General features: G+C 46.5%; 3 protein-coding genes and 1 non-coding gene across 6 annotated transcripts; 2 read left to right on the top strand and 2 right to left on the bottom strand.

Moving 5' to 3' along the window:
• Positions 1 to 34,292: 34,292 nt before the first annotated feature.
• LOC144710761 (small nucleolar RNA R71) lies at positions 34,293 to 34,399 on the top strand. The gene has a single exon (XR_013583405.1). It is a non-coding gene; the product is annotated as a small nucleolar RNA R71 (small nucleolar RNA).
• Positions 34,400 to 37,441: 3,042 nt separating this feature from the next.
• On the bottom strand, positions 37,442 to 38,659 carry LOC144710073 (uncharacterized). The gene is made up of 5 exons (XM_078583736.1): positions 38,315 to 38,659; positions 37,979 to 38,161; positions 37,810 to 37,895; positions 37,654 to 37,738; positions 37,442 to 37,549 (listed from the first exon to the last, which is right to left on the bottom strand). The coding sequence occupies exons 1-5, from the start codon at positions 38,657 to 38,659 to the stop codon at positions 37,442 to 37,444; spliced, it is 807 nt and encodes a 268-aa protein (XP_078439862.1).
• A 17,821-nt stretch (positions 38,660 to 56,480) lies between these two features.
• Positions 56,481 to 58,415, top strand: LOC144710072 (uncharacterized). The gene is made up of 3 exons (XM_078583735.1): positions 56,481 to 56,540; positions 57,966 to 58,100; positions 58,233 to 58,415. The coding sequence occupies exons 1-3, from the start codon at positions 56,481 to 56,483 to the stop codon at positions 58,413 to 58,415; spliced, it is 378 nt and encodes a 125-aa protein (XP_078439861.1).
• A 5,591-nt stretch (positions 58,416 to 64,006) lies between these two features.
• LOC144710386 (uncharacterized) lies at positions 64,007 to 65,358 on the bottom strand. Of its 3 annotated transcripts, none has more exons than XM_078584131.1 (5): positions 65,086 to 65,358; positions 64,921 to 65,009; positions 64,493 to 64,578; positions 64,337 to 64,421; positions 64,007 to 64,264 (listed from the first exon to the last, which is right to left on the bottom strand). In XM_078584131.1, the coding sequence occupies exons 1-5, from the start codon at positions 65,093 to 65,095 to the stop codon at positions 64,244 to 64,246; spliced, it is 291 nt and encodes a 96-aa protein (XP_078440257.1). In that variant the 5' UTR covers positions 65,096 to 65,358; the 3' UTR covers positions 64,007 to 64,243. The 3 variants fall into 3 exon arrangements, with proteins under 3 accessions (XP_078440257.1, XP_078440258.1, XP_078440256.1); XM_078584132.1 differs by having other exon boundaries at positions 64,497 to 64,578; XM_078584130.1 differs by having other exon boundaries at positions 64,337 to 64,578.
• Between the last annotated feature and the right edge of the window lie 5,533 nt (positions 65,359 to 70,891).

The following is a 70,891-nucleotide window of genomic DNA, read 5'->3' as shown; positions in this document are numbered from 1 at the left end:
AATACCATTCAGGGATTCGTACTGATCAATTCAATGAACTCTTTCCACTAAAGTGCACCCACTATCTATCCTGTGTCTCCAGACTAATGGCTATGGGATCGGCCATACTTATCATACGAGTGAGGATAGACAGTACAATTCTATCCGGATACTTTGACATCCTTCTCGTGTATCATTTGAATAGGAATGTTTAGACCACATGCTTAAAGACTAGCGATCTACGTATTGCAATCACATCATAATTCACTAACTAAAATAATGTATTCATGGACTTCATTATAAGCATCACGCGTGCACTACAATAAATCTGTTTTATTAATGAACATGGAACGAGATGTGGAATGTGTGATTGGCTTTTCGGCCACTTATATTTCGATCGGCGGGGACATCATCTGTCACTCAGGTTATTCATACTACGTTGGTTTTTAGATGATTTTAGTAAGCATTCCTGGCTTTTTCCCTTTAAAAAAAAGTGATTTGTTCAATACGTTTATACAATTTCAAAGTCAAGTTGAAAAGCAGTTTTCAACTAAAATTAAAAACTTATAGTCTGATTGGGGTGGAAAATATCAACATATTCACCAATATTTAAAAACACCTGGCATTGTTCATAGGGTATCGTGTCCTCATACCCCTGAAGAAAATGGCGCATCTGAAAAAAGCATAAGCATATAGTTGAAATTGCACTTAGTCTGCTTACTCATGCAAAAATACCAAAAAGATTTTGGGACGAAGCAGTACTGACTGTAGTATTTCTTATTAATCGTTTAGTTACGTTAGTGCTAAACTATAAATCTCCATATGAAATTTTTTTTTTAAATAAACCTGATTACTCTGTACTGAAAACTTTTGGACGACTTTGTTATCCTTTTCTTAAGCCATATGCGCGACTAAATTAGATTCCAAGTCAGAACGATGTGTTTTCTTGGGCTATATCTCTCTTCATCTAAGATACAAATGCTTGTCACTCCACACAGGTACATTTTTTATCTCTAGGCATGTTATCTTCTTTGAAGAAATATTTCCTTTTGATACGTATCATGATATACCTGACAATAAAGGGGTACTTGTATCGTTTCATGAACCAAATCCAAATGATAAATTTAACACGAATCATGATGCAAATACTCGTTTACATGTTAATCCAGATTCGATCAACTGTTCTGTAAATGATAATAATCAAAATTCTTCTTGTTTACATGATCAGTCGAATAAATTATTAAAACAAACTGAGAACAATGGTAATGATTGTGTTAATGATTCTATTAAGATATTAATGATTCTATTAATCAATCTCCTTGTTCTAAACGAAGAACATATGTTAATGATTCTATTAAGATATTGACTTGTGATCCAAATCTTCCTTCAGATTTGGAAAAATCTATATCAAGTACATTAGATTATACTCCTGAACAAGGAGATACCTTAAAGACTAAAATGCTTTTAGATATTTATAAACAGGAGAATAATCAAAATAATTTTGATTCACATGAAACTCAAACCAAGAAACGATTAGTATTTTCCTCAATTAAGCATCAACCTCCAGAGTGTTTATCTGTCTCTATTGAAAACAATGAACCAGCCAATTTTAACACAGTTTCTAAAAATAGTAAATGGATGGATGCTATGACTAATGAAATACATGCGTTAATGAAAAATAATACTTGGGATCTTGTTCCTAGATATTCAACTTTCCAAATTATAGGCTATAAGTGGGTTTACAGAATTAAATATAATTCAAATGGAGATATAGAAAAATACAAAGCCAGATTAGTAGCTAAGGCGTTTAACCAGCAAGAAGGTTTCAATTACAATGAAACCCTCAGTTTTATGGTTAAACACACAACTATTAGTTTATTACTATCAATTGCTGTAAGTCATGGTTGGGAAATTCATCAATTAGATTTTTCTAATGCATTTTTACACGGTGATTTGAAAGAAACAATATATATGGAACAACCTCAATGTTTTAAAAATCCTGATTTCCCTAATCATGTATGCAAACTTAATAAATCTATCTATGTCCTTAAAAATCACCTAGTGCGTGGTTTACTAAATTACTTATATTTCATAATAATAATGGTTTCGTTGACATAAAACTGATACATATCTTTTCTTCAAAAGTTTTACAAGTCATACTAGTTTTTTTCTTATTTATGTTGATAATGTTCTTGTAATTTCACCTCACTCATCAGATATTGTGCATTTAATATCGCAATAACAATTAGTCTTTGAAATTAAAGATCTTGGACCTGCTCATTATTTTCATGGAATATAATTCATTAAACTTGAAAATGGATATTTGCTTTCTCAATCAAAGTACATTTTACATATTTTTACAACAATGTATTATGGAACATTGTAAAGAGACTAAAACGCGTTATAGCCTATCAAAACTCAACTCAACTAAAGAAAGTACTACTAATCAAAAGTTATATAGAAACTTTGTAGGATCCTTACAATATCTAACTCTTACTAGGCCCCATATTTCTTTCGCTATAAGTAAGGCCAACCAGAAAATGCATCAATCAACAAATGAGGACTGGAAATTTTTAAAACATTTCGTAGGATATCTGGAAGGAACAATTTTTCATGGTTTACTATTTCACAAGAATTTGGATTTAAATGTTAATGTTTTCAATGACGCAGATTGGGGTGGAGATCAATGACATAGATGTTTAACTGGTGCATTCCAAGTCTATTTAGGATAAAATCTGATTTCATGGAGCTCTAAAAAGCAGCCAATCGTAGAGAGATCAAGCACAGAAGCTGAGTATAAAGCATTGGCAAATGCAGCAGCAGAAGAGTTGTGCATTCAACCACTCTTAAATGAGATTCACATCAATACAACAACAGCCCCTATACTCTGGTATGACAACATAGGAGCTACTTATCTGGCTGCCAATCCTGTTTTTCATGCCAGGACAAAGCATGTGGAAATTGATTTCCACTTAGTTCTTGAACAAGTTGCTGAGAAGTCTCTACAAATCAGATTCATCCCAAGCAATGGACAAGTAGCTGATGCCCTTACAAAAGCTCTCCCTCATGCACGTTTTTCATTACTTAGAGACAAGCTCAACGTCGCTCGTCTGTCGTTTCATTTGAGGGGGAGTGTTAAGGATAAAGAAGAGGAAGACGAAGACAGGAGTGACAACTCGGCAAGCCATATCAGCAAAGGGCTCCGTGTCAAGGGCAGATCCTCCAATAAGACTTTTAATAAGATTAGACTAGTAAAATTCAAACACGTACCCTATACTCGTTAAGAGAAATAGATGGATAAGATTAAATGTAAGTTCAAATATAGACGTGTAGGATTCATTCTAGAATAGGATTACATGTAGATTGCTAGGATTTCATCTCGATAGGAGAACTAACTGACGGTTAAGGTTTAAATTATTATAGCCATTATAACAATTATAATGGCCATGATTTAAACGTTTGTAACAAACAAATACTTATAACTACTATATGGTAATATAAATAACAACCAATGTTATCTAAATACTTTGTGGGTTTTCAATGACCTATCACAATTTCATCTCTCTCTCTCTTTCTTGTTTCTCTCTCTTCTCTCTCTTCTATCTCTGTTCTTGTTCTTGTTCTTGTTATTGTTCTTGTTCTTGAGATGCCTCCTGAGAATTCAAGGAAGTTTTACAAGAACGGGGGAGGAAGGTATATAGAGAACAAAGGAGAGAGGAAGATAAAGAATGGGGAGGGAGGAAGAGAGAGAATGAGGAAGGGAGAGAGAGGGAGCGGGAGAGAGAGAAGGAGAGGGAGTGATGCACGACAACTAGGGGAAAGACGACTGTGGGGATAGGTTGGATATCGACGGGGGAGGATGCAGGACAGGTTTGTATGGATTGGATAAAACAGACCACAGAATCCACACGATCGAATTCGAAACTTAAAACCGATGAAATACTGGTGGTGGAGCCCCGTTCCTCGTCGAGGGCAGGAGTACTGTCTTCAACCACCGTGACGATGCCGAAGCACCAAATCTAATACTCGAATTCACGTCTGCAAGAAATCTCACGAAAGGGGGAATTTTGAGGAAAGAAAGAGATATTCAAAATCAAATCTGATGGCAATAGACGAATTCTAGAGGAATATTGGACGGAGAACACTTGACACCAAAGAGCTCAAGCGTACCTTGGCATCGAGGTGCGTGATGAGGCTGCGAGAAATTCGGGTCGTGACATGACTGGGTGATCCGGGCATTGTAAAGCCCACTGGATGAAATATCTAGACGTTCCGGGTGTTGAGCGGCCCTGGCTATGAGACGGTCGGATTAAGCCTGGTTGCTGAGTGGCCCGAGTGCTTGGGCATGCGGTGTCGTTGGCGGGATGATTGATGTGCGCTTCGACAGAGTGTCATGGATCCAGCTGTATGCAGCGCGGTAAGAAGCTTCGAGGGAGTCCGGAATTGCGGCAAGTTGCTTCGAGCGCGTCCGGAGGCGCGGGCAGCCGGGCGAGCTGCATGCGCAGGTGGCCAGGTGTGCGGCGTGCGCGGGCGCTTGCGTGTGCGGGCGCTAGCAGGCCCTAGCGTGCGCTGGCACCAGTGAGCGTTGCCCTACGGTGGCGCTGGCGCTGGCGATTGCGGGTGGTCGGCGCTAGGGCACGGGCGTGGGCGGCACAGAGTAGGCGGCCTGCGCGAGCGCAGGCGCTGGTGACCCTGTGCGGGTGGCCGGTACTAGGGCGTGGGCGCGGGCGGCCGTGGGCGGGCGCCCTGCACTGGCGCTAGTGCTGGCGACTCTATCGGGGCAGCCGGCAGCAGGGCTCGAGCGCGGGCTGCCTTGAGAGGACCGCCTACGATGGCGCTGGCGGTTGTGGGTGGACGGCGGCTACTAGATGCCCTTGGGCGGACGGCTGGAGCAACATGGCCGAATCCTAGGGTAGAAGGACCAAGAAGAAGAGGGGGGATGGGGAGAGAGAGAGAGAGAGAGAGAGAGAGAGAGAGAGAGAGAGAGAGAGGGGGGGAGAGCGAGAGAGAGGGGGAGAGAGGGGTGACGAAGGAAGAAAAGAGGGAAGAGCAGGAGGGAGGCCAGCGAAAACAACGATGGCAGCGGCAGCGGCGGTTGGGAGGAGACGGGATAGGGGAGGCTAGGCATTCCTCCAAGAAGAGTTAAAACAAACTCAATTCTTGAATAATGACTGCCTAACTGTTTATTGAAACAATGGCCTATACATATAGGCCTTGGAAGAAAGAGAAAATATAGTTAAAAGAAATAAAAATAAAGACGAGCAACGTGACGAGCGGCGTGGTTTCGTGTCACCTCAAGGGGCAGTTCTGGATCTGCCTTTGGCGACCTATCAGGATGCACGAAGGGGTGCGTGTGGGTGGAGACGTGCCTGACGCTGGCTCGTTGACTTGATCCGGTGACGATGGCGACATGTCTTTAGCGGTCATGATGACTTCAGATGACGGTGGTGACGCGTGCGGTGTCGCTGCGTTGACGTCGTCGCCACCAGGGAGAGAGAAAGAGAGGAAGAGAAAGGAGAGGGAGAGAGAAGGAGAGAGGGGTGAGAAGAGAGAGAGGAGAGAGAGGGAGGGAGGTAGATAGAGAACGGGGGAGGGAGGGAAAGAGAGAGATTGAGAGAGAGAGGCAGAGAAAGAGAGAGAGGAACGGAGGGAGGGAGAGAGAAAGGAATGGAGGGAGGGAACGATAGAACGGGGGAGAGAGGGAGAGAGAAAACGAGGGAGGGAGGGAAGGAGAGAGAGAGGAGATGGGGAGAGAGAGACACAGAGAGAGGGAGAGAGAGGGAGAGAGGGGAGAGAAGAGAGAGGGGAAAGAGAGGGGGGGAGGGAGGGAGGGAGGGGGGGGGGAAGGAGAAGGAGAACGGGGGAGGGAGGGAGAGAGAGAACGAGGGAGGGAAGGAGAGAGGGGGGGAGAGAGCGAGAGTGTCGGAGGGAGAGAGGGGGAGAGGGAGAGAGAGAGGGAGAGAGAGAGAGAGGGAGAGAGCGAAGGAGAGAGTGAGAGAGGAGAGAGAGGGAGGGAGGGAGAGAGAGAACGGGGGAGGGAAGGAGAGGGAAGGAGAGAGAAAGTGGGGGAGAAAGAGAGAAAGAGAGAGAGAGAGAGAGAGAAGAGAGAGGGAGGGAGAGAGAGAGAGAGAGAGAGAGAGAGCAAGTGAAAAACGCAAAGGGATGGAAAGATGGATAGAGAGAGAGAGAGATACTTTTAGGCCCCACTTCGCTCACGATTCTTCATTTTTGCACTGATCATGACTTCATGAGCACTTGCACAGTTGCACCTCAGTTGCGCCTCCGTTGCACAGTCGCACTGATCATAAGAAAGAGAACTAGTATATTTTACATTTTAAAAACTTGACTTTTTCCAAGAGGAAACAAGGAGGTGACGAATCTATAATCAAGAGCGACGCGGAAGTGCGGACGCCATGGAGGGAATTTCAAAATGGCCCGGAAAAGACGATGAATCGACGATAATGTAGGAACATAATATTCGTTTAGTTTTATTTCATATATTATTCTTCCAGTCCCGCCTTCACTCCATGATTCTATCGTGGTTTTCTCTCTATGCAAAATCCCGTGTTTCACGAGAGATAGAGAGAGAGACAGTGACGGAGGAAAAGAGAGAGAAAGACATAGAGGTAGAGAGTGAAAGAGAACCAGAGTGGGCGGGAAAGAGAGAGAAAGACGTAGAGAGATACAGGGGAAGAGAGAGAAAGACCAAGAGGTAAAGAGAGAGAAAGAGAACCCGAGTTCGAAGGAAAGAGCGAGAAAGACTCAAAGATGTAGGGGAAGAGAGAGAAAGACATAGAGGGAGAGAGAGAAAGAGAACCCGAGTTCAACGGAAAGAAAGAGAAAGACATAAAGAGATGTAGGGGAAGAGAGAGAAAGACAGAGAGGTAGAAAGAGAAAGAGAAAGAGAAGTCGAGTTGGAGGGAAAGAGAGAGAAACCCAAAGAGGCATAGAGAGAAAGAGAACACGAGTTGGAGGGAGAGAGAGAGAAAGAAAGATGTGGAGAGAAAAAGAGAACGCGAGATGGAGGGAAAGACCGAGAAAGACATAGAGAGATGTAGGGGAAGAGAGAGAGAAACATAGAGGTGGAGAGAGAAACAGAACGCGAGATGGAGGGAAAGAGAGAGAAAGACATAGAGAGATGTAGGGGAAGAGAGAGAGAAACCTAGAGGTGGATAGAGAAACAGAACGCGAGATGGAGGGAAGAGAGAGAAAGACATAGAGAGATGTAGGGGAAGAGAGAGAAAAAAATAGATGTGGAAAGAGAAAAAGAACGTGAGATGGACGTGTTGGGGTGTGTCAGCCCCCCCATTACGGGAATATGAAGGGGGAGGGCTTGACTAGTCAAACCCCAATAAAGGAAGGGGGAGTTGAAAAGTTTTAACCCCCCTCCTCTTGTCTCTTTGTGGGAATATGAAGAGGCTTCTTTGGAGAATATGAAAAGGCCCTTGGCTTTTCATATTCCAGACCTTTCAAATTCCCTCAAACTGTAATTGGCCCTCTATATATAGAGGGCAAATCTATTCTGAAATGCAAGGCATATGAGTTTTCTGTTCATTCTTCTTGTCTCTTCCTCTCTTCTCTCTCTCTCTCCTTTGGTTTGTCTTCATCACTCCTTGGTGGCCGCTCCCTTGTCTTGGGAGTTTGAGGAGTTGCTCCGCAGCACCATACGAGAAGTCGTTGCCCTGCACCAAGAGCCTTGCACGGTGACGTAAAGAGGTTCTTGTTTCCTGTCTCTATACGTCGACACAGTTATCACATCCGAGTTGATTCCGCATTTCACCGTAGCGTCTTGGGTCGTTGTTTCTCTTCAACGAGTTACAACAAGTAGTATCAGAGCTATTGGTTGTTTTACTCGGATTTGATATGACGTCGTCTTCATCTCATTTTGATGTTGAGAAGCTAGACAGCTCGTCGAACTTTAACCTGTGGCAGCAGCTGGTGTACGATCTGTTGATCCAGCAGGATTTGACGTTGACCTTGGACGGGCCGAAGCCTGATAATGTTACGGCAGCGGATTGGCACAAGTATCAGCAGATGGCGGCGAGCACGATTCGATCATGCTTGTCTGATAGTGCTCTTTATCATGTTCTCGACGACAAGGATCCCGCGGCGATTTGGGATAAGTTGGCGAAGCGCTTTGCATCAAAGTCGATGATGAGCAAGTTGGCGTTGAAGAGAAGATTGTTCGGGCTACGAATGGCTGAAGGTGCTGATTTATCTGTTCACATTGATTGTTTTAATCAGCTGATTACAGATCTGATGAAGATTGAGGAGGTGTTCTCTGACGAGAACAAAGTGATATTTCTGCTGGTTTCTCTTCCCGAGTTGTACGATCACCTCGTGACGACCTTGTTGCATGGAAGCAAAGCGCCAGGTCTTGAGGAGGTTATTACAACCTTGATGGAGTATTATCTGCGGAAGAAAGGAGTTGAAGATACCCATGGCGAGGCACTCTACGTGAAGAACGGGAAGGAACGTGGACGGCAGAAGGAGAAGGGGAAGTCGGGAGAGAAGAACCATCGATCCAAGTCTCGGACCAATTGGTTGAAGAGCGTGACATGCCACAAGTGTCACGAGAAAGGACATCTTCGGAGAGATTGTCCAAAGTTGAAGAATGGGAAGACGGATGCTGTAGAGACGAGCACTGCTAATGTCGCGAGGGTTGAGGAGGGTAGCGACGGAGACGTCTACTATGCCTTGGTCACCGCTGATGAATTAGTAGACTCGTGGATTTTGGATTATGGCTGCTCCTACCATTTATGCCCTCACGCTGACTGGTTTCACTCTTATGCAAGTGCTTCAGGAGTCGTTTCTATAGGGAACGATGCTCCTTGCAAGATTGTTGGCGTTGGAACGGTGAAGATCCGGATGTTCGATGGAGCAATCAGAATGCTGGGTAATGTGCGGCATGTGCCGGATCTACGGCAAAGTTTGATTTTGCTCGGGTACTTGGAGGCGAATGGCTGCACATTCAAGGCCGCGGACGGAGTATTGAAAGTTTGTAAAGGAGGGCTCGTTGTGATGAAGGGGGCACGTCTACGAGCCAACATTTACAAGCTGGAAGGGAGCACTGTGATCGGTGGAGCTGCAGTTGCTACACCACGGGAGCCAAGGACGGACTACACACTCTTGTGGCACTTGCGCTTGGACCACATGAGTGAAGCCGGCATGCAGAAGCTACATGCACGAGGTCTGCTACCCGGCGTGAGGTCTTGAAAATTGGACTTTTGCAAGTACTGTGTCATGGGCAAACAGTGCCGGGTGACGTTCAAGGCGGCAAAACATGATACTGGCGGTGTCATGGATTACATCCATGCTGATGTTTGGGGGCCCGTTGACGTGATGAGCCGTGGAGTTTTTATCCGATGTGAGCAATAAAACGAGTATCCGCCTGGCCGGAATAAGAGAATTCTGTTGATAGAAGGGAAAACATAGGCAAAGCAGTCGAGTTGATGGATCTCTTGATGCTCCTTGCAGTGCAGGAATCATTACGGTGGAGTAAATTTGTTGTTTTTTTCTCTATCTAATTCGTACTACCTATTGTTCTCTGCTGTTTTTTTTCTTAAATAGATTGCATACTGCATTCTTGCCCCTCGGATCTTCCAGATAATCCAAGATATGTCTCGAGAGGATGAACGATCGAAGACGGGAGTGTTGGAAAGTTAATCTTGACTTAGTTGATTTAGGAGTGGGTGTTTTTGAATAAGTCCACAAAGGACAAGTCAGCATGGTATAGGGTGATGTGGAGGCAGGAGCTGATTCAAGGAGAGCAGAAGACTGGGTTTCTTGGAAGACCAAAGTACATGGACAGGTGTGTGGCCATGGTGAGTTTAAATCCATAAATATGTAGGTATTTTCATTGTTTTAGTACGCTGAGTGGATGGTTCCTTTCTGATGCCAGACATCGTCTCAACAGCGTCCGACCGTCACCGAGGGTAGGAACGCGGTGTCGTATCACTAACTAATCGGTTTACGTCCACGACGTCAACCGATGGATATGCGGAGAAGAGAAATGCATGTATGACGATAACGAGGATGATGGTTCTACTATGGTACGTGCAATGCGCCGACAAGCTATGAGAGCCAATCCGGAGCGGGGACGGGGTCGCCTAGCTAGGTTGAACCAGCCCTCCAAGTGGTCCGAGGCGGGTCGAGGGCGCGCACGCCGTCGAATGGGGGTAACTCCCACTGGAATGCTCACGCGCGTCGGGGCGTCCCGACTCGTACCGGACAGGTAAGACGCTCGTCTTTGTTTCGTCGTTTTCTCAATCTGTCTCACTCACCTATCTAACCCGAGCGAAGTGGAGGCAATACGAAAGAATACTGAAGGAAATAAATGACGTAAAGAGGCGAGGGAAGCAGAGTACCTTCGTCGCGCTGGCGACGGGATCTTCGTACCAACTGGTTCCGGAGGAGGGAGTTGTCGGGGGCGCCAGAGGTTGACTGGTGCGGAGGGGCGGCGGCGTCGGTGTGAGCGGAACGGGAACCCCAGCGTCGCGCGGATCACAGACGGCGGGCACGTCGCAAGGACGGTGGCACACGGCCAGGCGCATAAGGCACCGGTGAGCACGGCCAGCGTGCGCTGCAGATGGCGCACGATGCACCGGCGCGCGCGCTGTTGCCACGCGCTGCGTGTGTCGCACAGCACACCAGCGGGCGCAGCTGGCGAGCGCTGCTAGGACCGTGCAGCGCCGGCGGGCCCAACGCGCAGGCGGCACACGCGCAGCGGACGCGGGTGTAACGTAGCAGCCACGACGAGGCGTGGTCCCGATCCCGTGCAAGGCGTGGCGGGCACCACTTGTAGGGCTCTCGGGGAGCGGCCCTGTGGCCAAGTAGCAGGCGGCCACGGAGGGTGGCGATCGGGGAAACGACGCGGCGGCTCTGGGCTGGGAAGCAGCGAAGCGATGGTCCAGGTGCAGGAGGACGGTAGTGCGGCGGCCTCGGCGTTCAGAGCGGCAGGCAACGATCCGGGCGAGGGAGGGCGGCTGCACGACGGCCTGGGCGCAGGGTGTCTGCGGCGCGGGCGGACTCCGGCGGCCCTTCCCCCGCTACACGACAATACGAATAAAGGGAAAACTATAAGATAAAGTAACTGACTGTAACGGTGTGCTCCGGTTGTCAGCGTCCGCGTCATGCCGAGTAACGGAATGCGGGATCCCGTGTTGCTGCGATGGCTCGTCGTGGTGGCTGGACTCCTCTCGGTGGCGAGCTGGGTAGTGCCGGCTCCTCGGGTGCTGAGTCGGGGAAGTCCTGCTGCTCCTCTGCTGCTGGCTCGATGACGTCCGGTGGTGACGCGCCATCAACCCTCCCGGGGTGGGAAGGACTCGACTCCGGCGAGGCAGGGTGGAGGATCGGCGACGGTGGAAGGAGGTCGGGACGGAAGCGTCGGAGCTCCTGTTCTGCAATCCACGTGTCGTCCGCGCAGGTGTGGCCCACCCAATGTACTAGGAATCTCCTCGATGCTTCCCCACCTGCATGGTCAATTACCTCCTGCAGTACACAATCGATTGCCTCGTGCCTATCGGGTGAAACAATCGGGGGAGTGGTGTCGGCAAACTCACTCACGCTGAAGGGGTCTAGAGAGGCTGGGGGTGGGGAGGAAGAAGGGGCCCGGTACTGAGCTAGGTCCGCCACATTGAATGTAGAGCCTATTCCCCACGTAGGAGGAATTTCGACGACATACGCGTTGTCGCCCACTCTACGGAGGATCCGGAATGGGCCGACGCTACGAGCATGCAGCTTTGTTGCCGTCCCAGGAGAGTATCTCTCCGGCCTGAGTCTGACCATCACTAGGTCTCCCACGTCAAATGCTCTGGGTCGGCGATGCAAGTCGACGGCTTGCTTGTACAATGCATTTTGCTGCGTGATCCTATCATGAATGCGATGATGTAATGCAGAGACATGCTGGGCAAATGCAAGTGCGTCCTCGGAAACCCTAACATGAGGATCTATGGGAGCTAGGTCTAGGGGTCGACGGGGTGCCTGGCCGTAGGCGATCTCAAAGGGGCTCAACCCGGTGGTTCTGTTCACCGAGGAGTTGTATGCGAACTCAGCGCGTGGTATGACAAGATCCCAAGACGCGAGGTGTTCGCCTACGAGGGAACGTAGTAGGTTGCCCAAGCTACGATTGACCACCTCCGTCTAACCGTCGGTCTGCGGATGGTAGGCAGTCGAGAACTTGAGCTTCGTGCCCAAGAGGCTCCACAGGGTCCTCCAGAAGTAACTCGTGAAGCGCACGTCACGATCGGACACGATCGAGGATGGCAGGCCATGGAGGCGCACGATCTCTCGGAAGAAGATCTGGGCGACCTTCACGGCGTCAGACGTCTTCGCGCAGGGCACGAAGTGGGCCATCTTCGAAAACCTATCCATGACTACCATGATGGAGTCGTGGTGCCTCGCTGTCCGGGGCAGTCCCAAGACGAAGTCCATGCTCACGTCGTCCTAGGGACGCCTCGATGTCGGCAATGGGGTATAAAGTCCGGCGCTCTTCTTGACCTGCTTGGCCAAGGCACATACACGGCACTGGGCAACTATGTTGCCAACATCGCGCTTTAGGGAAGGCCAGTAGAATTGGCCTTCCATGGCGGCGATCGTCTTGTCGCGGCCAAAATGACCGCTAAGGCCTCCGGCGTGACATTCCCAAGTGAGGAAGTCACGTAGTGATGTGCGGGGTACGCACAATCTGTTCCTAAATAACAGGTATCCGTCAGTAAGGACATAGTCCTTGTAATCCTGGGATGGTCCTCGTCAGACTTCCGCGATGATGGGGCCGAAATCAGGGCAGTTATCGTACCCATCTCGGATGGTCTCGAACCCCAAGACTGTCACCTTCATGACGTTGAGCACGTGAATTCTCCGGCTGAGGGCGTCGGCTACAACGTTGTCCTTGCCCTTCTTGTGCTTGATGACGAAGGTGTAGTCCTGTAGGTACTCGACCCACCTGGCGTGCCGATCGCTCAGTTTCTGCTGCGAGTGCAGGTACTTGAGCGCCTCGTGATCCGAGAAGAGCACGAACTCCGATGATAGGAGGTAGTGTCTCCAATGCCGTAAGGCTTGGATGACCGCGTAGAACTCCTTGTCGTACGTGGAGTATCGAAGCTTTGCATCATTCAGCTTCTCGCTGAAGAACTCAACGGGGTGGCCCTCCTGGCTGAGGACGCCTCCGATGCCGATACCTGATGCATCGCATGTAACCTCGAACACTTTCCCGAAGTAGGGAAGCCGTAGTACCGGCGCCTGTGTCATCATGAGCTTTATCTGCTGGAAAGCTCTCTCTGCTGCCGGTGTCAGCGTAACGACTCCTCCTTGAGGCAGTCGGTGATGAAGCCGTAACGGAACTGAAATTCCGTATGAATCGTCTATAGAAAGTCGCTAGTCCTATGAAACTCCTAACGTCGTGCATGCTTGCCGGGGTCGGCCACGACGTGATGGCCCGGACCTTCTCCGGGTCGGCGGCAACGCCCTGGGCGGACACGATGAACCCTAAGAAGGCAACCTCGGACGCAAGGAAGCTACACTTCTTGGGGTGGGCGTAGAGCTGCTCCTGCCGTAGGATGGTGCAGACCTGCCGAAGGTGGTCTGCATGCTCGTCTCTGGATCTGCTGTAGACGAGGATGTCGTCGAAGTAGACGACCACGAACTTCCCTATGAAGGCGCGCAGTACCTCGTTCATGAGACGTTGGAAGGTACTAGGCGCGTTGGAGAGGCCGAAAGGCATAACCCTCAACTCATATAAACCGTCCTTTATCTTAAAGGCGGTCTTCCATTCGTCGCCAGGACGGATCCGTACTTGATGGTATCCACTCCTCAAGTCTATCTTGGAGAAGATAGTGGATCCTGCCATCATGTCGAATAGATCCTGCACACGCGGAATGGGAAAACGGTACTTGACCGTTATCTTGTTGATGGCACGGCTATCGCAACACATGCGCCACGTGCCATCCTTCTTCGGCGCTAGGAGAGCGGGTACTGCGCAGAGGCTCATGCTCTCCTGAATGAGGCCCTTCCCCAAAAGCTCCCTCACTTGCCGTAGCAACTCCTCGTACTTCGGCGGCTCCATGCGGTAATGCGGTAATGCGGTAGGTTCGAAAGCGACGCGCCGGGCACCAAGTCGATGGCATGCTGTATGTTCCTCATCGGGGGTAATCCGCTTGGTAGCTCTTCCGGGAAGACATCTCCGAACTCCGATAGGAGAGCCTCAACCTCTGGGGTGCGAGGGGTCACTGCACTGTCAGCAGGGACGTCAAGGGTGACGGCCAGACACATAGGTGTATCGTCACCCTCGCGGCCAAGGTCGCGAGTGAATAAGGGTCCTCGGACTATCACTAACCCTACTGGTCGGGTCGCGCCGGCTTGCTGGCCGCGGCCAGGTGTACGGGTGCCACGTAACTCGTCGCCCCTGGTGCATAAAGGAGCAGGTGTTCACGCGCCCTGCCAAGGTGACGTCGTGATCATATAACCATGGCCGACCGTGGATGATGCTACCCACCTTCATGGGTAGTACATCACAGAGTACGTCCTCGGCGTATGTGTTCACCTTCAGGGGGACGCGGCACTGACGCTTCACAGATAGTGATGAAGCGTCGATCCACGAAACGTCGTACGGCGTGGGGTGCTCTATCAAAGTCAACCCTAAGCCGCTGACCATAGTATCTGAGATCGCGTTGTACAACTACCGCTATCCACGATCACCTTGCACGCCTTGCCGTTGATCTTGATGTACGTGTAGAAGATCGATGTACGGGTGGCCGCATCAACGAACGGTGTCGGCTGTTGACCAGCCCGTGGAAGTCTAGCGGAGTTGTCAACCCGCGGTGATATCCTATCTCTACTGCTGCCGGGTGTGTCGACAGCGATGTTGGCTAACGGCCGGACGGACGCGCGGCCTGTCACGGGTGGGGCTCCTCGCGCCTCGATGATCTGGATGAATCCTATCTGTCCATCGGGCTCCTCGTACTCAAGGGCGCATTCCTCGTTCCCGTGATAGTGGTCCTCCTGGGGTACGTCGGCTCCATCGCAATAATCCTGTTCGGTTTCCCCGACATCAATCAAAAGTGTAGATGGGCATTGGTGTGCCCGGTGCCCTCGTCCTTGGCATTTGTAGCACGTGATGTGTGCTTGATTTGGTGCAGCGCTACGGGCCGGGGCATCGCCGGTCGCGGCCCGAGCTTGCGGGGTAGACCCCACTGAGGTGGTTGGGGTCGTTCCTTGGCTCCCGGTGACCGGTGCGACCCGAGTGGTCGCGGGTAGGGTGGAACGAGCGGGTGCAAGCCGAACCGTAGGAACTCGCGGCGTGGTGTGCGCGTTGGGCGCCGGGGCGTCTTCGACAGGCGGATCCATGTGTTCCACTCGGTGGTATGCCTCGTCGACCTCTACCGGTTGGCAGTCGAGGACCTTGCTGCGCAAGGCGGGCCGAAGGCCGTGGGCGAAGAGGCCGATGATGACGCGGGGATCCTCCACGAAACGGCAACGCATCCGGCATTCCTCGAAAGCCTCGATGTACTCCGACACCGGGAGTCGACCTTGCTTAAGGTCGAGCCACGAGAGGAAGAGTTTCATCTGGTACTGACGAGGAACGTACTTGTGCCTTAGCTTCCGCGCCATTTCTGCCCACGACATGATGGGCTGTCCTCGTTGTTCGGCCGAGAATTGCTCATTCTCCCAGAAGATCTTGGCTTGTCCGTCAAGCCGTGTGTCCGCGTACTCGACGCAAAGGTCGTCATCCCTCCTATACCACCTGAAATACGAGTTCATTTTTGATTCCCAGTCAATGAACTCCTTGGGCTTCCTCGAGCCCTCGTAGACGGGTACGTCGGCGCGCACGCTCCTCTGGATGCGTGCACGATGCTCCTCGCGCCGACGCTGCCGTCATCATAGTGCCGCCGGGCACGGGTAGTCCCCGCCGCTGGTCCATGGGGCGACGGGCGGAATGGGTCGTGTCCGCGTCGCCCGTGGTAGGGACGACCATCCCGCGGTGCTCGGTCCAAAGGCACCGGACGATGTGGTGGTGGGCATGCACCGTCAGCCCCGTAATATGGCGGGGGTGGCGGCCGTGGGTAGTCCTCGCGTCGTGCCGGTGGCTCGTCGAACCGCGGACCACGGGGAGGAACGGGGTCGAACCGACGAGCCTGATAGTCACGGCTCGGGTCACGCTCGTACTGACGTATTGGGAGATCAGGTCGAGCATAAGGGACCCCGTCGTAGCCACGGGCGTAGTCGTCCCGCGGGCGATGCATGTCCCAAGCGCGGACATCCTGTGGGTCGCGCACGGGCTCCCTAGCTAGGCGTACCGGTGGCGGTACGCCGTAAAATGGGCGATCAGGGACCTCGTAATCATCAGCAAGGTCCGGGTCGGGGTGACCACGGTATTCGGGTCTACCAGCCCCGTAAGGGGGGCGAGGGGGGCCTCGTGCAACCGGTCCCGCCTCAACTCCGTGCTCGGACACTCGGGTGTCGGCGAGCATCCGCTCCAAGCGCTCCGCCCTAGCTGCCGATGCGCGACGTTGAGCTCCTTGGTCTTCCGGAAGTTCTTCTCTTGGCGGGTACTGGCGAGTGGCGCCTCTTCGTCCTCGTCCTCTACCCCGTGCAGGGGTCGCTCTGGGGGAGTACTCGACGACGGGAGATTTCCCGTGTGGTCGTCGCCTCGTGGTATCCCGGTCTTCGTAGTCACTCGATCGGGAGTCGTCGAGGACGCGCGGTGTGCCGCGTGGGGAGTGCTGGGATCGGCGTGAACCACCGGGCGATGCCGGTGATCTCGATGCGCCTGGAGCACCCGTGACGTCGGGTGGGACCGGCGTGTCCTCGATATGGGGTAAGGTAGGATCCGCAACCGGCGAGGCCGGTTGAGGTCCCGAGAGGGCAATCTCGTTGCCTCTCTCGTCTCGCGACGGTTCGACTCGTCGCGGGGAGGTAGAACCTCCGCGTTGCGCCATCCGTGCGGATCGCGTCTCTACGGCCATTCCCTGGGTACCGATATGAATGCACGTAAAATCGATGGATGCGATGCACTAGATGCGATGCGATGCGATGCGATGCGAAGTCGGAGACGTGCTGTGGGCGACCACAACCGGGCTCTGATACCAATTTGATGCCGGACGTCGTCTCAACAGCGTCCGACCGTCACAGAGGGTAGGAACGCGGTGTCGTATCACTAACTAATCGGTTTACGTCCACGACGTCAACCGATGGATATGCGGAGAAGAGAAATGCATGTATGACGATAACGAGGATGATGGTTCTACTATGGTACGTGCAATGCGCCGACAAGCTATGAGAGCTAATCCGGAGCGGGGACGGGGTCGCCTAGCTAGGTTGAACCAGCCCTCCAAGTGGTCCGAGGCGGGTCGAGGGCGCGCACGCCGTCGAATGGGGGTAACTCCCACTGGAATGCTCACGCGCGTCGGGCGCCCCGACTGCACCGACAGGTAAGACGCCGCCTTTGTTTCGCTGCTTTCAATCTGTCTCACTCACCTATCTAACCCGAGCGGTGGAGGCAATACGAAAGAATACTGAAGGAAATAAATGACGTAAAGAGGCGAGGGAAGCAGGTACCTTTCGCCGCTGGCGGCGACGGGATCCTCGTCCCAACTCGTTGAGGAGGAGGGAGTTGTCGGGGGCGCCGGAGGTTGACTGGTGCGGAGGGGCGGTGGCGTGGGTGTGAGCGGAACGGGAACCCCAGCGTCGCGCGGAGCACAGACGGCGGGCACGTCGCGAGGACGGTGGCACACGGCCAGGCGCATAAGGCACCGGTGAGCACGGCCAGCGGGCGCTGCAGATGGCGCACGATGCACCGGCGCGCGCGCTGTTGCCACGCGATGCGGGTGTCGCACAGCACACCAGCGGGCGCAGCTGGCGAGCGCTGCTAGGACTGCAGCGCGCCGGGCGGGCCAGCGCGAGCGCACACGCGCAGCGGACGCGGGTGTAACGTGAGCAGCCACGACGAGGCGTGGTCCCGATCTCGCAAGGCGTGGCGGGCACCACTTGTAGGGCTCTCGGGAGCGCCTGCGGCTGGGCAGCAGGCGCCACGGAGGGTGGCGATCGGGGAAACGACGCGGCGGCTCTGGGCTGGGAAGCAGTGAAGCGATGGTCCAGGTGCGGCGGCCTCGGCGTTTAGAGCGGCAGGCAACGATCCGGGCGAGGGAGGGCGGCTGCACGACGGCCTGGGCGTAGGGTGTCTACGGCGCGGGCGGACTCCGGCGGCCGAGAGCAGCAGAGCGATGACGGGTTGGCGAGGTCCGGCGGCAGGAGGGCGGCGCGGCTGGTCGGCAGCGCGCGGCGCGATTGGCGGTTGGCGCGCGCGGCGACCGTGCGGCTCGAACGGCGGGCGGCGCAGCGGCGCGGGCGCGACATGCGCTGCGCGCGCGCCAGCGCCGCGCGTTCGACGGCAGCGGCGCGCAGCGCACGGGCGGCGCAGCCGGCGCGGGCGCGACAGCGGCTGCGTGGCGCGCGCCATCGCGTTCGATGGCAGCGGGGCGCGATGGCGGCCCTAGCGGCGCTGGCGCGAGGGCGGCGCGGGCGACGGCGCGCGCTTGAGCTGCGGGCGGCGCGACGGCGGCCCTGGCTGCGCGGGCACGGAAGGCAGCCGCGCGGCTGAGGCGGCGCGGCTGTTTGGCGGCGATGGTCTCCTTCCCTTCCCCTTCTCTTCCCTTTCTCTTCTTCCTCTCTTCTTCTTCTTCTTTCTCTTCTTCTTCTTCTTTCTTCTCTTCTTCTGCACGACCTGACCCTTCTTTCTCAAAATGCAATTCTTCAAAAATTAGGTCAAGGTAAGGGAAGCGCCCACCTCTTCCCCTTATATATGGGTGAAGATGGCCCTTCCTTAAGTCCAATAACACAAAATAAAAGGGGGAGAAAATAAGCAAGAAAATAGGAAACGGGCTTGTCAGGCCCAACGTAAAAAAAAGGGGAAAAGGGTTCCTCCTATGGGCCCTTCCCCCGCTACACGACAATACGAATAAAGGGAAAACTATAAGATAAAGTAACTGACTGTAACGGTGTGCTCCGGTTGTCGGCGTCCGCGTCATGCCGAGTAACGGAATGCGGGATCCCGTGTTGCTGCGGCGGCTCGTCGTGGTGGCTGGACTCGTCTCGGTGGCGAGCTGGGTAGTGCCGGCTCCTCGGGTGCTGAGTCAGGGAAGTCCTGCTGCTCCTCTGCTGCTGGCTCGATGACGTCCGGTGGTGACGCGCCATCACTTTCTCTCTCAAAGCATTCTTGCATCTTGTTTCTCTGTGTGAGATCAAGAGAGTTAGGGCTTAAAACCTTTTCTCTCTGTGAGATCAAGAGAGTGAGTGCTTATCCTTCCCTTCTCTGTGTGAGTTGCTGAAGTGAGAGAGCTAGGTTCCAACAGGGAGAAGCAATGAAGACAAGAAGGGGAATTAAGGACGAAATCGAAAAAATAACTCCAGCTAAAGAGTATATCCGCTGATGAATCAGTACAGTTTTGAATCTGGGTGATGATCTTTTGTAAGTTATTATTTAATCTTTGGGTGATTATAGAAGTCGCTGGTCTGATATTTAACGTAGATTTTTGACCGTAATTGTCCCCTGCTTCTCCTCCTCATCTTCATCATCATGCTCTCTCTTCCTCCATATCGCTCTCTCTTTTCTTCTATCTCGCGCACTCTTGTTCCCCCCATCTCTCTCTCCACACCCATCCTTTTCTTTCTCTTTCCTTCTCTCTCTATCTACATCTCTCTCTCTTTCCTACATCTCTATCTTTACCTCTTTCTCTCTCTTTCTCTTTCTCTATATCTCCATCTCTCTCTCTTCCCCTACATCTCTCTCTCGACCTCTTTCTCTCTCTCTTTCTCTCTCTATCTCCATCTCTATCTCTTCCCCTACATCTCTCTCCACCTCTTTCTCTCTCTTTCCCTCTCTATCTCTCTGAGGCTCTTTCTCTCTCTTTCCATCCATCTGGCATTCTCTTTCTCTCTCTCTACCTCTATGTTTTTCTCTTTCCCCCCCTCTTGCGTTCACTTTCTCTCTCTACCTGATGTGAAACGACGACGGCCGGGATTGATCGGCGCGTTTCACGTCACAGGGTTATGATGCGAATGTATGGGATGTAACCCGAATGATGAGAAAATACGAATGAGCAGATAAGGACTTGACGGATAACGACGTCGGCCGTACCGATCAATGAGAGACGAGTGATCCTAAGATCAAACTCCCAATGACCCGCTGGACCTACTAGACGTCTACTAAGTGAGGGGCATCTAACAGCCCTGGAGCGTTCGGCGTCCAAGTTGGATGACAGTCCGTCTACCACAAGAATCCCTATGCTCGACAAGGTGGCTAGTCCTATCCGATGATGTTCGAGAATATCACGGTAGCGGACGCGATAGGGGAAGACGAGACTGTCGAAGATAATAATACTGGAGTTTATAGAGGGGAGACGAGACTGACCTTTGTATTGCTTAGTCCAAGGCGTCCAAGTCGTCGAGCGGATGCTTAGTGTCGGGTCGTGCGGACGAGTGTCATTAACGAGGACAAAATCGGGTGCGGACGGTGCGGTCGTAACTACCAGCAGAGAGCTGAGTCCACGGGTGGCGTGCAACAAAAGTCGAAGCAGAGGGCGCAGAAGGCGCGCGCTTGGCTGGCGCACGGCGTAGTCGTGTGGGCGGGCAAGACAGCGAACCAAGTATCGTGGGAATAGTCGTGAGGGTGGGGCAGAAAACCAAGTAATCGGTTATGGCGTAGAGGGTGGGAATCAAGAAATCAAGAAAGATGAGGGCGAAGGGGAGAGCGAAGGGGAATCAAGGAGATATGGTGAGATCAAGAAATCAAGAAATCATGAAATCAAGAATTCAAGAAATCAAGAAATCAAGAAATCAAGGGGAAAGAAAGTGGGCGATCAAGAAAGACAAGAGGATGCAGTTGGGAATCAAGAAACGATGGGGAAAGGAGGGTGGGCGATCAAGAAAGGCAAGACGAGGCGGTTGGGAATCAAGAAAGATGGGAGAAAGGAGGGTAGGCGATCAAGAAAGGCAAGACGAGGCGGTTGGGAACCAAGAAACGATGGGGAAAGGGGGGTGGGCGATCAAGAAAGGCAAGAGGAGGCGGTTGGGAATCAAGAAACGATGCGGAAAGGAGGGTGGGCGATCAAGAAAGGCAAGACGAGGCAGTTGGGAATCAAGAAACGATGGGGAAAGGAGGGTGGGCGATCAAGAAAGGCAAGACGAGGCAGTTGGGAATCAAGAAACGATGGGGAAAGGAGGGTGGGCGATCAAGAAAGGCAAGACGAGGCAGTTGGGAATCAAGAAACGATGGGGAAAGGAGGAAAGAGGGGAAATTCAAGAAATGTGGGAGGGTGTTCAAGAACGGTGGTGGGGTGGATCAAGAACGAAGAGAAGGGGGGGTATGGATCAGGAATGGTGGAAGGGTGGAAAAAAGGTACCAAGAAATGGCTTTCTTGAACTGTAACAACCTAGAACCCTCCAAGAAAGAGGAGTTCTTGATGGATCTGGGGTGTGCTCCCTCGGCGGAGCAGATTTCCCAAGTTGATGATGTGTCGGCGACACTTCTTGAATCTCCCAAGACCCCCGGAGTAATCTCGACGAAGGCCTCTTTCAATTCTTGATGGCGGCGACTTCTTGAAACTCTTTCCTCGCACCGGAGTGATCTCGACGGCGCGCTTTAACACGTCTCCCTCGGAGTGATCTCGACAGGAGAGACGTGGGCTCTACCCACGGAGTGATCTCGACGTGGGGTGGGGCTAGCCAAACCCCCTACACTACTCTCTACGATAGGGGGGGAGACGAATTGTGAATAAACTTTTCAACAATGACTCCAAGGTGTTCCTTGGGCATGCCATCCCCTTATATAGTGAGGATGGGTGCCAAGTGAACGTGGGAGAGGACGAACCGTCGCGAGACGTGGTTCGGCCTCCCTTACAAATTCAAAATACAAACATAAAAAGTAAAAATGACGAGGACGGGGCCCAACAACATTGGCCCAGTCCACGAATCCAAAAATACAAACACACATGAAAATGAGTATAAGTAAAAAGATAAAAGTTCTTACGCGGGGTACTTAAACCCCGGGTGGCGAGCGTCGGCGCGAGCTGCTCGGCGTGGCTGACGACATCCCATCGCGTCATCCTCGAGATGGTTCTTTGTCATCGTGGCTTCGTCCTCGAGATGGTCCTCCATCACTTGGCTAAAGGTTGTAAGGGCTCTCATAATTTTTCTAGATTTTTCCATATTTTTATATAATTTGTTGAAAAAGATTTAGCCAAAAAATGATTTTTTATCATTTATTTAGCAGTTTTATATATATATCAAGGGGCATCCACGTCATTTACCCGAATTTTGGGCAAATACGTGGATGCATTTTTTTATATATATGAAAAGTTTTTTATATACTAAATAAACAAAAAGTCGGCGAAAAATATTCAAAAAATATATATCTATATATTAAAATCTCGGTTAGCCACGTGCATTAAATGCACATGCTAACCGACACTTTTTTATTTAAAAAAAAACAATGACGACTTGTAACGGCGTCGATTCGCCGCGTGCATTAAATACACGCGGAAATCGACGCCGAAAAAGCGTAAAGGCGGTCAGCTTACGCCCATTTGATTACTATTTAAAGGAAAAAAAAAAAGAACGACGCGGTCAAAAATTGCGGCCGAAAGAATAAAAAATTATCTAAAAAAAGAGACCCTTTGTCCGTTTCTTTTGTTTTTATTATTTCAGGGTGACGTGGAGCATTTTGAGCCCTTCAAATTTTGGAATCATATGCCAATGATTGCGCGCTTTGGACGCGCACAACGACGTGTCAGGACGTGATCCGAGAAAGCAGAAAACTAGAAATAATCATGCGGGCCAATCAAAAAGCGCCATTTCCAAGCTTCTGGGAGGAGAGATAAAATGATCCAACGGCCTAGATTTATCCATACTAAAACCTTGATATCTTGAGATCTAGACGTCGGATTAGGCTGAAATTTTGAGGGTAGGTTCGTCTTTTCTCCCTCTACAATCCGGACTGTTGTATCTTTAAATAGAGGTCTGGAAAAGGGCCAAAATCACTTTTGGAGGCTCTCCCCAATCATTTGGCCAGGAAGGACACAGGAGGGGCTCTTGAAGTCGACAGAATCTTGCTTCTGCACTCAAATTTGTAAGTCTCTGATTTGTATTTCAATCATCCTCTTGAACGATTCTAAAATGCCAAGGCATGGGCGAAATGTACATGCCCTAGAAGTTTGTTTTGAATGAAACTAGCACTTGATTTTGATTCTGATTCAAGATCTGGTTTTGTATTCTTAATTCTAAATCAATTTAGAACATTTCTGTATCATTAGATTTTTAATATAGGGTCGGATTTTGTCTTTTCCCCCAATTCTTCATTTTCTCTCTCTAGGTTAATTTCTCTAGTTTCTCTCTCTAGATTTTGATTTTTATTGTTTAGGAATTTAATTCAATATATTAAAACCTAAAAATAAAATTTGAATCGAAAATTCATCCGTCTTGAAGTCCAATTTGAAAATCCCTTTCTTGATTATTTAATTCCCAATTTTAATTCATAAAAATTGTTTTTAAATATTATAATAATTGGGAAAATGATAATCTGAATTAATCTGATCTTAAAATTAAAATATTCCTATCTTGAATTATCTGACCGAAATGTTTAAAATGAAAATTAAGTCTTGCTTAATTTTGATTAATTAAAGAATATTATGAAGGATAATTAAGACTATTATTTGCAAAATTAGTTCATCTTTGAATTAATTCATTGAAATTGGATAAAATTCTCACTTGCTGCCTCCTTGTGGTTCGACCCTTTACTTGCTCTATATTCCATTTTAGTGATTAAGGGAAATCATAAATTTTATTGTAGAAGTCTAAATCCAAAATCAACGACATATTTACGTGCATTTTTAGGCTTATCAGAAGACTTTATATGGGCTCACCCAGTTGCCTAGAGCATGGTTTGGCAAGTTTTCTCAGGCTCTGTAGAATATGGGGTACACACAAGGTGATGATGATCATACTTTGTTTGTGAACCGTCTATGTCTGGTTGTGTTGCAGTTCTTCTTGTGTATGTAGATAATATAATCATTACTGGTTAGGGAGTGGCAAGTCTGGGACGTGACGCCCTGAACATGATGGAACGTGACGAACCTTTTGTCACGTCACCGTGCGTCACATGTCCCAACAAATACAAAAAATACCGCCACGTTCCATGACGCGTCTATCTATTGGGCATCCCGTCATGTCCACGCCATCTGTGACGGCATCACCGTTACCGTGACGGAAAAACCCTCTCTATCTCTCGTTCTCTTATTGCTCCCCTTTCTCTCTCTCTGGTTACTCTCCCTCCCACTCTCTCTCCCTCTTCCTCTCTAGAGCACTTCTCTCTCTATCTCTCTCATTCCTCTATCTCAGTCTCTCCCTCTTTCTCTCATCCCTCACTCTTCTCTCTCTCTCAGTTCTTGTGTCTCCCTCTTTCTCTCTCAATCCTAGCTATTCTCTCTCTCTCTCTAGTTCTTCTGTCGCCCTCTTTCTCTCTCGTTCCTCAATCTTCTCCCTCTCTACATCTTTCTCTCTTGTTCCTGCTCTTCTCTCTCATTGCATCTTTCTCTCTCGTTCCTAGCTCTTCTCTCTCATTCCTCTCTCTCCCTCTTTCTCTCTTGTTCCTCATTCTTCTCTCTCTATCTTTCTATCTCGTTCCTTGCTATCTTTCTCTCTCTCTCTTTCCTCACTCTTCTCTCTCTCGTTCCTCTCCCTCTTTCTCTCTTCCCTCTCTCTTGTGTCCTTTTGTAGCTCTCTCCTCCCTTTCCCCCTCTTTCTCTCCTCTCCCTTGTTCTTTTCTCTCTCTATTTCCTCGCTCTTCATTCTCGCATTCCTCTCTCCCTCTTTTTAACTTCTCTCTCTCTCGTTCCTCTCTCTGGCACCTGTCTGTAGCTCTCTCGTTCCTCTCTCTCCCTCTTTCTCTCTAGCGCTCTAGTCTTGCCCTCTCATTTCTCTCTCTTCCTATTTCTCTCTCGTGCTATTCTCTCTATCTCTCATTCCTCTCTCTATTGTTCCCCTTTCTCTCTAGTGCTCTTCACTTGTTCATTCCTCTTGCTAAAGATCTTTCTGTCTATCATTCCTATCTGCCTGTCTACCTCTCTCTCTCAATATTTCGTTCTATCTCTCTGTCGTGCTCCTTTTGTGGCTCTCTCTCTCTCTCTCTATCTCTCTATCGCTCTCTCTCTCTCCCCATTTGTGGCTCTCTCTGGATATCTCTTTCCATCTCTCTTTTGAATGTATTTAGAAATTTAACGTAACGGCCGTCATCTGTGGCGGCCGTTCGTCACGTCACGCATCCAGGCCACCTTGTCACCGTCATGCCACTATCACGTAAACCTCATCACGCGTCATTGTAATTGTCACGACCTTTGAATTTCGCCATCGTCACCACCACTTCATCCGCCACATTCCCGTTGTGGTAACTTATGATGTGATGGATGACATTTGACGATCCCTATTACTGGTAATAATGTGTAAGAAATGGAATCACTGGTTAATCTATTGGCCAAAGTATTTGAAATAAAATCACTGGGACCACTAAGGTGTTGTTTTGGTATTGAAGTAGCATACTAAGAAGATGCTATCTTTATTTCCTAGCAAAAGTACATCCTTGATTTGTTGGAAGAGACAAAAATCAGTGGTTGTAGGCCATCTTCGACTCCCCTTGAACCTAATACAAGGTTGGGATTAAGTGAAGGATCAGCTCCTGTAAACAAGGAGAGATACTCGGGATTGATTGGAAAGCTTATCTACTTGAATCATACAATGCCAGATATTGCACTTGCTGTTGGACTTTTAAGTCAATTCATGCAGAATCCCAGAGAACCGCATTGGCAGCCAGCATACAAAGTGTTATCCTACTTGAAAGGTACCGTAGGATATGGGCTGATGTTCAAGAAGTATTGTGAGATGAACTTGGAGATCTATACTAACTCATATTATGGCAGCTCTCTCATTGATCGGTGTTCTACTACAGGATATTGTGCATTTCTCTAGGAAAATCTAATTACATGGAAGAGCAAGAAGCAATCCGTCGTTACTTTATCAAGGGCAGAGGCTGAATACAGGGCGCTTCAAAGAAGGTATATGTGGGGAGATATGGCTGAAGGTTATTCTAAATGTCCTTCACATACAACATAGGGGACCAATTATGATATGCAGTGACAGTTAATCAGCAATTGATGTAGCTCATAATGATGTACAACATGCTCAAACAAAGCATGTAGAAATCAAAACACATTTCATCCAGGAGAAGATAGATAAAAACGTGGTCCACCTACTACATGAACCCATCATTCAACAAATGCCAGATCTGCTTACTAAGGATTTAATTGGAAGTTTTTTTCAACAACATTCGTCCAAGGTGGGAGTTCGAAGCATTGATAATTCAGATTATAGAGATAATTAGTGATGATTTAACTTCACTAATTAGTGTCGTTGGTTTATCTGAATTAAAACAACAAAAATTTATAATAACCTTACTAGCGTAGGGAGGGTAAGGGCCAATCCACAAGGGGCAAGGATTTTTTCTAATGAATTTTTGCTGTAGTTATAATTTTTTTATGAATTTTAGAAGTGGGTTCACTACCTATAAGATAAATAACTAATAAAACATAAACAAAGAAATTTACAATATAATTTAAATATTTATAAAAATATTCGCAAGTAGAAAATGAATTTTTGGGATTTTTAATAAATATTTTAAAGCCAAAAAAAAATAAAGAATGAAACAGGGTGGTGCTCAAAACTTAGTCAAAATTTAGCTATGTCCGAATGCTAAATGGGGAAAGTGGCTTGGTGGAGGAGAGAGAAAAATGGCCTGCACTAACTTCACACTAGAATGAGTTTTTGAGCATGGTTGCATGCATTGGAACCGTCTGAATGTTGGCTATGACTGGACATTGAATGGATTTATGACTTGGATTAGTGCACGCACTCACTAACTTCCTTCTCAGCCTGGCACTCACTAAGGTGAATAGATCTATGACTCAATTGCACTTAGGCCACCAGACGTTACTTTGGATTGAATCACAACATAAATATTACAAAAGGGTGAAGGGGTTCATATAGGGAGAGAGAGTGAATGAGAGCCATTGGATTTTTGATACAGTGGATGTCCAGATCCTCTTTTTTGGGTTATGATCCACGTTCATTATGGTCCTCCAATCATCATTTAGACCTTTTCAACACCCCAGGGACGTTCAAGACTTCTTTCCTTAATTCGCATTAAAAGTGCTATCTTTAAGTCTCCACCCTTGGATGATTTATGGATTGAATGGCTGGATCTTCTTCTCTGGCTTGGATCCACCTCCAAGGGTGTCCTCAATTGGCATCCAAGCACCTTAAATGCTCATAAATAATCATGCCTGGACGTTTCCCTCGACATCCTTTCTTTGGCCCAAGATGTCTCTCATACTGGGCTTAATGGAGCTTCCTTAGTGGGCCTTTAAACTAGAGCTAGCTGTCTTGATTTGGGCGTCTTTTCTTGGCCCTCGATTGTGGCTGGGCCTGCTTCTTTGGGCCAAATAGCTTCTACTTCAATTATGTATCCCCTTTATTCATGAAAGTTTCACCTAATTTGTGCATCTTCCACATAAACTAAGAAGAAAGTGAGATTTATTCCACTTAACTCATTGAGTTAACTAGGGTTAGTCCCACAAATGACAATAATTAACTCAAAATTAGAAAAATGTGATTTTATTTCATGAGTTTTCGTAGCTTAACATAAATGTTGATAATATATGCAGATAAAGATAAAGAAGCACATAAACTAGCTAGAACTGCACATATATATTACTATCATTTTGGATTTATCAAACACCCCCCAACTTAGATCATTGCTAGTCCCTTGGCAATGTCCATAGATTTTCTATGGATTTCCCCTTACACCTTACACCAAGAAGGTATCTGCATGAGGCATTAGGTTTATCAATCACATATCTAGACGAGCATTTCTCTTTGACAATCTAGGTCAAAACCTTTGCAGGAATACATGAACTTTTTTCCTCATGGTCTGAGCAGAGCTGGTAGTCATGATAGGGCAGCTTATTTCTCTCTAGGTTCAACACCATAAAAAAATAGATTTTCTCACTTCACACATCGAACTGGGCCTCACCCCTCTTGGTTCGCTCTCTCCCAAGAGAAAGGGTTACTTAAGTGTTGATGTCCCTACAAGCTTTATCAGACCTGAAACAGAGAGTATGCACTCTTCTCCTCTTAGTATGAGCACAAGGTAACAAGGTGTGGTGAGAACTGGCTTCCTTTCTACTCTAAGGTTCTATAGAGATGAGAAGGATGGTTTAAGGAGAATGAGCAAAGTCTGAATTAAGAAAGTCAGAGGCAGATTTAATATTACCTGTATAGCCTACTCCCAAGATTCAAGAAGAAATGTGGAAGGTAGAAGAAGGTAAAGATGATCATCATAAGTTATTCTTCTAGGTAGAGAATGTACTTATTCTGGAATGATATGGTTAGGCAGTTCATAGGAAATGACTAAGAAGAAGAAACACGCCCCATACGAATTTTTCTATTCTCTTTTTTCTTCATAATTTTGTAAAATTTATTCTTTGCAGTATTTTTTTTGTATTTTTAGTTTTTTTGTCCTTTTAAGGGGGGAAAAATAGAAGAAGAGAATAAGAAAGGATTTATGAACGCCTTAATCAGATATTTTTTCTTGAATGAAAGTCAATCACAGATGTCATGCAATCACTCTACCCTGATAGAGGTTTTTAATCAACTCTGAGGATCAGATAGAAGAAATAGTTTGAGAAGATGTAGAGTGAATATTAATGGAAAAGATTTAAAATCAGATGACAAATATCAATGTGATATTGTTTTAAAGGTAAGAGAGATAGAAAGACTAAGGAGTAAGGCATTTCATAAGGAATGGGGTGGAGGAGGTGTCCTATATAGGTACGGTGAGGTAAAAGTGGTAAAAGGTAAGTAAACATAGATGTATGAAGATGGGAAATGAAGAATTGTGGGATGAAGATCTTTTATAAAGGGTACGGGATGGAGGGGTCATGTGCTGAAGACTTGAAGAAATGCATCTCACTATCGAGCATATGATTAGGCTAATAAGTAGTCATTCACATAGATAGGTTTGGTTAAATAAAAACATGAGTGTAGTGGGGGTGTCACACTTTCACTCAACACTCAAATGCCTATCTATGGGGCATACACCTTTTGATTTTCAGATCTGTCCTTCACCCTACCATTGCTCTCCCATTTGGAGATAAGATCATGTACTGCCTAAAAATCAACATTGATGCCCCTATAATATGATCATGATGCGCTCAGTGAGCCTAGCGTCCCTACATTATCTTCTAGGGCAAAAGAATAAGAGGGGCTGTCCAAAGTTTGGTTATGGCATGATGTTGAATTCAAGGATTTTTTATACCCCCCTACGTATTAAAAACATGGATAAATCATAAAAAAAAAACTTTTAAAGCGGATTGTCTCCCCCCCCCCCCCCCACATAGTAATTGCATAGTCCACGATCCATAGGAGAATATAAAAAGGAGCTTAGAGGGCGCAAATAGTGGGTTGAGCTCTTTCATGCAGGTTTCTTCACGTCCATTTCATGTATTTGTGGTTGACATTTTCTGAGATCAAAGAACAGAAAAAAAGAAATGAAAGAAAAGAAGAAAGGTAACAAATATAAATAAAAGCTTTAGTGTGGCTCTATAGAGGTTACTAACCTGCAAGTTTTTTCAAGATCATGCTAAGCAGCTGATGAGGTTGATCATCGTGTATGTAAGGCTTCAGCCTTTGCCCAATAACTGTGAATTTTTCTGGGTTCTGGGATCCGAAATCAAAGTGGCCTCATTTTCATATGATTCTACTACCAAATAAGGTCCATTCCATCTACTTTTTAGCTTACCATGAAAGAGTTTTAATCTTGATTGGTAAAGCCATACCTTTTGATCTTTGACAAAGGTCCTTCTTCGGATTTTGTTGTCGTGGAAGGCCTTCTTCTTGGCTTTATATATCTTGGAGTTTTCATAAGCCTCATTCCTGATTTCTTCAAGTTCTTGGAGCTGGAGAAACCTGCATTTTCCTGCTTCATCTAAAGAAAGATTTAGTTTTTTAATGGCCCATGAAGCTTTATGTTCTACCTCCAATGGTAGATGGCATGGTTTTCCAACTATCAACCTGAAGGGGGACATTCCTAAGGGTGCTTTTAGGCTGTTATATAGGCCCATAATGCTTCATTTAGTTTGTATGGCCAATCTTTCCCATTGGGCTTCACAAATTTTTGAAGGATTTTCTTAATTTCCCTGTTACATAATTCAACCTGCCCATTAGCTTGCAGGTGATATGGGGTGGTTACTCTATGTTGTAAACCATATTTTTTCAAAAGATATCTGAAATTAAAATTTACAAAATGTGACCCCCCATCACTAATTATAGCCCTAGGACATCCATATCTACAAAGCATGTAAGTCTCCACAAAATCAGTGACAACTTTATTGGTATTGGTCCTAGTGGCTATGGCTTCTACCTACTTTGAGACATAGTCTACAGCCATTAAAATATACTCATTTCCATTAGAATTAAGAGATGATCCCAGCAAATTAATGCCCCATGAATCAAAGATTTCTACTTCTAAAACGGGTTTAGAGGCATGTGATTTTTTCTATTTATATTTATGGATGCTTGACATGCTAAACATTTCAAATAAAAAACATGTGCATCTTGAAATAAATTTTACAATAAAACCCACTTTCCATTACTTTATGGGCTGTTACCTTAGCCAAATTGTGACCTCATCCTGGGTTGGAATGACAGAATTTAAGGATGCTGTTCTGTTCTTCTTTAGGTACACATCTTCTAAGAATTTCATCAGCTCCTTAACTAGGTTGGAATAGCTCTGGTTCTTCCCGAAAGTAATCTCGCATGTCCTTGAAGAACTTCTTTCTCTCATTGTAGCTCAATCCTAAAGGGACCCTTCCTATCACCAAAAAATTGACAATGTTTTCAAACCATGGCACATTTCTTGTCTAGATGGCCAGAATTTGCTCATCCTGAAATGCTACATGGATGAGTGAGGGATCATTTTCTTTGACTCTAGAAAGATGATCAACAACATAATTTTCACAACCCTTTTTTTCTTTGATTTCTATGTCAAACTCCTGTAATAACAAGATCCATCTGATGAGCCTAGGTTTAGCTACATTTTTAGGCAAACGATATTTTATTGCCGCATGATCACTATAAACTATTATTTTACTACAAAGTAAATAAGGTCGAATTTTTCCTAAAGCAAAAATTACTCCTAGCAATTCTTTTTCTGTGGTAAGAGTAACTGAGTTGTGTATCAATTAAAGTCCTGCTAGCATAATATACAGCCACAAGTTTCTTCTCTTTCCTCTGTCCTAAGACTTCTCCTACAGCAATATCCGAGGCATCACACATGATTTCAAATGGCAAGCTCCAATCTGGAGCTTGCAAAATAGGTGGATGTGCGAGGGCCTTCTTTAGCTCTTCAAAAGCAGAAATACCATTTTTATCCAAAATGATTTCATTAGTTTTACTAGAAAGGAAATTAGTAAGAGGTTTGGAAAATTTAACAAAGTTTAGAATGAGCCTCCCATAGAAACCTGCATGGCCAAGGAACCCTCGAAGGGTTTTTAGATTTGTGGGAAGTAGAAGGCCCTGGATGACTTCTATTTTGGCCTTGTCCACTTCCAGTCCACGATTGCTGACCTAGTGCCCCAAACCACTCCCTCCTGTACCATAAAATGAGATTTTTCCCAACTTAGCACAAGGTTACTTTCAATGCATATTTGAAGAACTTTAATGAGATTTAGAATGAAATTTTCAAAGGAATCTCCAAATACAGAAAAATCACCCATAAATATTTCTAAGCAATCACCTACTAAATCATAGAATAAAGAGTTCATGCATCGTTGGGAGGTGCTTGGAGCATTACATAGGCCAAAAGGCATGCGCCTAAAGACATATGTACCTACGGGGCTAGTAAAAGTTGTTTTCTCTTGATCATCAGGATGAATGCTAACTTGATTGTATCGTGAATAACCATCGAGAGAACAAAATAAATTTTGTCTTGATAGTTTTTTCAAAATTTGATTAATGAAAGGAAGGGGATAATGGTCTTTCTTTTCCCTTTTCATTGATCTCTATTCTTACTCCAGATTTCTATGGCACCATGTGAACAGGGCTGACCAATTGACTATCAGAAATGACATAAATAATACTTGCATCTAGCCATTTCAATATTTCCTTCTCTAGTATTTCTCTCACATGTGGGTTCAGCCTCCGTTGGTGCTCCTTGGAAGGTATAGAATCCTCTTCCAAAAATATTATGTGTTCATAGATTGATGAAGGGATTCCTCTAAAATCCTCAAATGTCCATCCTAATGCCTGTTTATGATCTCTCAATAACTTAAGCAGATCACTTTCTCGTGAAGGAGTAAGGGACGAGGAAATAATCACAGGTAGGGAACTTCTACAATCTAAGAAAGCATATTTCAAAGATGATGGAAGAGGTTTAAGCTCAAAGTTAAAATTTAGGGAGAGTGTAGGAGGATCAGGTTCTGCTTTTTCCTGGTTGGTGTCATCTACTCTCAATAGAAACCCTTGAATAACCTCAACATCATCCTCCGCTTCATCACAAAATCTTAACTCTTCATTACTTTCTTTAGGACATTTCATCATCTTCGATATGTCTAATTTCACTCTTTCCTCTCCAACCTTAAATACAACTGTCCATTTCTCCCAATCTATGATTGTTCTAGCTGTCACCAAGAAGGGCCTTCCTAGAATGATAGGCACTAAACTTAGATCCCCTTTCACCTTGACCTCAGTAACGATAAAATCGACGGGAATCTCACAATTTTCAACGTTTATCATCACGTCAGATAATCTACCCTCTGGATGTCTAATTGTTCCATCAGCTAGAAATAGATCCATGCAGAATTCCTCTAATTTCCCAAAACCATATTTCTCATATAAAACTTTAGGAATAATACTAATACTAGCTATTGTATATAATAAGACTAGTAAAAGTCTTTCCACCAATTTCACATGTAATAAAAGGAGCTCCTAGATCTCTCTTTTTAATGGGAACAAACCTTAAGATACTAAAGACATTTTTAGAAAATTTAACTACCTCTTTGGTTTTCCTAGCTGTGCATGAATCCTTGAAATATTCCTTTAAAGGTGCACATTTAACCATGTCCTCTACGACTACTGACATAGTGGCTTTCTTAAAATTCTCTAGGAGTCTATACTCATAATCAGAAGAAGACTTAGGGGGTTTTAAGGCCTAAGGATAAGGAATGGGAGGGTTGTAGGTTGAAGGTAGGGGTTCCACACTAGGTGATGGAGCCTCTTCTTCTCTTAGGATATTTTCCTCCAATTTTGTTTTTTCCTTGCCTAGGTAAGGATCTTGAAGTTCCCTGCCATTTCTAAATTTTGAAATGTCTTGAATTTCTTCAAGATCTTCCTCATTATCATGATATAGGCTTTGCTCTTATAAATTGTATAAATTTTTGGGATTGATGGAAGGTTGAGTTGGAAATCAACCTGAGTGGGAGTTAGATTCAACTCCCTTACCTCCATGGTCAGCTGTCCTTTGCTTCAAGCTCTCCAAAAGCTGTCTTGTCTGCTCTTGAGTGTCCATCATGGCTTGCATGCGCACCTCCATTTCTTCTCTTAGCCTTCGATTCTGCTGCTCTATCATGTGAGAGATCACGTGTTAGAGTAGACAAATCTTGTACCTGGCTTTGTGGAGCTGCTTGATAAGGCTGCTGTGGTGGGGTCTAGAATTGGACTCATTGTTGGAAATATGGCTTGGTCCCTTGGGAGTAGATTCCTTGGTTGTTGTAAATAGATCTGTTTGGTCCTCCCTAAGTCTGCTGGTTGTAGTTCAACACATGTACCTCCTCCTCTCCAAGTTGGCTTGGTCCATCCTCATGATCTCTGCTAGAACATAGAGAACAAATCTTTGCTTTCACAAGGGGTGAATTAGGGAGAAAAGTGTTCTTTAGAGTGGAAGTCAATTCTTCAAGCTTCTTGTTGGTTTCTCTTATCCCTACATGAAGATCAACTTCCTTTGAAGTTACTTGCAGCACTCCCCCTCGCTTTGGGTTGGTGTTTCTTCCATTTTGACTTGCTCCTATTTCCTGCAGATCAGTTTGACCCACCCTTTCAAAAGATAAAAAACTTCATCCTCATGAGCCATATAAAATGAGCCACCAGCTTTTTGATTCACTTTGTTTTTTAAAATATGACGAAGTGATGCATAAAAAAATTCAGCTAGCTGACATTTTTCTATTCCGTGGTGAGGGCATTTTCAGATTAATTCATTAAACCTTTCCCATGCTTCAGTAATTGCTTCATGATAATGAGGATAAAACTTCCAAATTTCTTTTTCTATAAAGAAATTAGTTTTGGAAAGGGGAATAAAATTTATGGAGAAGTTTATTATGCATTTATTCCCATGAATTAAATGTTATGCCTAAATTTCTGTACCATGCAAAAACCATATTTTTTAAAGTAAGCGGAAAGTATTTTATTTTTACAACTTCAGTAGTTAAACCGCGAATATTTTGGGAGGAACATCGAATGTGAAAATCATCAAGAAATTCTAAGGGGTATTGAGAAGAATGACCAGCAAATTCAGGGAGAGAGTTAAGTAGGGCATTGTCGTACCTAAACATAACCCCCTCACCTACATTGATGTTGATGACAGTTTGCCTTAGACTTCCTGATGGAGTAGATCTGTACGGCATCATCCTTTTCCTCACCTATTGTGGCTGACAATCTTTTGCCATATCAAATTTTTCTTTATCTTGGGGTGTAAGTGTTTCTGGAAGGGCAGGATATTGAGTGTCTAGATCTTCCTCAGCACTAGTCCCAGCCTTAGACCTTGTTAAGACCATCAATCTCCAAAAAATTAGTTAGAAGTACCGTTTATTGAGGGTTAGCTGCCCTCACCTTCAGCAAAAAAAGGAAAAAAATACAAATTTACTTAATAAAGTCACCGTGCTCCCCGGTGACTAGCTGCTACTAGACTAGCCAAAAGAAAAAGATGAACAGGTAGGAGTCAAAAAAGAGAAATAAGAAGGTAACCTCTTTGTCACACCCTCCAAGGCCCAAAGGTCTTCTTCTTCTCCTTTCCACCAGCTTCTTTAGCCCTAGGTGCTTCGTCCTTCGCCTTGCACTCACTAAGGTGAATGGATCATTGACTCAATTGCATTTAGGCCACCAAACATTACTTTGGACTGAATCACAAAATGAATATTACAAAAGGGTGAAGGGGTTCATATAGGGAGAGAGAGTGAATGAGAGCCATTGGATTTTTAATACAGTGGACGTCCAGATCTTCTTTTCTGGGTTATGATCCACGTTCATTATGGTCCTCCAATCATCATTTAGACCTTTTCAACACCCCAGGGACGTTCAAGACTTCTTTCCTTAATTCGCATTAAAAGTGCTATCTTTAAGTCTCCACCCTTGGATGATTTATGGATTGAATGGCTGGATCTTCTTCTCTGGCTTGGATCCACCTCCAAGGGTGTCCTCAATTGGCATCCAAGCACCTTAAATGCTCATAAATAATCATGCCTGGACGTTTCCCTCGACATCCTTTCTTTGGCCCAAGATGTCTCTCATACTGGGCTTAATGGAGCTTCCTTAGTGGGCCTTTAAACTAGAGCTAGCTGTCTTGATTTGGGCGTCTTTTCTTGGCCCTCGATTGTGGCTGGGCCTGCTTCTTTGGGCCAAATAGCTTCTACTTCAATTATGTATCCCCTTTATTCATGAAAGTTTCACCTAATTCGTGCATCTTCCACATAAACTAAGAAGAGAGTGAGATTTATTCCACTTAACTCATTGAGTTAACTAGGGTTAGTCCCACAAATGACAATAATTAACTCAAAATTAGAAAAATGTGATTTTATTTCATGTTTTTTCGTAGCTTAACATAAATGTTGATAATATATGCAGATTTAGATAAATAAGTAGATAAATTAGCTAGAATTGCACACATATATTATTATCATTTTGGATATATCAAGCAACAACCTAGCAGCTTGAGGGGGGGTATCAACTGTATATTTTTCTATATTTCTTTCTATATTTTTCATCTTTCTATATTTTCTCTTATGTATTGTATGGCCCATTATGATAGACCCTATATATTGCAAGTTTTGGAATTAGTAAGTTTTTCAATGGACTCTCTCTCGTGTGGTATAGGGTTTGAACGCCCTATGTTGGCTGTAAGTTCTTCAGAAAGGATGGAAGAAAAGGCCGTTCATGAACTGAGAAGATGGGATAGGACGAGAGAATGAATATATAAGATATCAATATGGTTTAAAAATGATGGGAACAAATCAGAGAGGGGATGGACGAGAGAGGGGTGAGACGTGGAAGAGAAGTCAATGATGGTAAGTTTCAAGTGATGAAGAGGCTGGGGGAAGAAAATAGAGGATGAACATGATATTGAAGAAATAGAAAGAGGGAAATGAGAGGGGCTGACTACTGTAGAAGACAAGTGATGATTGTTGATCACTTTCGTTGTGGGTCTCGCCAAAATAACTCTATTTATAGAGAAAATTCATAATAAACTTCAAGCAAAATATGTTCAATCACTTATGGACAAGCTCATGAGCTATGGAAAACAAAGACAATAAAACATGGAGGCTTAAGAGTAAGTGGCAGAGATAAAGATCGGAGTGATGTTAAGAGAAACATGGGTGGAAATAGTCTAGCTGACAGTGGGAGGATTTAAAGAGAAGATAGATTTTGGGGAGAGTGAGAAAAGTCAAACATGGCTGAGTGAAGTAAAGTGGTTGAGTGAGGAGGAGAGAAAAATAGAACGGGAAAGAGAAGAAAGAAATAAGAAAAAAGCGAAAGAAAAGAGAGAAAGGAAGTTAGGGTGCAGGTGCGAGAGAAGGGAAAATGGCCTAAACATCTCTCATCTCTCTCTCATCCCTCTTTCTGATGTCGCCTCATCTCTTCAAGCATGATATTTTACTTGGAGCTTGGACGTCACAGATAAATCCATAGCAGAATCATTGGAAAAGGAGTTAAAACCTTTTCGAACCTTTTTTGGAATGGTAGAGTTATGGATCAATGCTGAGACTGGGAGAAAATATAAAACAAGGCAAAAATTGTTTACCCAAAAATGTCATCTATTAGGGGTCTTTTTAAATCCTCGTCCTACAAGAGGATCTGGGCAGTGTAAGATTCCATCCCCAGGCCCTCCCTTAAAACAAGGCCCCAAACAGCCACATGCACTGATGCAACCTGCCTGCCCCACGTCTCCACCACCAAGCAGCCTATCATCAACAATGATGACGCCGAAGCCGACTTCACTCGTCTCTCAAGAAGCCAGGATCATTGACTCTATCTGAATATTCTTCCCTTTCCCTACATGTACAGCTCACTATTCAGATCAAAATAAAAGAAACAAAAACGATCAAAGGTCGTGCCAACTGCTGGGGGTGCGCCTCTTCCACCGCTTCAACACATGAACACAACCCGCCGCCGTGAAGAGCCCAAACGCAGCCAGCCATGGCTTATATCGCTGCATTGCTCACATTTCGGTAGTACCCCCCTGATGAACAAAAACAAATCGATCACCTTAAATGAACAAGGGAGAAAGAAGAACCAGACAGAGTTCTTACTCACTTGAATGAGGATGAACAGTATGGAGGCATTAGCAGAGGCCAGAGAGAAGATGATCATGCCTGCCAGGAGCTCGTTTGGGACCAACCTGCGCCAGTTGAGACCCGTACCCTCATCAGATCTGCCTCTAAATCCAAACCAGAGAGAGAAGGGAACTACGCAGTCCTTAGCCGCGCTAGAGACGGAAGGATCATCCCATAGCAGGCATGGAGCCCGCAGAACAGTGCAAACAAGGCCCCAGCCTCCTGTAAAAGCAACAGAGATTCACCAAATACTCGTGAGCTTTTCAATTTCTTCATGGGTTTTTATTTTTCGTCCCTGATCAGACCGGGTAGTCGTAGGCAGCCATGGTTAGAGAGAGACCAGCAGCAACAAATGACAGAGAGAGATAGTCTTCAAGCGGGATGAAAGATCTAGGGCCAGAAAGCCAGGAAACAGCGGTGCTCCCCAACATCCTTGATCCCAGAAAGCAAGGATATATCAAAGATAGATTCACATCTCTCCCATCAGCCTACACAAAATTGAGCAAATTTTGATGAAACAAAAAAGAAGCTAGAACGAAAGGCACCCCCATTCATCATCATACCACAATTGTCGGTGCCCAGAGCATCGAGAATACAGAAATATCCATTTATCTGGAGCAACAACAAGCATAAATTTAAACAAGCTGAATAGACACTAGAGGCAAAGCAAAGGTTTTTTCAGTAGTACCCTTTAGAATGGTCGTGGAGAAGGAATAACGGTACTCCCCGATGGAGAAGAGTTTGTGGGCATGCCAATTCTGCCTGACGTACAAGGCGCAAATCACAGACAAGAGCAAAAGGGAAGAACAAGCCGCTCTCAGTATCATCTTCCCAAACGGCAGAGGATCCCCAATCTTATCAAGATCCAATGAACTAGCCTGCGCTCTTCCTCTTATCCTTCCCGCGGGGAATATCTGTCGCCAAATCTTCCCCGCCAGCTTCTCGATCGATCGCGTCCCACCCCATATCAATCTTTGATGGATCATTAATATACATATTTTTTAACTATTATTCTCCGAAACTATATCCCGCGGTGGGAGGAACAATGAAAAACGAGAAAAAATGTAGTTATTCAGAAAGAAAAAAACGTATTTTCCGATAATCGCAGATTTTCAAGATTCCCGCCACCGTACCTCCGAAGTAGGAGGAGAAGTCTGTTCCTGTTGTAACTCGTTGAAGAGAAACAACGACCCAAGACGCTACAGTGAAATGCGGAATCAACTCGGACGTGATAATTGTGTCGGTGTATAGAGACAGGAAACAAGAACCTCTTTACGTCACCGGCGTGACGTCAACGTGCAAGGCTCTAGGTGCAGGGCAGCGACTTCTCCTATGGTGCTGCGGAGCAACTCCTCAAACTCCCAAGACAAGGGAGCGGCCACCAAGGAGTGATGAAGACAAACCAAAGGAGAGAGAGAGAGGAGAAGAGAGGAAGAGACAAGAAGAATGAACAGAAAACTCATATGCCTTACATTTCAGAATAGATTTGCCCTCTATATATAGAGGGCCAATTACAGTTTCAGGGAATTTGAAAGGTCTGGAATATGAAAAGCCAAGAGCCTTTTCATATTCTCCAAAGAAGCCTCTTCATATTCCCACAAAGAGACAAGAGGAGGGGGGTTAAAACTTTTCAACTCCCCCTTCCTTTATTGGGGTTTGAGTAGTCAAGCCCTCCCCCTTCACATTCCCGTAATGGGGGGCTGACACACCCCAACAATTCCGAAGAAATCTACGACGGGAGAAATCTACGACATTCCTTAACAGTCTTCTCCACTACAAATTTCGGCGATGGCAAAGGCGATGAGGAGGAGGATGGCAGCGAGGGAGAGAATGGAGAATGGGAGAGGACCGCTGGTTTGCCCTCATTGTCACGAAATGTTCCCTTCAAACATGGCGAGGAACGGTCATATGCGGTGGTGCACTGTCGAGCACCGCCGAAATGCCGATGAGGCCCAGGCCGCCGCAGCACTCGTCCTCCTTCACCGAAAAATCCCCGAGAAGCAACCTGCGATCGTGCACCTCCTCCTGCTCTTCGGAAGCGGGACGGATCGGTCCTCTTAGATCGAAAAACTGTGCACCATTGATTACTGGCCACCCGCACAGGGTCACCAGTGCCTGCGCTCGCGCAGGCCACCTGCTCTGGGCCGCCCACGCCCGTGCCCTAGCGCCGACCACCCGCAATCGCCAGTGCCAGCACCAACGTAGGGCAGCGCTCACCGGTGCCAGCGCACTCTAGGGCCTGCTAGCGCCCGCACACGCAAGCGCCCGCGCACGCCGCACACCTGGCCACCTGCGCATGCAGCTCGCCCGGCTGCCCGCGCCTCCGGACGCGCTCGAAGCAACTTGCCCCAATTTCGGACTCCCTCGAAGCTTCTTACCGCGACGCATACAGCTGGATCCATGACACCCTTTCGAAGCGCACATCAATCATCCCGCCAACGACGCCCCATGCCCAAGCACTCGGGCCACTGAGCAACCAGGCTTAATCCGACCGTCTCATAGCCAGGGCCGCTCAACACCCGGAACGTCTAGATATTTCGTCCAGTGGGCTTTACAATGCCCGGATCACCCAGTCATGTCACGACCCGAATTTCCCGCAGCCTCATCATGCACCCCGATGCCAAGGTACGCCTGAGCTCTTTGGTGTCAAGTGTTCTCCGTCCAATATTCCTCTAGAATTCGTCCATTGCCATCAGATTTGATTTTGAATATCTCTTTCTTTCCTCAAAATTCCCCCTTTCGTGAGATTTCTTGCAGACGTGAATTCGAGTATTAGATTTGGTGCTTCGGCATCGTCACGGTGGTTGAAGACAGTACTCCTGCCCTCGACGAGGAACGGGGCTCCACCACCAGTATTTCATCGGTTTTAAGTTTCGAATTCGATCGTGTGGATTCTGTGGTCTGTTTTATCCAATCCATACAAACCTGTCCTGCATCCTCCCCCGTCGATATCCAACCTATCCCCACAGTCGTCTTTCCCCTAGTTGTCGTGCATCACTCCCTCTCCTTCTCTCTCTCCCGCTCCCTCTCTCTCCCTTCCTCATTCTCTCTCTTCCTCCCTCCCTGTTCTTTCTCTTCCTCCCTCCTTTGTTCTCTATATACCTTCCTCCCTCGTTCTTGTAAAACTTCCTTGAATTCTCAGGAGGCATCTCAAGACCAAGAACAATAACAAGAACAAGAACAAGAACAGAGATAGAAGAGAGAGAAGAGAGAGAAACAAGAAAGAGAGAGAGAGATAAAATTGTGATAGGTCATTGAAAACCCACAAAGTATTTAGATAACATTGGATGTTATTTATATTACCATATAGTAGTTATAAGTATTTGTTTGTTACAAACGTTTAAATCATGGCCATTATAATTGTTATAACGGCTATAATAATTTAAACCTTAACCGTCAGTTAGTTCTCCTATCGAGATGAAATCCTAGCAATCTACATGTAATCCTATTCTAGAATGAATCCTACACGTCTATATTTGAACTTACATTTAATCTTATCCATCTATTTCTCTTAACGAGTATAGGGTACGTGTTTGAATTTTACTAGTCTAATCTTATTAAAAGTCTTATTGGAGGATCTGCTCTTGACACGGAGCCCTTTGCTGATATGGCTTGCCGAGTTGTCACTCCTGTCTTCGTCTTCCTCTTCTTTGTCCTTAACACTCCCCCTCAAATGAAACGGCAGACGAGCGACGTTGAGCTTGTCTCTAAGTAATGAAAAACGTGCCTGAGGGAGAGCTTTTGTAAGGGCATCAGCTACTTGTCCATTGCTTGGGATGAATCTGATTTGTAGAGACTTCTCAGCAACTTGTTCACGAACTAAGTGGAAATCAATTTCCACATGCTTTGTCCTGGCATGAAAAACAGGATTGGCAGCCAGATAAGTAGCTCCTATGTTGTCATACTAGAGTATAGGGGCTGTTGTTGTATTGATGTGAATCTCATTTAAGAGTGGTTGAATGCACAACACTTCTGCTGCTGCATTTGCCAACGCTTTATACTCAGCTTCTGTGCTTGATCTCTCTACGATTGGCTGCTTTTTAGAGCTCCATGAAATCAGATTTTATCCTAAATAGACTTGGAATGCACCAGCTAAGCATCTATGTCATTGATCTCCAGCCCAATCTGCGTCACTGAAAACATTAACATTTAAATCCAAATTCTTGTGAAATAGTAAACCATGAAAAATTGTTCCTTCCAGATATCTTACGAAATGTTTTAAAAATTTCCAGTCCTCATTTGTTGATTGATGCATTTTCTGGTTGGCCTTACTTATAGCGAAAGAAATGTGGGGCCTAGTAAGAGTTAGATATTGTAAGGATCCTACAAAGTTTCTATATAACTTTTGATTAGTAGTACTTTCTTTAGTTGAGTTGAGTTTTGATAGGCTATAACGCGTTTTAGTCTCTTTACAATGTTCCATAATACATTGTTGTAAAAATATGTAAAATGTACTTTGATTGAGAAAGCAAATATCCATTTTGAAGTTTAATGAATTATATTGCATGAAAATAATGAGCAGGTCCAAGATCTTTAATTTTAAAGACTAATTGTTATTGCGATATTAAATGCACAATATCTGATGAGTGAGGTGAAATTACAAGAACATTATCAACATAAATAAGAAAAAAAATAGTATGACTTGTAAAACTTTTGAAGAAAAGATATGTATCAGTTTTATGTCAACGAAACCATTATTATTATGAAATATAAGTAATTTAGTAAACCACGCACTAGGTGATTTTTAAGGCCATAGATAGATTTATTAAGTTTGCATACATGATTAGGGAAATCAGGATTTTTAAAACATTGAGGTTGTTCCATATATATTGTTTCTTTCAAATCACCGTGTAAAAATGCATTAGAAAAATCTAATTGATGAATTTCCCAACCATGACTTACAGCAATTGATAGTAATAAACTAATAGTTGTGTGTTTAACCACAAAACTGAAGGTTTCATTGTAATTGAAACCTTCTTGCTGGTTAAACGCCTTAGCTACTAATCTGGCTTTGTATTTTTCTATATCTCCATTTGAATTATATTTAATTCTGTAAACCCACTTATAGCCTATAATTTGGAAAGTTTAATATCTAGGAACAAGATCCCAAGTATTATTTTTCATTAACGCATGTATTTCATTAGTCATAGCATCCATCCATGTACTATTTTTAGAAACTGTGTTAAAATTGGCTGGTTCATTGTTTTCAATAGAGACAGATAAACACTCTGGAGGTTGATGCTTAATTGAGGAAAATACTAATCGTTTCTTGGTTTGAGTTTCATGTGAATCAAAATTATTTTGATTATTCTCCTGTTTATAAATATCTAAAAGGATTTTAGTCTTTAAGGTATCTCCTTGTTCAGGAGTATAATCTAATGTACTTGATATAGATTTTTCCAAATCTGAAGGAAGATTTGGATCACAAGTCAATATCTTAATAGAATCATTAACATATGTTCTTCGTTTAGAACAAGGAGATTGATTAATAGAATCATTAATATCTTAATAGAATCATTAACACAATCATTACCATTGTTCTCAGTTTGTTTTAATAATTTATTCGACTGATCATGTAAACAAGAAGAATTTTGATTATTATCATTTACAGAACAGTTGATCGAATCTGGATTAACATGTAAACGAGTATTTGCATCATGATTCGTGTTAAATTTATCATTTGGATTTGGTTCATGAAACGATACAAGTACCCCTTTATTGTCAGGTATATTATGATACGTATCAAAAGGAAAAATTTCTTCAAAGAAGATAACATGCCTAGAGATAAAAAATGTACATGTGTGGAGTGACAAGCATTTGTATCTTAGATGAAGAGAGATATAGCCCAAGAAAACACATTGTTCTGAGTTGGAATCTAATTTAGTCTGCGCATATGGCTTAAGAAAAGGATAACAAAGTCGTCCAAAAGTTTTCAGTACAGAGTAATCAGGTTTATTTTAAAAAACAATTTCATATGGAGATTTATAGTTTAGCACTGACGTAACTAAACGATTAATAAGAAATACTACAGTCAATACTGCTTCGTCCCAAAATCTTTTTCGTATTTTAGCATGAGTAAGCAGACTAAGTGCAACTTCAACCATATGCTTATGCTTTTTTCAGATGCGCCGTTTTCTTCAGGGGTATGAGGACACGATACCCTATGAACAATGCCAGGTGTTTTTAAATATTGGTGAAGATCTTGATATTCTCCACCCCAAACAGACTATAAGTTTTTAATTTTAGTTGAAAACTGCTTTTCAACTTGACTCTGAAATTGTATAAACGTATTGAACAAATCACTTTTTTTTTTAAGTGGAAAAAGCCAACGTAGTATGAATAATCTGAGTGACAGATGATGTCCCCGCCGATCGAAATATAAGTGGCCGAAAAGCCAATCACACATTCCACATCTCGTTCCATGTTCATTAATAAAACATATTTATTGTAGTGCACGCGTGATGCTTATAATGAAGTCCATGAATACATTATTTTACTTAGTGAATTATGATGTGATTGCAATACGTAGATCGCTAGTCTTTAAGCATGTGGTCTAAACATTCCTATTCAAATGATACACGAGAAGGATGTCAAAGTATCCGGATAGAATTGTATTGTCTATCCTCACTCGTATGATAAGTATGGCCGATCCAATAGCCATTAGTCTGGAGACACAGGATAGATAGTGGGTGCACTTTAGTGGAAAGAGTTCATTGAATTGATCAGTACGAATCCCTTAATGGTATTCTAACAAGCAGTCAATCAGGTTGATTCACGTCACGGTTGTGTAAGTGGTCCTTAGACCCGAGACACCAAAGACGTCTTGTGGATGGTCGGTTGTACTTTGACTATGGCCAACAAGTCCCTAATCATGGGATTCTAAACGGTCTTAGTTTGGGTACATCAAAAAGTTCACGAAGAAAATTCAGTAGTCAAGATGGGATCGTCCACCCGCGGTCTCTCTCCCTTACTTCCTCTCTCTCTTCTCTCTCTCTTCTCTCTCTCCCCTTTATCTAAGAGGACGGGAGAAGCAGTGAAGACAAGAAGGGGAATTAAGAAGGATGAGATTGAAGAAATAACTCCAGCTAAACGGTATATCCGCTGATGAATCAGTACAGTTTTGAATCTGGGTGATGATCCTTTGTAAGTTATTATTTAATCTTTTGAGTGATTATAGAAGTCGGCGTTCTTGATGTTTCTTCTCCTCCGTAATTGTGCACTGCTTCTCCTCATGCTCATCATCATGATCTCTCTTCCTCCATCTCTCTCTCTCTCTTTTCTTCTATCTTGCGCGCTTTCGCTCCCTCTATTTCTCTCTCCACACCCATATTTTTCTCTCTCGTTCCTTCTTTCTCTATCTTCCTCAGTCTCTCTACTTCTTTCTCTCTCTATATCCATCTCTCTCTCTTTCCCTACATCTCTCTCTACCTCTTTCTCTCTCTTTCCCTCTCGAGCTCTTTCTCTCTCCTTCTGTCCATCTTGCGTTCTCTTTCTCTCTCTACCTCTATGTCTTTCTCTTTCCCTCCCTCTTGCATTCACTCTCTCTCTCTCTCTCTCTATCTCTTTGTCTTTCTCTCTGTTTTCCTCCATCGCTGTCTCTCTCTCTCTTATCTCTGTTAAAACACAGGATTTTGCGTAGAGCGTGGATGTCGCCGTTGAAACCGCGTCAGTATCACTGAAATAACAATTAAACACATTATTGGTAGAATCATGGAATGAAGGCGAGACTGGAAGAATAATAAATAAACAAAATGAAAGAAATATCATTTTCCCTATATTATAATGTTTTCAGCATCTTTTCTTGGCCATTCCAAAATTTGCTACATGGCGTCCACGCTTCCACGTCGCTCGTGATCATAGATTCATAGCTTACTTTTCCTCTTAGAAAAAGTCAATTTTTTAAAACGTTAAAGATTTTAGTTCACTTTTTATCACGGAAACTGAGGAGCAAGTGCCCATGATCAGTGCAAAAACGAAGTATCCCTGTCCGTTTATCCCTCTCCATTTATCCCCTAGAAGTATCTCGCCCTCTATCCATATTTTTATCCCTCTCCGTTTTTCTTTTGTTCTCTCTCTCTCTCTCTCTCGCTCCCTCTCTCTCCCTCTCTCTCTCTTACTCTCTGTCTCTCTCTCCCTCTGTCCCTCTCTCCTTCTCTCCCTCTCTCCCTCTCTCCCTCACTCTGTCTCGCTCTCCCTCTGTCCCTCTCTCCTTCTCTCCCTCTCTCCCTCTCTCTCTCCCTCCCTCTCTCTCTCCCTCCCACTCCTCTCTCCCTCTCTCTTTCCCTCCCTCTCTCTGTCCCTCTTCCTCTCTCCCTCTCCCTCTCTCTCTCCCTCTCTCTCCGTCTTTCTCTCTCTCTCTCTCTTTCTCTCTCTCCCTCCCTCTCCCTCTCTCCCTCTCTCTCTGTCTTTCGCTTTCTCTCTCTCTCCCTCCATCTCCCGCCCTCTCCTTCTCTCTCTCTCCCTCCCTATCCTTCTCTCTCTCTTCTTCCCATCCTCGCTCTCTCTCACTCCCTCTCCCGTTCTCTCTCTCCCACTCCCTCCCTCTCTGTATCTCTCTCTCCCTTCCTCTCCCTCTCTCTCTCTCTCTCTCTATCCCTCTCTCCTTCCCTCGTTCATTCTCTTTCTCCCCCTCCCTCCCTCTCTGTCTCTCTCTCTCCCTTCATCTCTCTCTCTCTCTCTTCTTTCCTGCCTCGTTCTCTCTCTCCGTTCCTCCCTTTCTCTCCTCTACCCTCTCTTTCCTTCTCTCTCTCCCTCCCCCCTCTCTATCTCTCTCTCCCTTCCTCTCCCTCTCTCTCTCTCCTTCCCTCCCTCGCTCTCTCTCCCTCTCTCCCCTCCCCTCTCTCTCTCTCCCTCCCTCCCTCCCTTGTTCTCTCTCTCCCATCCTCCCTTGTTCTTTCTCCCCCACCCACTCCTGTTCTCTCTCTCCCTTCCTTCCCCGTTCTCTCTCTCCCTCCCTCCCCCGTTCTCTATTTCCTTCCCTCTCTCTCCGCTCTCTCTTCTCTTTCCTCTCTTTCCTTCTCTGTCTCTCCGTCTCTCTCTCTATCTCTCTTTGCCGCTATCTCTCTCTCTCTCGGCCTTTGTCTCTCTCTCCCCCTCCTCTCCTCTCTCTCTCTCTCTCCCTCCTCCTTTCCTTGCCTCTCTATCTCTTCTCTCCCATCTCTCCTCTCTCTCCCTCTCCCTCTCTCCCCCCTCCCTCGTTCTCTCTCGCCCTCCCTCTCCCGTTCTCTCTCGACCTCTCTCCCTCGTTCTCTTTCCCTCCCCCCCTCTCTCTTCTCTCCCCTCTCTCTCCCTCTCCCTCATTCTCTCCTTCTTTCTCTCCCTCTCATTTTCTCTTTCTCTCACTCTACGTCTCTCTCTCCTTATCTCCGCCTCTCTCTCTCCCTCCCTCCCTCTCTCCCCCTCTCTCTGATGCACGACATATGCGGATTCATGCATGACAATATATAGGTGTCTATGAGGATATACTTTGAGGGTGATCCGAACGGTTATAACCCTGTACAGCTGAACCTAATTCCGTGGAGTGAGAATTGACCAACTAAGGGAATGATTATTAATTTAATGAGAGTAGATGGTCCAAGACTACCCAATCAAACTTTATAACCAAAACCACAACATCACACAAACATTGAGAGAAAATCAATAATTATCACTAACCAATAACTACCTCGTAATTAAGATGTAACAATGTACCTCAGATATGGAAGCCAACAAGAAGGTTGAGTTAATGAAGAATGACCTTGACTCACATTTATCTGCAGCTCTACCAAAGGTACGAAAGGAAAAGGACAGGCAATGGAGATGGATACGAAGGAACATCAATAGAGCTGAGGTGGAGAAGTGTATAGGATAGAGTATGATTAAAGAAAATGATATGAATTGATGGGTTTTGTTGGGATGTGGATAGCTGTGATCATGACAAAATAATGGGAGAAGAGGGTCATGTGGAGCATGGTGTTAACTGTAGTTATTTATTTCTATATTTTTTCTCTTTCTATATTTTCTCTTATGTATTGTATGGCCCATTATGATAGGCTCAGTATGTTGCAACCCATATTAGTACCCCATATAAGGGTACGTGGATCTTTTGGGACTGGTAAATTTTTCAGTGGACTTTCTCTCCTATTGCCTAGGGCTTAAATGCCCTATGTTGGCTGCAAGTTCTTCATGATGTCGGAGCTTTGATACTGAACTGGTTGGAGCTGGGGCATCAATGAAGTGGTCTTCTCTGTGTTTGTTGATGACTCTCAAATATGTCATCAAATAATTAATCTTCTTAGTTTTCATTCATCAAAATTAGAATGTTAATTCATGCTAATATCATGCATATCCATCATTTTATGAAATCACTAACCCCACTTGATTCTTTGAATCAAGTGGAAGATATTTAACATTTTATGGTTAGTGAACATTCAGAGACAGGTTAAGAAGATCAAGGAAAGAAACGAGGATCAAGAGGAGCGGGCGAAAATTCAAAGAAGCAAAAATTATGAAAATGCCCCTGGGCATGACTTAAGAGAAACCTATAAATACTCTCTTGAGAGTTGAGTTTAGGCTGTTCTGAATTTTCTCTAAGGAAACTAGGGCTTGGAGAAGAGGATTTCTGCACCCTCCAGGAGCTGATGAGCTTGTGGAGTTGGAGAGGAATATCAGACTGAAGATAGCTTGGATTGAAGACCTACGCCTCGCCGCAAGGACGTGACACCCGGCATAGGGAAATCTCAAGCTTCAGCCTTGTAATCCCTCTCCATTTTAGACAGTTTTGGTTGGGTTGGAAGAATCTTCAGATCTTACAACAATTCCAATCAACATTGTTTCTGTTTAGTTTGGATTTGAAGGTTTATCAATTTTTTTCAAGTTTTGTTATTGTTTTCCTTTGCCACTTCGTTCCTGTTGTTCATCCTCTCCGTCCAATCGAATTCTTCCCCCGAAAGAGCCAAGCTACCCAGCCTCAGCAAGTTGAGCAGCCCTGCAGCTGCGTGGGCGTTGCTCTGCATGCCTTAGCAGCGCAGCAACGCTCGCGCGCAGCCCTGCTGCGAGCGCTCGACCGCAGCGCACGACCGAGGCCACGCATTACAAGGTCGCGTGCGAGCGCAGCTGCATCGCAGCCTGCGTGCGCAGTAGCGCCGCGGCCGCGACGTGTAGCTGCAGCCACGCGGAGCGGGGGCTACGCGCGCACGCTACCTGAAGGTGTGCACGTGCAGGCACATCCCCCTCGGCAGCTTAAGCTGCGGGTGAGGCGGCCTGCACAAACGCTCACCACCTGTTTGGCAAATTGCCAAACAGGCTGGCGAGAGCGTGAAGACTGGTAAGCTGAGTCGCTTATCAGTCGTCTGCTCATTCCTTAAGTAGAGGTTACCACCTCAAAGTTAAGGTCGCCTGCGCATCTTCCCTGAAAGAATTTATTGAGTTCTATTGAATAGCATCCTATAAAATGCAAGTGCAGACCTACAACCTGAAAGTTATATTGCATTAAAACGAATTCCCTGCTGATTTCCTTGCTCCCTGTGGATCGACCCTCACTTGCCCTAGGCCGTGAGGTTTATAAATATTGTTGTATAAGCTCTCAACCTCACACGATTATCTTGCTAAACAACCAGCAAATTCACCTAAAATTTGAGCCTATCATTTGTTACTGCTCGATCTGAGCTGGTAGGAGCTCACCGTGTTCAAGCTGGTTGGAGCTGCTCGATTTGAGTGATATTTTGGTCCGTGAAACTATCCTGGTTGAAGCTATCTTGCTCTTGGTGGTTGAGCTACTCGATTTGAGTTGTAGTTATCTGGTCTTGCTCTTAACGACTTGGAGGTTTTTGTAACGCCCTGTTAGTGTTTGTCCGATTGTCTTCGAGTAGCAGGTAGTATTTTGGTTCTTGGTTGTTGTAGCTTTTCTGGACGTTGAAGCTATCTTGGTTGAAGTTACAAAATTCTGATATGATATGATTGTTCCAATGAGGATATTTGAAAAAGTTGCAAATGATCACAATGTTCCCAAGAATACTATAGATCGTGAGAAGTACTTATTCGATAAAGAAATGCCAAGAAACCAGATCTAGACGGCTTCAGCCTCTCATTAGGCTCCTTCCCGTTCAGATCTAGGCAGCTTCAGCCCCCTCAATGAAGCTCCTCCTCAGATCAAGATCTGGACGTCCCTCGCCGTGATGAAGGTCATGCCTAGATCGAGCTTGACTCTGACTTCTTCGTACTCTCCAAAAGGTCAGGCTGAATCCTGCTCCTCTTGCCTCTTTTGACGAAACCATCAGACTTAATCTCCAAGAAATGATAATACCTGTACCTGGTCTCCTCAACCCTCATTTACAAGTGCACGTTCCTTCCGTTCTATCTAAGTTGACAGTGCCAGGTCAATGGTGGCCATTGACCTCTCTCTTCTTGTTATTTCTGATATATTTCCTTGAATAGTATTTATCAGTACTTCCCCCTGAGGATCCCGCTTGTCCAAACGCTGGATGTTTGGAAAGGTTTTGTAGAAATGATGGACCTTCTCACACGATGCTTCAGTGTTTGGAAGATAAGCCCATTTGACAAGCACTTCTGCTCCATATGGTGTGTAGCGATATTTGAGAATGCGCTCAGGATACAGCTGCCATTCATAGTCATTATTTAGAAAAGAGGGTAAAGACTAAATATTAGATTGGTGAGGGTCCGCTGCTTTCTTTAGTAGGGATGCATGAAAAATGGGATGCATGGAAAGCGGGATGGAGAGTAGACTGTGGAGGTAGGTCTAGGTGCTATGCCACTAGTCCTATTTTTTTGAGAATCTTTTAAGGACCAGATAATTTGGGACTGAGTTTTTCACAAGATTTTCTTGCTAATGACTTCATCCTGTACGGTCTCGCTTTTAGATAGACCATGTCCCCCTCTGAGTACTCTTCGTCTCTTCTATGCTTGACTGCTTGGCTTTTCATTCTTGATTGGGCACTTGCAAGATGTTGTTTTAAAGTGGTAAGAATTTCATTCCTATCTGTTAAGGCCTGATCAACACAGTCAAAAGGTTATGGTGTTGACCCATAATGAGATAACGAAGGAGGATCTCGACCATAGACTGCCTGAAAGGTGTCGTCTTGATCGGCGCATGATAAGAATTGTCGTAAACATACTCAGCCTAATGTAGCCAATTTTTCTATCTTTTAGGATTTTCAGAAGCAAAGCATCTTAAGTAACATTCCAGACATCTGTTTGTGACCCCTGATTGCTCGTCGGTTTCCCGATGATACGATGAGCTGAACTTCAAACAAGTGCCTCGTAGTCGATGTAGCTCTTTGCAAAAATGACTCGTAAATAAACTTCATCTGTCAAAAACAATTGAGTTTGGAACTCTATGCAACTTGATGATTTCTTTGGTAAATATATCTGCCATGGTGTTGGCTCAAAAAGGATGTTTAACTGCAATGTAATGACTATACTTGCTTAAACAATCGACCAGCACCAAATGATGGCGCAACGCAGCCCCAGCCCGAAGGAACGTCTTTGGAGATGCCGCCATCGTCATCGACATCACCGCCGGTTCACATTCAACCTGCCTGGCAAGCAAAGGTGGCCGCGCGCACGCCCGAATTCAAATATCCTGGGTAAAGGGCATATTGTCCATTTTTGTTTCATCATTTTTGTCCGTACCTTTGAGTCGTGTTTTTATCCGTGCCGTCTTGCGTTTCCCACCATCAGTTCTTGTCAGCAATGGGGAGAGAAGTGTTGAGCTTAGCCATCATTTTCTCGCCCTTCTTTCCCTCGACTTTATTTCTTTTCTCTCTTTTTCTGTCTTGTCGTAGTGTGGGGGGGAAGTCCCTTCTATAAGGACCTTTCCGCCCAATGGGCCTTAACCTTCTTTTATTTTCTTTTGTTTTGACAACTTGGGGCCCATTCATGTCCTTCGCTATAAAAGGATAGGATGGGTGCCCTAGTTTAGACGGACTTGTTTTTGTTAATAAATTTGTGTTGAAGAGAGCAGGTCTCATCCTTGCACAAGAAGGAGAAGGTGCGGAGGAGAGGAATAGAGAAAGAGAAAATACATTGCTAAGGATGAGAAGGAAGAGCATCGAATGACCTCCCAACACGTCGTCACTAGTGCGACCGCTCGTCACCCCCAGGAAGCTAGGCGTCGCCGACAGTGACCCGCCAGTTTCTGGTGTGTCTCGAGCTCCCCCGCCGCATGGATCCCTAGCTGTCCTGAGGCCCGAGGGCGGCGCGCTCGTACGCGACCCCTTCGACGCTGTGCCAGCTCGCTGGTGCACCGTGACCCTTCGTCTTCCGACAGTCTGTTGTTGACTGGGTCGCGTCAATCAGGTTGACTGACGATTGTGCGGACTGCGATTGCCAAGCCCGACCCCTAACAAATCAACAGCCTCTATCAACGATTGTCATGCCCGGTGCACACCTAGCCCGGCCGTGGTCAACCCTTGGCGCAGGGCGAGACCACCGCGCTAGCTCGAGAGAGGTTCAGGTCCTGCTCCTGGCCATTCCGGTCACGCGAGCACAACCCGTGGGCAACTGCTCGCCTGACCTGCCGTCATTTCCCAACCAGGGCCTTGCTTTTGGCGTGTCTGCCCCGTCCGAATGCTCTCACCTGGAGTACGGCCTGGGCAACCTTCCACTGCCCATCTACCGCCTCCCCCTCCTATCGAGTCCTTATCTGCTCTCGCCCCCCCCCCCCGGCTGTCTCACTTAGCTGGTCCCTTCTCTGTCGCCTCTCACCCCGACACCACTCGTGGTTGGTATGGACATGTGAAGTAGAAAGATATCAGCTCGAAGACTCCAACGAGGTACGTCTTCCTCTACTCGCCCATCTCTTATTTTCTACACTACCTTTTCGAATTGCCTTCATCGCACTTGGGTTAGAACTAGGTGAGAAAAACAGGTTGAGTGTGAACTACGTCCCGCTTGAGCATCTTTCTTTGGTATGAGTCGAGTCCGCCCTTTACGTGTGGACACGACCTGGCGGAGTTACTCCGTTCGGTGACTTACTCATCCTCATCTCTTGGTCAAGGCTCGAGAGGTCTGCCATCCCACCAGCGGGTGACTTCGTCAACCCCAAGAGTCAGTGCATCTAGCTAGTCGGCACTTGCACGTACCAAATTCGTCGGATCTTGCATTGCATCATAGTATATTTTCCTGTTTAGTGCTTCCACTCAGACGACGTCACCGTCGTAGTCTGATACCATTATCACTTATCAGCACTGAACCATCATATTTGGTGTCGACTAGACGACGTCCCTAACGATGTCCGACATCACCATGATGGAATCATACCCCTCTGATTTTGGTTAACCTACAATAAAATCCATGGCAATGTCTTCCGAAATTTGACTTGGGTTAGGTAATCGCTGACGCAATCACGCAGGAGAGAAGGTTGATGATTTCTATTGTTGACATACAGGACATCAATTTTCGACCTTGTCGCTAACCGCATGGGAAATCTCGCATTGACGAGACCATAACCTGGACTATCACCGCTCATGGGTGAGGAGCATGACACGGACGAGGAGGATCGCGCTGACAACACCGACCGCGGGAGGATCCGTCCGACGAGCCAGGGGCATATCTCCGCACCATGCCGCCATGGTTGAGCGCGTGGAGCAGATGCTCGCATGCCCACGACCTCTAATACCCAATGCCGTACTGGCACCCGTGGCTCGAGAGCGAGCCTACGACCCACTTTGAGTCGCGCAACACATAGATCATCCGAGGAGCCCCTACAACGACAATGAGTACGTGGACCACGACTAAAGGCCAGCCGAGATGCAACGAGAATGGCGCCCCACCCGAGACCCCACACGCGGCCCATAGGATGTCCATGCTTGGGATAGGAGACACCCACGGGATGAATATGCCCGTGGATACAAGGCCGTTTGACCGGCCCGCCCATGTGAGATTGTCTGACGACGCGATCATGAGTACGATGCCTACTTACCGGCCCGCCGTGATGACCCTGTCTGGCACTGCGATCATAGGTATGACACCGACTAACCAGCCCACCGTGACGAGTACGTCTGGTCCCATCACTGCCGGTATGAGGATCCCTACAAGGCTCCTCGGTACCTGCCACGTGCGATGCCTGACTTCCACGCGCTGTGCAAGGGTCATCCTCGTCACTAGGATGACCCCAACCACGAGCTGACCCTGCCTCGCCAATGCGCCGACCCACATCATGAGGATCACCCGATGCCCGAACATCACCCGGACGATGAAGAACACCAATGGGAGGAGCACCGCGCTTGGATCTAGAGAAGCGTGCATGCCGACGTCACCATCTTTGAGGGGTCGAGAAAACCCAAGGATTTCATTGACTTGGAGTCAAGTATGAACTTCTACTTCCGGTGGTACTACATGGACAATGACTTGTGCGTCTAATGTGCGGAAACGAGACTTGGCAGGCAAGCCAAGATCTTTTGGGAGAACGAGCGTGTTGCCGCCGAGCGACGAGGATGGCCTATCACATCATGGGCCGATGTGGCGTAGAAGCTGAGGAGCAAGTACGTTCCTCGAAAGTACCAGATGTCTCTATTCCTCACATGGCTCGACCTTAGGCAAGGTCGACTCACTGTGACCGAGTACATAGAGGCATTCGAGGAGTGTCCGATGCGTTGTCGATCTGTGGAGGACCCACGAGTCATCATTGGACTGTTTGCCCATGGACTAAGGCCGACCCTGCGCAACAAGTTCTTAAATGCAACCCGATAGAGATCAACGAGGCATACCATCTGGTAGAACACATGGAGTATCTGTGCAAAGAGACCGCCGCACCCAGCGCCCACACTGCGCCTTAGACCCCACCAGCTCGACCCGCACCCGCTCGGGTCACACCGCCCACAATAGTACTGGCTATCCAGACCACTAGGGGGCAAGGAACCACCCGTGCTACTGATGACTCTCAATACGTCATCAAATGTTTAGAGTTTTTTGAGCATAAAAGCATCAATCATATCCACCTAATCCATATTGGTTGTCATTCATATGCATTATTTTACAAATTCACTAACCCCACTTGATTCTTTGAATCAAGTGGATTAGATCTTACATTTTTGATTAGTGAGTTCAGATACAGATTAAGGCAGCCAATGAAAGAGGAACTTGATCAAGAAGAGCTGGCGAAAAATCAAGAAGAAAGAAGCCCTAATTTTTCCACTAAGCATGTTTTAAGAGAAACCTATAAATAGCCTCTTAAGGGCTCATTGTAGGTTGTCCAGAATTTCTCTCAAGGAAGCTAGGGCTTGGAGAGGAAGGATTTCTGCAGACCCTCCAAGGCTGATGAGCACTGGAGCTAGGAGAGAAGCAAGCTGAGGAGTAACAGGTGCACGACGATCGTCATCTTGCCGGAAGAGCGTGACACAACGTGGTGTGAGAGTTTCAGTTTCAGTTGGTGCGTCCTCTCCCTGCAAAGACAATCGAGGTTGGAGGGGAAGGTGCTGAGTGGTGCCTCCCTGTTGTTCCAAACGAGATTGTTCATCTTCTAGTTTGATCTTTGAGTTCTTTGTTTGTTCAGATTGATTTTCCCTCTCGTTTTTCTGTAAACCTAAACTGTTCTTCAGCAAATTCTGTGAAATCGACTCCTGCAGGAGGGCCTAGGCAGCTAGCAACCAAGGCCACCGCTTAGGTTGCCAGCAGGCCGAGCTTCCTGCAGCCAAGGCCGTGCGTAGCAACGCCGCACGCAGCCAAGGCCGCGCGCAGCACCGCCGCACGCAGCCAAGGCCGCGCGCAGCACCGCCGCACGCAGCCAAGGCCGCGCGCAGCACTGCCGCACGCAGTTGAGGCCGCGCGTAGCACCGCCGCACGCAGTAGAGGCTGCGCGCAGCTAGCTGCGAGCTGCCCAGGCCGTGCTCGCGCGCAAGTAGCTTCCTGCGCACAGGCCAGCCATCCCACGCGCAGGCAAGAAACCCCACGCGCAGTTAGCTGCCTGCGCACAGGCAGCCATGCTGTGCACATGCAGCAGCCTGCGCATAGGAAAGCCATCCCGCGCGCAGGTAGCACTTGCGCATGGGCAGCAACCCCGTGCGTGAGCATTCACCTGCGCACAGACCGCACCTGCGCGCAAGGTGTTTGCTCCTTTGCCTCAAAGGGCAAGAGCACACCGTTAGTAGGAAATTCTCTACTGACGGCTCTGTTTAGTTATGTTTTACAAAGAATAATTTGTAGAACTTAACTGAGGTTAGTTTAACTGAACATTAAAGCTGAAATTAAAAATCTTGAACTGATATTCTACAGTAAACTTAAAAGAATTTTCTGCTGTTTTCTCTGCTCCCGGTGGATCGACCCTTACTTGCCCTAAGGCTGTGAGGTTATAAGTATTGTTGCATAAGCTCAATCCTCACACGATTTAACTGATAAATAACCAGTAAAAACACCCAAAATTTGAGCTTATCAGCTACCTTCGTGGGATCTACCCAACAGGCTCAGGCCGTCACGAGCGACACTCCGGCCCATAGCACCAACGTAAGTCAAGCACACGTAACGTGCTTCAAGTGCTAGGGAAGAGGCACCGGGCCAACCAATGCCCCTCATCGGTACTATTGATCGATGTAGGAGACATCGACCCTGGCCAGTTGGATGACATGGAGCCGCCACATGAAGACCACTACCATGTGGATGAAGAGTTCACGCAAGAATACGAGGAACTCGACAGACAGGTCGGGTATATACAGATCACCCAATCTCGTGTGACCCCACCCATGGCTCCAGGAACTAGCGGCTGACCACTGGCCAACATAGTCGTCGAACAGCTCAGAACTAGTAGGGTGCGGCCACCATCCCGGACCGCCCCACCCCGTTCGGTCTGCACCAGTAGAGTAGAGACCGGAGCCGATGGTAGACGTGTCACTCTGCACCTCGTTCCTCTACACCTACGTCAAGATCAATGACAAGGTGGGTAAGTTGATCGTAGACAGTTGGAGTTGCATTAATGCCATCTCCTATATGATGGTTACCGCCATTCCCCATCCGACTCCCTACAACGTATCATGGATAGATGGTTCATCACTGCATGTAAAATGCCAATGTCGCGTTCCGTTGAAGGTCAGCGCCTATGATGAAAGCGCCTTATGTGACGTACTCCCTATGAAAGTGGGGAGCATCATCCTAGGCCGTCCCTGGCTATATGACCACGACGCCACTCTAGCCAGAAGGACGAACAGGTGTTCCTTCATCTTCTAGGGACGACGGGTTACATGGTACCCTTATTCCATGAAGCCGGCAAACAAGCCGGCCACGACCAACCGCGTAGGGTTAGTGGTCTTTGAGGCCCCTTGTTTGCCCGAGCTCTGGGCTGCGAGAGAGGCGACACACCGCTATGCCTCGTTGTCACTCTCGACGTCCCCGCCAACCCACTCTTAGTATCCCAACCACCCGAGGTCGAGGCCCTCGTATCAGAATTCAGCGACGTCTTCCCAAAAGAGTTACCCTGCATACTACCGCCGATGCGTAACATTCAGCACGCGATCAATCTCGTGCCTAGCGCCATCTTACCGAATCTACCCCATTATCGAATGGAGCCACAAAAATATGAGGAGCTACTACGCCAGGTCAGAGAACTTATCGCGAAGGGGCTCATCTAGGAGAGCTTCAGCCCTTGTATGGTTCCCGCTCTCCTTGCTCCAAAAAAGGATGGCACGTGGCGCATGTACTGCGATATCCATGGCATCAATAAGATAACGGTCAAGTACTGTTTTCCCATTCCCCGCGTACGGGACCTTTTTTGATAAGATGGGCGAATCCACTATCTTATTGAAGATAGACCTTCAGAGTGGCTACCATCAGGTTCAGATTCATCTTGGGGATGAATGGAAGACCGCCTTTAAGATAAAGGACGGGTTATATAAGTGGAGAGTCATGCCATTCGGCCTCTCCAATGCGTTGAGTACCTTCGAGCGACTAATGAATGAGGTACTTCGCACGTTTATCGGGAGGTTTGTCGTCATCTACTTTGATGACATCCTCATATACAGTTGCACGCAAAAGGAGCATCTTGACCACCTCCATCAGGTTTGCACCATCCTTCGGCGCGAACAACTGGACTCACACCCTAAGAAGTGTACCTTCCTCGAATTTATCGTATCTGCCCAGGGCGTTGCTGTAGATCCAGAAAAGGTGCAGGCCATCACGTCGTGGCCATCGCCGGCTAGCATCCATGATATACAAAGCTTCATTGGACTCGCTACCTTCTATCAGCGATTTGTGTAGAACTTCAGTTCTGTCACAGCTCCCATCACCAATCGCCTGGAGGTGGAGCTGTTTACTTGGACGTAGGCCACAGAATGAGCTTTCCAACACGTAAAGCTCATGATGATTCAGGCGCCCGTCCTCCACCTACTCGACTTGAGGAAGGTGTTCGAGATTACATGTGACGCTTCGGGCATCAAATTTTTCAGCGAGAAGCTGAACGATGCAAGGCTCCGCCACTCCACATACGATAAGGAGTTCTACGCAGTCCTCTAGGCGCTGAAGCACTGGTGACACTACCTCCTTTCTAAGGAGTTCATGCTCTTCTCGGACCACGAAGCGCTCAAGTATCTGCACTCTCAGCAAAAGTTGAGCGATCGACATGCGAGATGGATCTAGTATCTTCCGGACTACTCATTCGTCATCAAGCACAAGAAGGGCAAGGATAACTCCATCGCTGACACACTTATCCGAAGAGCCCACGTGCTCAATATCATGAAGGTGAAGATCCTTGGATTCGAGACAATACGGGAAGGGTATGCCAGCTGCCCCGACTTCAGGCCAATCTTCGTAGAAGTTTAACGAGGACCGTCCTCTGAGTGACAGTATTACGTCACCACCGATGATTACCTGTTTTACGAAAATATGTTATGCATGCCTCGCACATCTCTCTGTGACTTCCTCACATGGGAATGTTACACCGGCGGTTGATGGGGGACCATCCAGCTGACGACGGGACGAGTCGAGTCCAACCACGCCTAGCTGCTCGCACTGATGCTCGCCATTCGGGGTTTAAGTACTCCGCGTAACCATTTTCTATTTTCGTATTTTATTTTGTCTTGTTGTAATTTCGTTTTGGATCTTACGGACTGGGCTGGTGTTTTGGGCCTCGTCCATGTTATGTTTCTTTCGCTCGCTTGTAACCGTTGAGTAGAGGCCGAACCACGTCTCGCGATGGTTCGCCCTCTACACGACATCACTTGGCACCTATCCTCACTATATAAGGGGATAGCATGCCCAAGTGAAGCCAGGCATTGTTGAAATTGAGAAATTGTGTGTTAGTTCTATCCTAGAGTTTAGAGAGGTAGTGATAGAAAGTAGAGAGGTCGTGGCTGCCCTCAGTCCACGTCGAGACTACTCTGTGGATTAGATCCCACATCTTCACGTCAAGACCACTCCTTGGATTTGTGTTCAACCGTCCTCGTCGAGACTACTCTGAGGCCGAGGGTTAAAGATTCCAGAATCGTCCCTTCTTGGAGCCTTAAGGCTTCCTCGTCGAGACCACTCCAAGGTTGCCTTGAAGATTCAAAAAGTGTCGTTGTTGGTGGTGTCGTCGCCTTCCATTCCCCATGAAGACTACTCCAAGGACACGCCGTCGTCGTCCTCCACCAAGATCCAACCATCTTATCAGCAAGAATTCTCCAACTGATTAAGAAACAGTCACCTTTCTTTAGGTTCTTGGGTGGTGATTCTTCAAGAAATCCCCATTCTTGGAGGTTGCTGCTCATTTTGCACCATCACCACCACCTGTGCCCCGCCAATGTCACCCACCACTGCCGTCATTACCACCGCCGGTGTCCTACCCCACCGCGTCCTCAACAACGTCCACCGTGCGCCGGTGCGCCCTTGCCCGCGTGCCTGGTGACGCACGCTGCAACCTGTCTCGCACGCTTCCGCGCACGGCTAGCCCCGCGCGATGCGCGCCTCCTCAGTCCCGTGCGCCGCGCGCCTGTACGGGCGCTCTCCCGTGATCCTGCGCACCTGGTCACACGCTCTGCGCGTCCGACCACGCGCGCCGCGCCCACTGCCTCCCTTGCTATGTATCCAGCCATAGGACTGCGCCCAGTCGTGCTCTGCGCGCCGGAACCACGCCGATCTTACTACCGACTTTGTGTGCGCTGCGCGTTCTCCTGCGGCCCTGATTACACTCCGCATTCAACTCTTCTTACGGGCGTCTCATCCCTTCTTGCTTCAGCATGTCATCTTCGAGACCCGTCAACGCCTCGATCTCTGAGTTGGGATAAGCTGCTGTGGACTATCGATCACAATGTACCTGCCCATCTCCCCTCCATTATTTCCCAGTATTATTACTTGCTGCAGTGCTGTCGTCTCCTATCGAGTCCTCTGCTTAGAATTCCCCAAAATTGTCATAGGATAGCCACTTGTCGAGTGATACTAATTCTTGCGGTTAAGGCTTAATCGTCAACTTAGGCGTGGGACACCTCTAGGCCGTCAAACGCCCCTTGCTCGTAGATGTCGTAGTTGGTTTCAAGGGATCATTGGGAGTTTAATCAGATCAATATCTTTCTTAGTGGACGTCATTGATCTTCCATCCTCATTCGTAGTCGTCTCCTATTGCTCAGCAAGGGTTTCTAATTGACATCTGCTCCATATAATTAACTACAAATTCACTCATCTTTGCTCCTATGGAGTAATACGAGCCGTCCGATCTCGGCACGCTCATTGTATTACATCAGCGGTCTTAACGGCCACTTTGGTCACGACAAGACCACCGCAGCCATAGAATATCAATTCTATTGGCCCTTGCTAAAACGTGACGTCGTCAACATTGTAGCCCAACGCCGCATCTGTGCCTTGGCCAAGCAGGTCAAGAAGAGCGCCGGGTTTGGGACGATGTTAGTATAGACTTCGTGCTAGAGTTACCTCTGACCGCACGATGCCACAATTCCATCATGGTCGTCATCGGTAGATTTTCGAAGATGGCACACTTTGTGCCTTGCGCGAAGAGGTCCGACGCCACGTAGGTTGCGCAATTTTTCTTCTGAGAAATTGTGCGCCTCCACGACCTGCCAGCTTCGATGTGGGTGACCTAGTGATGGTTAGGCTAAGGCCAGAGAGATATTCTCCAGGGACAGCTACCAAGCTACACACTCGTAGTTTCGGTCCATTCTCGATCCTCCGAAGAGTGGGTGATAATGCCTATGTCGTCGAGATTCCTCCTACATAGGGATTAAGCTCCATGTTCAACGTGGTAGACTTGGCTCCGTACCAAACCCCTTCTCGCCCCCTCGACCCAGCCTCTCTAGACCCAATCACTCTGAGTGAGCTACTACGACCACTAACCCGATTGTGTACTGCAGGAGATAATTGACTAGCAAGTGATGACGTGTCGATAAGGTTCCTGGTGTTGTGGTTGGGACGGACCAGCGCAGATAACACATGGATTACAGAAGCAGAGCTCCTCTGCCTTCGATCGGATTTACTCCAACCGCTACCCTTCATTCCACTTAACATGCTAGAGTCGAGTTCTTCTGACTTAGGGAGAGTTGATGGTGCATCGCAGCCCGAGCCCCAAGGAACGTCTTCGAAGATGCCGCCATCGTCATCGACATCAGCACGGGCACGCATTCAACCGGCCTGACAAGCCAAGGCGACCGCGCGCACTCTCGGCAAGCCAAGATAACACGCTCGTATGCGACCCCTTTGACGTTTTGCCGACTCGCTGGTGCACCGTGACAACTCGTCTTCTGATAGTCTGTTGTTGACCGGGTCGCATCGACCGGGTCGACCAACGACCGTGCGGACTGTAGTTGCAAAGCCCAGCCCCTAACACATTAGCAGCCTATGTGGGCGATCGCCACGCCTAGTGCACACCTAGCCCGGCCGTGGTCAACCCTTGGCGTAGGCCGTGACCACGGCACCAGCTCGGGGGAGGTTCAGGTCCTACTCGCAGCCATCCTGGTCGCCTGACGAAGCTACTCCATTCAGCGACTTAGTCATCCTTGTCTCTTGGACGAGGTCGAGAGGTCTGCCATCGTACCACCGGGCGACTTCGTCGGTCCTGGGAGTGGGCCCTTGCACGTACCCAATTCACCGGATCTTGCATTGTATCATAGTATATTTTCCTATTTAGTGCTTCTGGTCGGACGACACCACCGTCGTAGTTCGATACCGTTATCACTTATCGGCACCGAACCATCATATTTGGTGTTGACCAGACGACGTCCCTAACGACGTCCGACATCACCATAATGGAATCATACCCCTCTGATTTTGGTAGACCTTCAATAAAATTCATGGCAATGTCTTGCCAAATTTGACTTGGGATGGGTAATGGGTGAAGCAATCCCGTAGGAGATATGGTTGATGATTTTTGTGGCTGACATACAAGTCATCGATTTACATACGTTTTGATATCTTTTCTTATACCTGGCCGTGCTACTTGTTGGGATATCCTCTCAAACGTCCTTTGGAATCCACGATGTCTTCCAATATTTGAGTCATGGAAACCCTGTAAAATTTTGTGGATTAAGGACGATTATGGTAGTAGAATTATGCATCCTTTATGGAGTAGTCGGCCTTGTTGGATGGTATAGTATGGATCTGCGCCACCATCCGTTCTTGTTCCCTTAGTATTCCGTGGAGTTTTGGATCCTCTTTTACTTTTTGTATCAGCTTCATCTTATCTAACCAATGCGTGACTCATTTAGAGTTGCACTCGCCATGTGGATCTGATTGTGACCTCAACAATGCATCAGCCACAATATTCTTACTTCCAGCTTTATATTTGATAGTAAAGTCATAACCTAGAAGTTTTGACACCCAACGATGATACTAGAGGGGTACTCTCTTCTGGTCTTTAAGAAAACCTAGGCTTATTTGGTCCGTGTAGATGGTAAATCTACTGAACATCAGCTAGTGTTTCCATCTTTGTACAGCCCACACTACTGCCATAAGCTCCCTCTCATATGCTGATTTAAACCTTGTATTGCAATGGAATGCCTTGCTGTAATAGGCTATTGGATGCTTCTCTTGCAGTAATACTGCCCCCACTACCAACTCGTATGCATCTGTTTCAATACTAAAAAGTAAGAAGAAATTAGGTAACTTTAAGATTGGGATTTCTGACAAGGCTTGCTTTAACTGGTAAAATGACTTCTCAGGTTCACTAGTCCAGATGAAACAATTCTTCTTCAAAAGAGCGGTAAGGTGTTAGGTAATAGCAGCTATTTAGAAACAAATCATCTATAATAGCCTGTTAACCCCAAGAACCCTCTCAACTCCTTTATAGTTTGGGATACTTTCCACTGATTGATTGCTTCAATCTTTGTAGGGTCAGTCGAACCCTCTTAGCTGATAGAACATGCCCCAAGAAATCAATGTGGTTATATCCAAACTTGCATTTCTTGTAATTTATATAAAGATTGTTCTTTGATAGTAGATCGAACACGGTAGCCGGGTGTTGTTCATGTTGCTGAAGACTTTGACTGTATATTAATATGTCATCGATAAACACCAGTACAAACTTTCGGAGATGTTGACTGAAAATGGAATTCATAAGAGCTTGAAATGTTGCGGGTGCATTTGATAATCCGAAAGGCATCACGTTAAACTCAAAGTATCCATGGTATGTTTTAAAGGCTGTCTTGTGTATGTCCTTCGGATGCATTCTAACTTGATAATACCTTGACGTCATGTAAATTTTGGAAAAAATAAGCATCCCATGAAGTTCTTCTAACAACTCACCCACCAATGGTATCAGAAATCTGTTAGGAACAGTTATCTGATTGAGAGACCTATAATCGATGCAAAGTCGCAAATCCTCCATCTTTCTTCTTTTCTAAAAGAGCCAGACTTGAGAAACTTCTCTTGGAATGCTGAACGACGTTGGTCTCTAGTAATTCCTCAATCAGTTCTTCCAGAATATTCTTGTATGCAAATGAATACCTATAGGGTCTCTTATTAACGGGTTTAGACTCCCAGAGTAAAGGTATTCGATGGTCACAATCTCTGGTTGGTGGAAGGGTCCTAGGACACTCATAAACGTGGGGATATTTATCTTTTATCCAATGCAAACAAGAGTTGAGTAATAAGACATGTACCTCATTGAGATGCATAGTCGGATAGCCTCTTAAAACCATAGCAGAATCATTGGAAGAGGAGTTAAAGCTTTTTTGAACATTTTTTGGAATGATAGAGTTATGGATCAATGTTGAGACTGGAAGAAAATATATAACAAGGCAAAAATTGTTTACCCAAAAATGTCATATTTTCGGAAACTTTTTGAATCCTCATCCTACAAGAGGATCTAGGCAGCGTAAGCTTCCATCCCCAGGCCCTCCATTAAAACAAGGCCCAGAACAGCCACATGCACTGGTGCAACCTGCCTGCCGTCACGTCTCCACTACCGAGCCGCCTATCATCAACAATGATGACATCGAAGCCACATTCACTCTTCTCTCAAGAAGCCATTATCACTGTCTCTATCTGAAAATTCTTCCCTTTCCCTACATGTACAGCTCCCTATTCCGATCAAAATAAAAGAAACAAAAACGATCAACGTTCATGCCAATTGCCGGGGGTGCGCCTCTTCCACCGCTTCAAGACATGAACACAACCTGCCGCCGTGAAGAGCCCAAACGCAGCCATGGCTAATATCGCTGCATTGCTCAGATTCCGGTAGTACCCCCCTGATGAACAAAAACAAATTGATCACCTTAAATGAACAAGGGAGAAAGAACAACCAGACAGTTTTTACTCACTTGAATGAGGATGAACAGTATGGCGGCATTAGCAGGGGCCAGAGAGAAGCTGATCATGCCTGCCCGGAGCTCGTTTAGGACCAACCTGCGCCAGTTCAGACCCGTACCCACATCAGATCTGCCTCCAAATCCAAACCAGACAGAGAAGGGACCTACGCACTCCTTAGCCGCGCTAGAGACGGAAGGATCATCCCACAACAGGCATGGAACCCGCAGAACAATGCAACCAAGACCCCAATATCCTGTAAAAGCAATAGAGATTCACCAAATACTCGTGAGCTTTTCAATTTCTTCATGGGTTTTTTTCTTTTCGTCACTGATCAGATCTGGTAGTCGTAGGCAGCCATGGTCAGATAGAGACCAGCGGCAACAAATGACAGAGAGAGATAATCTTCTAGCGGGATGAAATATCCAGGGCCAGAAATCCAGGGAAAAACGGTGCTCCCCAACATTCTTGATCCCAGAAAGTAGGGATATATCAAAGATATATTCACATCTCTTCCGTGAGCGTGCACAAAATTGAGGAAATTTTGATGAAACAAAAAAGAAGCTAGAATGAAAGGCACGCCCATTCATCATCATACCATCACTGTCAGCGCCCAGAGCATCCAGAATACAGAAACAGCGAAATGAAGGCAGCCCTGGGCGCAGCCTACTAGCCATATATGTTTATCTGGAGCAACAACAAGCATAAAATCAAACATGCTGAACAGACAATAGAGGCAAAGCAAAGGTTTTTTCAGTAATACCCTTTAGCATGGTCGTGGAGAAGGAACAACGGTACTCCCTGAGAGAGAAGAGTTTGTGGTCATGCCAATTCTTCTTGATGTATAAGGCGCATATCACAGACAAGCGCGCAGGGGGAGCGGAAGGGAAGAACAAGCCGCTCTCAATATCGTCTTTCCAAACGGCAGAGGATCCCCAGTCTTATCAAGATCCAAAGAACTAGCCCGCGCTCTTCCTCTTATCCTCCCCGCGGGGAAGATCCGCCGCCAAATCTTCCCCGCCAGCTTCTCGATCGATCGCGTCCCACCCCATATCAATCTTCGATCGATCATTAATATACGTATTTTTTAACTATTATTCTGCGAAACTATATCCCGCGGTGGGAGGAACGATGAAAAATGAGAAAAAATGTAGTTATTCAGAAAGAAAAAATGTATTTTCCGATAATCGCAGATTTTCAAAATTCCCGCCACCAGACCTCCCAAGTAGGAGGAGAAGTCTGTTCCGAAGAAATGTACGACGGGAGAAATCTACGGCATTCCGACCGCATACGACATTCCTTAACAGTCCCTCTTCGGAAGCGGGACGGATCGGACCTCTTAGATCGAAAAATTGTGCTCTATTGATTATTTTTTCTCCGATGTGAGCAATAAAACGAGTATCCACCGTAGACTCCTCACGAAGGTCGCCCGTGCCTCTCAGCCGCTCTCACTCAATTGGAACAATCGAGTTTGAATGAAAAAAACAATCGAAAAATGGAAGCGTCTCGTCTTGACAATACATCGAGCATCTTGCTCTTATTTAAAGTGCAGTCAACGAAAGAGAAAAGAAAGAAAACAGCCGTAACGGCCTCCCACGTGGCGGTCCAAGGTTGTTACAGTAATCTTCCATCACACGAGTTGGCATGTGACGTGGAGGGCCGATCACCGTTATAACTCATGACAATGGACGGCTGCGATCGAACCTGAAACTGGAAATAATGAACTGAGTGAGCACCGAACACGGACTTCCTTGTTTTAGAAACAAATCTCCGTTCTCTACTGAAGAGTCTGGATCTTCTTCTTCAATTTCCCCCATGATTCAGACTCTCATCACAAACATTTACAATTCCAAGTCGAGTTCTCATGTCTAAGAACTTTACTCGTCCAAGTCCTTTAGTGAGTATGTCTGCAAGTTGATCTTTAGTCTTCACATACTCTACAGAAATCATTTTCTCTTCCACACACTCCCGGATGAAATGATATCTCGTATCAATATGCTTAGTTCGACTGTGCTGTACTGGGTTTTTGCTCAGTATAATAGCAGCCTTGTTATCAAGAAGGAGCTTCGCACAATCTATTTCTTCTCCACTCAATTCCCCAATAATTCTTCTCAACCAGACACCTTGACATGCAGCCGACGTTGCAGCCATATATTCAGCCTCACATGATGAAAGAGAGACCGTCTTCTGTTTATGTGATGACCAGCTGATTAAGGCAGTATTGAAAAAAAATACTTCTCCTGAAGTGCTTTTCCGGTCGTACTCGTCTCCTGCAAAATCACTGTCACTGTATCCCACTAAGTGTTCTTTCCAGTCTCCCTTTTTATACACCAATCCATATCCAAGAGTACCCTTCAGGTATCTCAGAGTTCGCTTAAGAGCTGAGAAATGCTCGGAAGTTGGTTTATCCATAAAGCGACTCAAATATCCAACAGCATAGGACAAGTCTGGTCGTGTGTGTGTGACATACCTTAGACTTCCTATGATACTTTGAAAAACGGTTGGATCAGCACTGGATGCACTTGAGTCATTGAACTTGAGTCGTGCTTCTATGGGAGTTTGTATGCTGTTGCAATCCATCATCCTAGCATATCTGAGGATATTCTCTGAGTATGTCTTTTGAGACAGAGTTATGCATTCTTTTCCTTGTCTTATTCTGATTCCCAGATAACAGTTCAGATGACCGAGGTTACTCATATCAAAGTGATTTTTCATTTGCCCCTTGAAATTATTGATATCCTTTTCTTCCTTCCCAGTGAGCAGGAGATCATCAACGTAGACTCCAATTATCAGATGGGTGTCTGCAGTAATCTTGTAATAAATGGCTTGCTCATGCTTGCTTCTTATAAAACCCAGAGTTATCAGACAATTATGCAACTTGAAATACCATGCTCGTGGAGCCTGCTTGAGCCCATATAGTGCTTTCCTTAGTTTAAGAACATGTCCTTCTTTTCCTTGAACCACATAGCCTTCTGGTTGCTTCACATAGAGATCTTCTTCTACATCACCGTTTAGAAATGCTGATTTGACATCAAGATGGTGCAAAGTCCAACCTTTCCTTGCAGCTATAGCTATCAGGACTCTTATAGATTCAAATCTTACTACTGGTGCAAACACCTCTCCATAGTCTATTCCTGGTTTTTGGGAATAGCCTTTCACCACCAGTCTTGCTTTATACCTCAGAATTTTCCCACCTGCATCTTTCTTGATCTTGAAGATCCATTTTAGACTAATTGGTCTGCATCCTTCTGGTGGCTCCATCAAACTCCAAGTAGAATTTTTAGTAATGGCCTCCATCTCCTCTTCCATGGCCAATCTCCACACTTCTTCTTGTGCAACTTCTTCATACGTCACAGGTTCTTCAGTGCAGGCAAAACAGCCTTCATCTAAACTCTGTTGACTGGTTTCTTCATATAACTGAGAGAGAGACTTGTACCTTTGATTTTCAGATACCTCAGACTGAGAGCTTTGTTCAGAGATGACTTCAGCAGGTTGCAGGTTTTCTTCGTGCTCCTCATCCTCCAAGTGATGCTCGTCTCCTTCTGTTTCATCTCTGAAAGAAGTAGGATAGAATGTGAGTGTCGATTGTTGTTCACCTGAGTGTTTCCAATCCCACTTTGAGTCCTCTTCAAAAACAGTATCTCGACTGATATGAATGGATCCACTGGTTGGATCATAACACCTGTAGGCCTTGGTGCCCAGCTCATATCCCACAAAGATCATTGGAATACTTCGGTCCTCCAGCTTTCTCTGAGGTAGTTTAGTGCATTTTACATGTACTATGGATCCAAAAACGCGCAGGTGAGCCACTGAGGGTATTCTTCCTGACCATTTTCCATAAGGTGTTGTACCCTACAAGGATGATGTGAAAGATCGATTTAGTAAATAGACTGCAGTATTCACAGTTTCTCCCCACAATTCTTGAGGCAGATTCTTCTCTTTGAGCATGCTCCTTACTAGTGCCATTATGGTACGATTTTTCCTTTCGACAATACCATTCTGCTGAGGAGAGTACGGAGCTGTCAGCTGATGCTTTATACCTTGGTCGTTGCAGAAAGATATAAACTCTGTTGAATTGAATTCCCCTCCTCTGTCACTCCTTATGCATTTGATTTTTGCTCCTTTTTCAGCTTCGGCCAGATTGTTAAATTCTTGAAGTGATGCAAAACATCAGATTTCTGTTTCAAGAAAGCAACCCACATTAGTCTTGAAAAGTCATCCACGATCAGGTAAAAATACCTGCTTCCCCCAATGTAGATGGGCTGATAGGTCCACAGAGATCCATGTGCACCAGCTCCAATGGTCTTTGTCTCTTGAACACTGACTTCCTTGGAAATGAAGCACGGATCTGTTTCCCAGCCAAGCAACTTCGACAAACATAGCTAGGAAGTTTGATTTTTGGCAGTCCCACTACTGTACCATTATCGCCCATATTTTTCAAGGAATGGAAGTTAAGATGGCCGTACCTTGAATGCCATAGTCGACTGATCTGGTCTTCCTCCCTCGAGAGCAAGCAGTCTCCAGCAACTTGTAGTTTCAGGAGATATAGTCTTCCACCCGTGCTATTCCCTTTGATGAGAATCTTGTCTTCACGATCATGTATAGTGAGCCATCCTTCTTGCATAAGTACTTTGTAACCTTCTTCATCCAATCTTCCTAAACTGAGAATGTTGGCACACAGTTTTGGAACATAAAGTACATTCTTCAACAGCATGATTTCTCCATCCTTCCTGAACACAGAGATACTTCCCTTCCCTTCTATCTTGACTCTTGAATTGTCCCCAAACTTCACAAATCCTTCAGTAGACTCATCCAAGTCGTTGAAAAAATTTCGATTTCCTGTCATATGATTTGTGGCACCGGTGTCTAAGTACCACAATTTGGAATTGAGATGCTCCAGCTCAGAACCTTGCAACAAAAGATCACTCCTTTCTTCTTGATGTGATACGACGACGGCCGGGATCGATCGGCGCGTTTCACGTCACAGCGTTATGATGCGAATGTATGGGATGTAAGCCGAATGATGAGAAAATACGAATGAGCAGATAAGGACTTGACGGATAGCGACGTCGGCCGTACCGATCAATGAGAGACGAGTGAACCTAAGATCAAACTCCCAATGACCCGCTGGACCTACTAGACGTCTACTAAGTGAGGGGCATCTAACAGCCCTGGAGCGTTCGGCGTCCAAGTCGGATGACAGTCCGTCTACCACAAGAATCCCTATGCTCGACAAGGTGGCTAGTCCTATCCGATGATGTTCGAGAATATCACGGTAGCGGACGCGATAGGGGAAGACGAGACTGTCAAAGATAATAATACTGGAGTTTATAGAGGGGAGACGAGACTGACCTTTGTATCGCTTAGTCCAAGGCATCCAAGTCGTCGAGCGGATGCTTAGTGTCGGGTCGTGCGGACGAGTGTCGTTGGCGAGGACAAAACCGGGTGCGGACGGTGCGGTCGTAACTACCAGCAGAGAGCTGAGTCCACGGGTGGCGTGCAACAAAAGTCGGAGCAGAGGGCGGACAAGGCGCGTGCTTGGCTGCCGCACAGCGTAGTCGTGTGGGCGGGCAAGACAGCGAACCAAGTATCGTGGGAATAGTCGTGGGGGTGGGGCAGAAAACCAAGTAATCGGTTATGGCGTAGAGGGTGGGAATCAAGAAATCAAGAAAGATGAGGGCGAAGGGGAGAACGAAGGGGAATCAAGGAGATATGGTGAGATCAAGAAATCAAGAAATCATGAAATCGAGAATTCAAGAAATCAAGAAATCAAGAAATCAAGGGGAAAGAAAGTGGGCGATCAAGAAAGACAAGAGGATGCGGTTGGGGATCAAGAAACGATGGGGAAAGGAGGGTGGGCGATCAAGAAAGGCAAGACGAGGCGGATGGGAATCAAGAAACGATGGGAGAAAGGAGGGTAGGCGATCAAGAAAGGCAAGATGAGGCGGTTGGGAATCAAGAAATGATGGGGAAAGGGGGGTGGGCGATCAAGAAAGGCAAGACGAGGCGGTTGGGAATCAAGAAATGATGGGGAAAGGAGGGTGGGCGATCAAGAAAGGCAAGACGAGGCGGTTGGGAATCAAGAAACGATGGGGAAAGGGGGGGGCGATCAAGAAAGGCAAGACGAGGCGGTTGGGAATCAAGAAACGATGGGGAAAGGGGGGTGGGCGATCAAGAAATGGTGGAAGGGTGGAAAAAGGTACCAAGAAATGGCTTTCTTGAACTGTAATAACCAAGAACCCTCCAAGAAAGAGGAGTTCTTGACGGATCTGGGGTGTGCTCCCTCGACGGAGCAGATTTCCCCGGTTGATGGCGTGTCGGCGATGCTTCTTGAAACTCCCAAGACCCCCGGAGTAATCTCGACGAAGGCCTCTTTCGATTCTTGATGGCGGCGGCTTCTTGAAACTCTTTCCTCGCACCGGAGTGATCTCGACGGCGCGCTTTAACACATCTCCCTCGGAGTGATCTCGACGGAGAGACGTGGGCTCTACCCACGGAGTGATCTCAACGTGGGGTGGGGCTAGCCAAACCCCCTACACTACTCTCTACGATAGGGGGGGAGACGAATT

The sequence above is a fragment of the Wolffia australiana genome, chromosome 12 (assembly GCF_029677425.1).
Source record: "Wolffia australiana isolate 7733 chromosome 12, ASM2967742v1".
Lineage (NCBI taxonomy): Eukaryota > Viridiplantae > Streptophyta > Magnoliopsida > Alismatales > Araceae > Wolffia > Wolffia australiana.
The sequence above is the reverse complement of the archived record's forward strand: the minus strand, read 5'-3'. Positions and strand labels throughout refer to the sequence as shown.

Excerpts from the sequence above, each read along its gene's own strand:
- LOC144710073 (XM_078583736.1), bottom strand. The coding sequence starts at position 38,659 with ATGATCCATCAAAGATTGATATGGGGTGGGACGCGATCGATCGAGAAG. Across the intron at positions 37,896-37,978 it reads TGGCTGCCTACGACTACCCG|GAGGCTGGGGCCTTGTTTGC; the intron begins GTCTGATCAGGG and ends TTGCTTTTACAG. Across the intron at positions 37,739-37,809 it reads CTAGCGCGGCTAAGGACTGC|GTTGGTCCCAAACGAGCTCC; the intron begins GTAGTTCCCTTC and ends CAACTGGCGCAG.
- LOC144710072 (XM_078583735.1), top strand. The coding sequence starts at position 56,481 with ATGGTAGACGTGTCACTCTGCACCTCGTTCCTCTACACCTACGTCAAG. Across the intron at positions 56,541-57,965 it reads ACGTCAAGATCAATGACAAG|GCGCCCGTCCTCCACCTACT; the intron begins GTGGGTAAGTTG and ends ATGATGATTCAG. Across the intron at positions 58,101-58,232 it reads ACGATAAGGAGTTCTACGCA|TATCTTCCGGACTACTCATT; the intron begins GTCCTCTAGGCG and ends AGATGGATCTAG.
- LOC144710386 (XM_078584130.1), bottom strand. The coding sequence starts at position 64,999 with ATGGCTAGTAGGCTGCGCCCAGGGCTGCCTTCATTTCGCTGTTTCTGT. Across the intron at positions 64,579-64,920 it reads TCTGGGCGCTGACAGTGATG|GATATTGGGGTCTTGGTTGC; the intron begins GTATGATGATGA and ends TTGCTTTTACAG. Across the intron at positions 64,265-64,336 it reads TACTGTTCATCCTCATTCAA|GGGGGTACTACCGGAATCTG; the intron begins GTGAGTAAAAAC and ends TTTGTTCATCAG.